The sequence below is a fragment of the Triticum aestivum genome, chromosome 1B (genome assembly GCF_018294505.1).
Source record: "Triticum aestivum cultivar Chinese Spring chromosome 1B, IWGSC CS RefSeq v2.1, whole genome shotgun sequence".
Classification (NCBI taxonomy): domain Eukaryota; kingdom Viridiplantae; phylum Streptophyta; class Magnoliopsida; order Poales; family Poaceae; genus Triticum; species Triticum aestivum.
In genome coordinates this window covers 653,078,206-653,141,269 of record NC_057795.1, presented here as the reverse complement: position 1 = coordinate 653,141,269, position 63,064 = coordinate 653,078,206, and the positions used below count along the sequence as shown (strand labels likewise).

General features: G+C 47.6%; 3 protein-coding genes across 3 annotated transcripts; all 3 read left to right on the top strand.

Moving 5' to 3' along the window:
* The first annotated feature begins 2,423 nt into the window (after positions 1 to 2,423).
* LOC123081672 (vegetative cell wall protein gp1) lies at positions 2,424 to 8,515 on the top strand. The gene is made up of 7 exons (XM_044504225.1): positions 2,424 to 2,432; positions 2,794 to 3,168; positions 3,807 to 3,893; positions 6,974 to 7,117; positions 7,200 to 7,262; positions 7,344 to 7,444; positions 8,247 to 8,515. Exons 1-6 carry the CDS (start codon positions 2,424 to 2,426, stop codon positions 7,431 to 7,433), a joined length of 768 nt encoding a protein of 255 aa, XP_044360160.1. The 3' UTR covers positions 7,434 to 7,444; positions 8,247 to 8,515.
* Positions 8,516 to 28,177: 19,662 nt separating this feature from the next.
* LOC123145664 (U3 small nucleolar RNA-associated protein 25) lies at positions 28,178 to 29,777 on the top strand. The gene is made up of 4 exons (XM_044565132.1): positions 28,178 to 28,505; positions 28,605 to 28,715; positions 28,796 to 28,885; positions 28,992 to 29,777. The coding sequence occupies exons 1-4, from the start codon at positions 28,290 to 28,292 to the stop codon at positions 29,268 to 29,270; spliced, it is 696 nt and encodes a 231-aa protein (XP_044421067.1). The 5' UTR covers positions 28,178 to 28,289; the 3' UTR covers positions 29,271 to 29,777.
* A 24,245-nt stretch (positions 29,778 to 54,022) lies between these two features.
* On the top strand, positions 54,023 to 55,038 carry LOC123145653 (loricrin). The gene is made up of 2 exons (XM_044565124.1): positions 54,023 to 54,631; positions 54,726 to 55,038. The coding sequence occupies exons 1-2, from the start codon at positions 54,173 to 54,175 to the stop codon at positions 54,864 to 54,866; spliced, it is 600 nt and encodes a 199-aa protein (XP_044421059.1). The 5' UTR covers positions 54,023 to 54,172; the 3' UTR covers positions 54,867 to 55,038.
* The last annotated feature ends 8,026 nt before the right edge of the window (positions 55,039 to 63,064 follow it).

Genomic DNA, 63,064 nt, shown 5'->3' with positions numbered 1-63,064 from the left:
CTTAACAGCCATCGATCGATCGCTCGGGTTCAGTAACGCGTAGCCTGCAGTGCAATCGCTCGGGTTCAGTTAGAGCCCAACGCCTCACTCGGCTTCAGTTAGAGCCAACGCCTCGCACACACGCGCGTACGTACGAGAGAAACGCGCATCGCTCCGCCCCCGGCCTGCCATCGTAACCGGCAACTCCCCAAAATTTTCGTCCCCCTCGCTTCTACCACGGTTTTTTCCGTCATGTACGGACCAAAGAATGTCATGCAGCTGCGTCTCCGGCCCGCCTAGGACGAAAAGCCCATTTTCTGTCATGATTTTTTGTCATAGAAGTACGAGCCCACCACATCTACGATGATACCGGGTTTTGTCACAATTATCGTCATAGAAGTGTCATATGTATGACAGAAAAAAATTCGTTCGGCCCAAAATGTCACTGATGTGTCTTTTTTTGTAGTGTTACCTCGTTCCTACAAAGTCCACGGATACGATCTTGCACTCATCGCATAATAACTCATGCTCCACCGTCAAGTACCCAGCCATCGTGCTTACTCTCGAAAACAACGAGAAGTTAAAAAAAAGCTCAATGGCATTTGACTAAACACCAGTCAGGCATGGTGCCCGCCACAGACGTTGTTCGTAGGAAGATGAAGGGAGCCAGGATGCGGAAGAATCCAAGGTGGATGGAAGCGTGTTGAAGGCGGGGCAGGCGCATGGCTGGGGATGCAGATGTCCAAGGATACCCGGGCTATGTTAAAAAACATACATCGGCACGTTAGGCGAGGAGGATGCAGATGCAAAGCAAATGAGTGAAATGGGTGGAGTGGAAAAAAGTGAACCGGAGGAGGATGTGAATAGGCTAGGATGTCCGAGTCCTGTGTGGCGGTCCAGACTCTCGTAAATCTTCGTCCGTTTGTGTCAGTTTGTGGAATTCAGACAACCGAACTGGTCCATGGTTCAATGGTACCTCGTTTGATTAGCGTCCAAGCAGGTCACATCCGGTTGCAGATATTTTGAGGTCCGCGTCAGAAATACCCTAAGAGCAACTCCAACTATGGGACCCATTTCGTCTGCCCATGCCTGTTTGGGTCGGCACAGACAAAAAAATTAGCCCAATGCGCTAACCATTTCCCAAAACCCGTCTGCTTCACGTCACGCGGACCCATTTTAGGCCCAAATTTTGGCCTGAAATGCATCGACGCGGATGTGAAGCGGAAGCGCCACGCGTGCCCACACACTACTAGGGAAAACCCTAGCAGTAGCGCTGGTTTTGTGCTCACTAGTAGCGTGGGTAGGCGCGCTACTAATAAGGCGCTACAGCTATTGCTTAGCAGTAACGCGTGCCGGCGTGCGCTACTGCTAGGACAAATAGCTGCAGCGTTTGTTCACCCCCACGCTACTGCTAATGAAACTAGTGGCAGCGCGTTTTCTCTCCATCGCTACTAGTATTCATTTTTCATTTTTTATTTTTAATGTATTTATGCGATTTTCTCTCCATCGTACAAATATTGGTACAATACCAATTATGAGGTTTACATCATTACGTCCATAACAGTGTGTCAAATGAAGGTGGATTAGGTTCAAGTGGAGGCAATATGTGGTGCATGTCAAAAGTATACTACTAATCCAAACTTGATCTAGTTTGGACTAGTAATACTTTTGATGTGCACCACATGTTGCCTCCACTTGAATCTAATCCGCCAGCACAAGCTATTTAATGATCATCATAGTCATTATCACCAACAATATTTATTTAATCACCACTAACACTAGCTAATAATAATCATCATAGTCATTACCACCAAAACTAGCTATTTTATCATCATAGTAATAGTGTAGCACATCATCATCTTCAAACTCATTTCTAGCTAGCTAATCACTCGTGCTGCTCTCTCGCAGGTAAAATAACATAAAACATGTATAGCTCTCCTCCTTGATCAAGTTGGAGCATGCAGATGAGCCTGTCTCCTAATCATGGGTAGCGCATCTGTTTGCTGCCCCCTAGTACTTCTCTGCACTCCCCCATCACATATTTGGTCCAGTCTTGCACTATTAAGCATCCGTCGCTAATCTTGAATGCACTAAAGTAATCTGTAGGATATCTTGGCCGTAAGCTAATAATACTCATGGTACCTTTAGTCTCGATCCCATAAGGCACAACATTCATCGGGACTCCCTGTTGAAGAACTTCGTACGGTAACATACTTAGCAATGAAGTTTAGCTTCAAAAATAATGTATGGAAAAGATGCACTGAGGACAAATATTAAAAATCTTTCCGTCCACTACAGGAATAAGCTAGTTTGACGTCAGTGAGGTTCTTTGCCGTCAGCATATCACTGGGGCAGACGGCAAAGAGCTATTTTCCAGTCAGTGGATGACGGCAAAGAATAACTGACGGCAAAACAGACGAATAACAGACGGTAAAGAATTACAGATGGCGAGCGTACGCAAAAGGTGACGGCAAAAATAAGCCAGACGGCAAAGACGTGTTCTTTGACGTCATCTCTGACTCTACTAACGGCAAAGTCGGCACCCGGACGGACGTCAGTGCCAGTGTACTTTGCCGTCAACTCATCCGTTAACTAACGGCTAATGTTGTGAGTTCGCCGTCATCTCCGCTAACTTGCAGACGGCAAAAAAACACGGCCACGCAGCACATGCCCCCGAAAAAAAATTGCTGTCAGCGAGACCAGTGGCAGACGGCAAACAGCCCACACGGCCACGCAGCACATGCCCCCAAAAAAAAGGGATTCGCCGTCAGCGAGACCAGTGGCAGACGGCAAAACAGCCCAGTCCACTGATAGTATAGCCCAGCCCGGTCGGACACGAAAAAAAAAACAGATCGCAGCGCCAGCCCCTCCCCTCGACCCGCACCACCAGAACAGAGAGCGCCGCTAGGGTTCCAGCGCCGCCGCCGCCATTCTCCAGCGCCGCCGCCGCCCACTCCTACACCGTGCCCCCAACCCCTCCTCCAATGGCAGCACCGTCGCCGGAATCTCCTCCCGTGCCCTAGCGCCACCGCGCCGGCACCACCGCTGCCGGGCACCACCTCCGCCGCCGCCGCCGCCGCAGGGCAGCACTGCTGCAGGGCACCACCTTCGTCGCTGCTGGACTGCAAAGGAGAGGCAGCTGCACGGCCGCCGGACACCATCTCCCCCTCTGCCCCATCTACCCCCACGGTGAGCATTCCTTCTCCTACCTACCCCTCTCTGCCCCAGATGGATGGATGCATGGCTGCATGGATGGATGTATTGATCAATGGATGGATGAATGGATGTTGTAATTGGAGAAAATAGTATGTGCTCATTTTGGCTACACGCATTTGTTATATATTCTGTTATGTTGATGATTTTGCGCTCCTTAGCATGATGAGATGGGGAAAAAGAATCTGTAATCTAGTTCTGTTGATGATTGTTAGCATGGAAATAGTATTGTTGTTATAACTAAAGGAAATCTTGTTTGAGCAATCAGAGTATGTCAAAAGTTCAAGTGAAAATTGTATCTGTAACATTTTTGCCTACCATATAAAGTAATTAATGGCGACAAGGATTTCATGCTTACTGCCATAGTACATTTACAGTAATGATGTGGATTAAATATAGGTAAATCTGATCCATATTGTAACTAAAATGTAGATATTGTATATCTTTGGTTTTAGGAGTGTTGCCTTTGTTCAAATGCTTGTCCATAAGATCTGCAGGTAAACCAATTATATGAAGAAGATTGATGCATCCTTTCTTTATACTTGTTCATCTTTGTTTCTGTTCAAATTTTCTGTGAGTGCTTATGTTGGTTGTGTTGGTGCTTTGATGTGTAGGGATCAATCTTTTCACCTCCAGGAGCACTATTGGTCATGTTGCCGTCGCCATCGCTGTCTACTACCTCCTCTACGGATCATCTAGGGGTGAGCTCGACTGTCATCCCCACTCCCCCTATTTACTCTGTTCCGGTCGTCGTGCCAATGCCACTAGATTTTATTTTCATGTTAAGTCGCGTAACCTAGGCGTCTCCCGTTCGAAAGGGTGACATTTATAAATATGCATGTATTTGCATATTTATAACCGTCGTCCTTTCGAATTGTCTATGTTATCCATGGACAGCCCGAGTACGTGTAGATTGGGTTTCGTTTCCCGTGCTCTACTTCGGTCCGAGGCAAAATTTCGTCAGCGCCTCCCCATTGTTCTCCGGGTACATATTCTCTCGGCTTGTTGCCGAGACGTGTATCTAGAGAACAGCGGGGAGGTGCTGCCGAAATTTTGCCTCAGACCGGAGTAGAGCACGGGAAACGAACCCAATCTACACGTACTCGGGTGGGATTAGGACCCATCTTTACCTATTAGAGATAGGATTCAACCCATGAATGCATGTTTCTCTTTTGTATGGTAAAAAATAAAACTAAGGCGTAAATAATATGACAAAAGTAATTACTTGTGTATCTATTCGCAATTACATTTTACATAACTTGATGAATATAAATTTGGTGTATCTACTGTTAGTGCAAGTATGGGTGATCGTGCGTGGATGTACACTGGCCACCCTAGTCCGGACGGCATGACCGTTGAATGGGTGATGAAGACCAATGAATTTGTGGAGGCAGCATTTGCTAGTGGCAAGAGAAAAAGTTGGTGCCCCTGCTTGAAGTGCAAGAACGATATAGAACAGTCGAAGAAGATGATGGGTAAACACCTACAGAAGCACGGGCTTAAGACTGGGTATACTCAGTGGACCTTTCATGGCGAGCCTGAATGTAGCAGAGAGGAGGTGGTTCGTCGGCGCACCGATGACAATGGTACCGGGATCGCTGACATGGTAGCTGACTTCAACGATGCACGTGAAGAGGGATCAGAGGAAGAACCGGAGGAGTCCGCGAGGGCTTACCTAGAAATGCTGAATTCGTCACAACAACCTCTTCACGAGTACACGATACAGTGTTAGCTGGATACCATCGCACAAGCAATGTCTCTGAAGTCCCAGTTCAACATGAGCAGAGATTGCTTTGATTCGATGATGACCGCTTGGGGTAGCTCTCTCCCTGAAGGTCACAAAATGGCTAAAAGTTGGTACGAAGCAAAGAAAATCCTCCGTGCACTTAAGATGCCCTATGAGTAGATACATGCTTGTCCAAACGGATGTCTCTTATTTACAAAAGAGTATGCCGACGACAAGTACTGTGCCAAGTGCAAAGCCTCTAGGTATGTTGAGAGAGACCTCGGTGATGGTGTGAAGAAGCAGAGCAAAGTCCCTGCAAATGTTCTTCGGTATCTTCCAATCTTGCCAAGAGTTCAACGACTTTTCTTGACCGAAGATACGACCAAAACGATGACATGGCACAAATATGGGAAAAGACCTGACAAGGATGATCATGGGAGGCCGACGATGGTACATGCGTCTTGTGGCCAAGCATGGAAGAGTTTCGATCGAATACATCATCAGAAAGTAGAAGAGGAAAAGCATGTACGAATCGCCATCGGACTTGACGGGTTCAATCCGTTTGGTATGGTGTCAAAGACATATAGTTGTTGGCCCGTGTTTGTTGTTCCACTCAACCTCCCCCCAGGCGTCCTGATGCAACGCAAGCACATATTCCTATCGTTGATAGTTCCAGGGCCCAAGTATCCGGGGAAGAATATAAATGTGTACATGCAGCCACTGATAGATGACTTGAAAGAAGCTTGGGTGAATGGGATACAGACATACGACGCTGTTAGCAAAAAAAACTTCACAATGCATGTTTGGTACCAGTACTCATTGAATGACCTACCGGCCTATTCACTTTTCATGGGGTGGTCTGTGCATGGGAGGTTCCCATGCCCAAGATGCAAGGCGAGCCTTAAGTGTCGTTGGCTACAGCATGGTGGCAAGTATTCTTGCTTTGATTTTCATAGACAACATTTGCGCCCTGACCATCCATTCAGACTAGACAAGATGAACTTCATGAAAGGTGAAGTTGTCGAACACTCGGCACCACCTGAGATGACGGGTGAACAGATTCGTGATGAATTAAATGCTCTCCAGCCCGATCCCAACCGTCCAGGGTATTTCCTGGGATATAATGAACTACACGCCTGGACTCACAAGCCATGCTTCTGGGATCTCCCCTACTTCCACCAGCTCGAGCTTCCCCATAACATTGATGTAATGCACACTGAAAAGAATATTGCCGAGGCCATTTTTGGCACATTGTTCAACATTCCCAAGATGACGAAGGATAATACTAAGTCCAGACTTGATCTGATGAAGCTATGTGATAGACCCAAACAAAACTTGCGGCAACCCGCGGGCCGGAAAAATTGGACAATGCCACGGGTTAGGTTTGTTCTTACAAGGGAACAAAAGAAGGAGATACTCATGTGGTTCAAAACTATGTCGTTCCCTGATGGGTATGCAGCGAATCTAATGAGGGCAGTGAATCTTGTTAAATTGAAGCTCTGTGGGTTGAAGAGTCATGATTGGCACATATGGCTTGAGCGGTTAATGCCTGTGATGATTCGAGGCTATATCCCTGAGGATGATTGGGAAGTATTGGCAGAGCTTAGCTATTTCTTCTGTGTTCTTTGTGCTAAAGAAGTATCTCCTACCGTGATAGATGACATGGAAAAACAGGCCCCCGAGTTGCTCTGCAAGCTAGAGAAGATCTTTCCACCAGGCTTCTTTAATCCGATGGAACATATGATTTTACACCTCCCTTCCGAGGTAAGAATGGGTGGCCCTGTGCAGAACCGTTGGTGCTATGTACTTGAGAGAATGCAAAAGACTCTTCAAGCTAAATGTAGAAATAAACGTAGAATTGAAGCATCCTAGGTCCTCCCGTCGCACTCTCCCCGAGTACAAAGCTCGGTCAGGTATCTCAACATCTTCTATATGTCAACGCCCGACTCCAGCAATGGTTGCGATGGAGGTATTCTATCCAAGTCCTTCTATGTATGCTTATTTTAATTCTTAGTGTTGGATTTGAAGATGTGATTGCAATGCCATATTCTGTAGTCTCGACTGGAGGAGCAGAGGCGACTGCTAGATGAGAAGTTGGAGGAGAGGTTGGCGGAGGAGAGGCGACCGGCGGATGAGAAGAGGGCGGAGGAGAGGCGACTAGCGGATGAGAGGATGCAACAGTACTTTGCAATGTTTGCGGTTAGTTCCTTAATAGCCTTGCACATACATCTAGTCTTTTACTACCAGTACTTAACTTTCACTCCTCAAACATAATTTGCAGGCTTATTGTACCCATAATGGTATGCCCGCTATGCAGATGCCTGACATTGCTTCACCCCCTATGGTTAGTTATCTGAAATACTTGCATGCACCATTATTGCATTTCTTAGTCCGAGTTTTGTGCTAACCATGTAATGCTTTGCAGTATCAATCAGGCCATGGCTCAAATAATGATGGATGTTCACATGCATCAGGCCCAAACGCCAATGACCATGGTGGTTCTCCAAATCTTTGAGATCGAGTATGGTTAGTGCCTACATATCTCCATGACTTTCATGATTTAGAGACCATTTGAAGATATTCATGATTTAGAGACCATTTGAAGATATTCATGATTTAGAGACAAGTAGCTATTTATTTTCAAGATTTAGACACCATTTGAAGATCTCCATGATTTAGAATCTTGCAAGTAGAGACCATTCGAACCATTTGAAGATCAAATTTTTAAGTAGAAACAAGTAGAGACCATTTATTTTCATGATTTAGAGACCACTTGAAGCTATTTTTATTCATGATTTAGAGTGTTAAGTTGAATCAGTCTTATAATTCGAGACACATAGCTATTTATTTTTATGATTCAGAGACCATTTGATGATCTCCATGATTTAGAAACTTGTAAGTAGAGACCGTTTGAACCATTTGAAGATCAAACTTATAATAGAGACAAGTAGAGACCATTTGAAACTATGATAGATTTGAACCATTTCAACCATGATCTTAAGTAGCTATATGCATTATTGAAGCTATTTATTTTCATGATTTAGAGACCAGTTGAAGCTATTTTTATTCATGATTTAGAGAGCACTCGAAGATATTCATGATTTACAGTGTTAAAATGAATCAATCTTATAAGTAGAAACAAGTAGCTATTTGTTTTCATGATTTAGAGACCATTCTTGAAGATCTTCATGATCTAGAATGTTAAATTGACATGTTCAAAATTGGACAGGTCTTCAAGTACTTTCTTTTGTCTATTCGGCATCTTGATGATTTAAAGCCCTTTTTTTATTATGCCACAATTTGACATGTTGATGATTTCATCTTGTAGGTTGCCACACAGATGCTCTTTGGACTATGATATGGACATGAAGACATTTGTTGTAGTGCCAAATTTTACGTACTGATGCCTGCTTTGTTCATTTGCTATGGAAAACTTTGTACTCTTGCTATGGAAAACTTTGTACTCTTATATTTGCTATGGACTAGCTCGCTATGGGCATTTGGTATACTCTGTGTGGTATTTGATATGAATGTGTTATGGAACAGTGCTATGAACTGTGTCATATTTGCTATGGAACAGTGCTATGAATTGTGTCATCTGTGCCAAATTATGATATATATTGTGTATACAAACTGCCAAATTATGATATATATTGTGTATACAAACTGTGCCAATTTATGATATATATTGTGTATGCAAACTGTGCTAAATTATGATATATATTGTGTGCCAAATTAATATGAATTATGCAAAAAAAGTGCACAGCCTTTGCTGTCACTCAAATGGGTCCGCCTGATGGCAAAGCGCAATACTTTGCCGTCTGCCTCTTGGTCCGCTTGATGACAAAACTGGCAACTTTGTCGTCTGCTTCTTGGGACGCCTGACGGCAAAAAGCGAGGCTTTGCCGTCTGCCTCTTGGGCCTCCTGACGGCAAAACGCAAGACTTTGCCGTCTGCTTGGACAGAAAGCTGACGGCAAACCTTCTTCCTTTGTCGTCCGCCGAGCATAAAGCCTGACGGCAAACCTATAACGGCGTCCGTCTCTGTTAGGCGAATTTTTTTTGCCGTCTACACTCTATGGCTGACGGCAAATTGCGTTCACTGACGATAAAGTCTTTGCCGTCTGCCCGATAAAGAGCTGACGGCAAAGTCCTGCTTTGCCGATTTATGCTTCACCATCTACCTTTGCCGTCAACCAGCTGACGGCAAAGCCTTTGCCGTCTGTATTTCCCTCTTTGCCGTCTGTAATCGCCAGACGGCAAAATTGTTGATTCCTGTAGTGATCCTTCCTAAATAGATGTGACCGTAGTTCAGTACGAATACTATTGGTCACACGTTTTCAGTACTAACATTTCTAAATGCAGGAAGAAAATTTGTCTTGGCAATATCAAGATCCGCAAGCCATGAAACATAATGACTGAGCTCCTCGCAGTTGAGTTCAGCCCCGGCACAGTATACGGTCCTGTCTACCAAGCGCTGGACATGTTTGCTTGCACCGGAATAAGCTATCAATAGAAATTAATTGTCAACCATTTTTGAATAAACAATATCAAAGACATAAATATGGTTTAGAAACTCACATTTTGGTATAACTGGACGCGTCTGCACATCGACCCAGATGTCGGTATTACCTTCAATATCATCTTCCGGACGAATATCAAAGGTGATAACCATATCAGGCTCAAATGCATAAGTCTTGCATAGTGCTCGCCATGTTTTGCATCCAAAATAGGTGTAGTCGTCTGAATTGTATAATTTTGTGTGGAAAATATAACCATGCTCGGTCTTCAAGTAAAATTTCTTTACCTCCATAGTACAACTGCAACCTATCATATCCAATACAAAAACTCTTGCATGGCAGGGGATACGCTAGTAGAATAGTAAAAACAAATTATAAGTTGAAGCAAATGAAGCATATGTCATGCTTAATTACGAAAAAAGACTTGTCGTTGTGACTTACTGTATCCACTTCGAAGTTCTCGTCCAGCTTGATGCTGAAGCGCCTATCATCATCTAGGAAGATTCCGTCGCACAGGCCGCGCTCGTCTTCGCAGTATTTGCAAATACCGAAATCCTTTTCGTCGTCAGACATTTCCTATGTTCATAGTTAAAATATTAATTGAAATCGATCAAAGACAACTACTAGGATACTCAACACACAAATCCGGGGCACTCGATATTTCCTACATATTCTGGCACAAGTCATGCCAAAATTCACAGAAAAATCCGGCATGACCTTTGCTAAAATAGGACATATCGAGCGCCTGAAATTTGCCGGAACGGAAATGAATCAACACTCCAGCAAAACATAGGCCACTCGGAGGTGTAACCTGCAAACATGACCAGCCACTTGGGCAAGCACATATCCTATTTGAGCAACACAAGATATACATTTCAAAATATCTTACAGGACTCAAATTAGCATGCATTGAATAAGAAAAAGTAAACCATCTCATGTGTGTTCGTACATCGTCGAATATTATAACTAATACATCCCGAATAGTGCCATACATATAACATCACTAATACAACTAAAACCCTAGCACACGACGGGTATCGGTGCGGGCGGTGGACACCCACAAAGAAGGAACCATCACGGGATCATAGCTCCAGTGAGATCCCTGGAGAACCTGTCAGGTATTGGAGAACCTGTGCTCCAACACAAACAAGTAGCGACGGACGTGCGCGTCCTCCTCACTGACACGGTGACGCACCACCTCTGCGGGGTCCTCGAGCCTCTAGACCGTCACTGGCCCACGCGACCACAACCAAAGAAGGTTCGGGTCAACGACAGGCTGGCTCCTCACCAACCTGCGCCCCCCGGTAGGTAGCGCCTCCTAGTACCACCATGGCGGAGCCCAGTCCCGGACATGGCCCATCTGGTCAAGCAGGTGTCATCCTCCACCGACTCGACGACAAGGATGCGGGATAGGCATCGTCCACGTCGATGCGGGAAAAGTTGCTTTAACTAAAAAAATAGCAACAAGTTCTTACTAACTAGTTCTATTAATTCAATTAGTTCCTACTGAAAATAAACTTACTATAAATAAAAATAAACTAGTACCTAGCTAATTAGTACCTAGTTCTTACTAACTAATTAGTACCTAGGAACTACTGCCCTAATTAAATAGGGTTAATACTAATTGTAATTAACTAACTAGCACTAAAAATAGCCTAGGGTTCATACTAACTAGCACTAAATAGCTAGGGTTCATACTAAGCAAACAAGAGGGATCGGAAGGGGAGAGTGCTTACAGAGGGCGGGGAGAGAGATGGGGTCGGGGGAGACGGCGGCACCGAGGCGCGGCGAGGCGGGGTCGGCGGAGACGGCTGCGAGGCGGGGTCGAGGAGACAGCGGTGAGGCGGGTCGAGGGAGACGGCGGCGAGGCGGGGCCGAGGGAGACGGTGGTGAGGCGGGGTCGGGGGAGACGGCCGCGAGGCAGGGTCAGGGGAGACGGCGGCGAGACAGTGGTGAGGCGGAGGCGACGAGGGGGAGAAGAGAGAGTGGGGAATTGGGGGAGGAAGCAGAGGAGAGGGAATCAGGCCGCGCGGGGGGTTAGGTGAAAATAGCTTTAACAGTAGCGTGGGGAGGGAAAACGCGCTGCTGCTAAAATCCGTAGTAGTAGCGCCGTTTCTAGAAGGGCACTACTACTATATCGAGCACGTCGGGAACGGTGTGGCAATTATAGTAGTAGCGCGTTCTGTTCCTGCCGCGCTACTGCTAAGGGGGTAACAGTAGCGCGGTTTTGGCAGACGCGCTACTGCTAAGTAGCAGTAGCGCCTCATTTTAACACGCGCTACTGGTAAGATTCTGTGTATAAGGTTTTCCCTAGTAGTGACATGTCGGCCAACCAGCAACCCTAAGTGGTCACAATTAACGCGGCCACCTACCAAAGGCCCGCCTGGCAGTGTGTGGAAGGGCCGCATTCCTGTCCTTTTTTAACAAACACATGTGATGGGGCTGACATCATCCACTGGCCATCTTTGCTCGCTCGCCGACGACCACAAAACCCTAGCCAACAAGCCAGCTCGAAACCCTAGCGAAGCCATGGGCATCTTCGGCAGGAAGGGAAGGAGGAAGGGGAGGTTCAGTGACGACACGAGCTCTTCCAGCGGGCTCCCTCCTCCGCCGCCACCGACTAGACGTGGCACACCACCACGGGAAGCGGGAGCGGTTGTACACTAGTAGAAAAGGGGGCATTTGCCCCGGTTCATAAGGGCCTTTAGTCCCGGTTCTTGAACCAGGACTAAAGGGTCATTACTAATGCCCCCCCTTTAGTCCCGGTTCTAACACGAACCGGGACAGATGTGCCTCCACGTGGCTGGTGCGCCAAGCCCAGGCAGGAGGGCCTTTGGTCCCGGTTGGTGGCACCAACCGGGACCAAAAGGCATCCACGCGTCAGCATTTCAGTGGCTGGGGTTTTTGTTTTTTTTGAAAGGGGGGAGGGTTGGGGGTTTTGGGGGGTTAATTTAGGTGTTTCATATATTGTGTTAGCTAGCTAATTAATAGAGAGAAGTGTCCTCTCTTATGTCCGTGCTTGGTCGACGCTACGTACTCTACATAGAGAGGCCCTCAACACGCTAGCTAGTAAGAAAATGAAGGGAACCATTAAGTACAGAAATTCGTCATGCATACCGAGAGAAGTGATCGATCGACCTCTCCTTCTCCGAGAGATTGGTCGAACAACAAGTTTTCGTATTATCTATCCGACGCTACTGGCTACATACATATACAATATGTAAAATCTCTTACAATCCCCTAGCAATTGAAATCAATTTCCACATGATATTCTCCGGCTTTATTGATGACGTGGTCAAGAAAGAATCCCGCCAATTCCTCTTGAATTGCTTTCATGCAATCGTGTTCTAGGAGTTCATCCCGCATCTGCCACGTCTAATTTGAAGAAGGGGGTTAATACATATATGAATGAAACTCAACAGAAATGATGGTGTAATAAAATGAAATTGTGAATATTATTGCTTACGCACTTCATATTGTCTTTTAGAGTAGCCCCGCTTATTTTTCAAAGTCGCGTTGTAGATGAACTCACACATGTAGTATCCACATAAATCATTCCCTTGTTCCTGCCACAAGCACTTTACGAAAAATAGAGGTCAATCAAACTGATAATGAAGCATTATAAATGGCATTGATGAAAGTACAGCTATAGAATCAACGGGAGATGCGTGCAACTAGCTAGCTAGTAGTACTTACTTTCGGGTATGTATATCGCAGCTCCTTCCACAGTCCCGGAACTTCTGCGGTGAACTGTTTCCAAACCCTGCAAGACAAAGAAAATAATTATTATTACTTGAGATATTAGGAAATGAACAAAAAGTTGCCGATATGGTGCGATAATGATCGATTGAACTTACTTATTGAGCAAATTAGTCATGTCCGCATAGGTTTGGGGATCTTTTCGTCTCGAGTCTAAGACGTTTACTACTCCCCGCTCAAGCTTAATCTCCAGAAGAACATAGTGGAATCTGCGCACGCATGCATAACTCATCAATTACATTACTATAACCTCGCTCGAGTAATAAGGGAAACCAAATATGCACACAACAGTAACACTCACTGGAAATTGTAAGGAAAGAGTATTAAATCTTTGTTTTGATTTTTGATCAATGATTGTAGCAAGTTGGCCTCGGCCTCTTTGGCGTGCTTTTTAACCAGAAATTCATCTATGATATTTGTGTTAATGAACCCAATATCATACATTTCTTGTTTTTTGCACTCGACGATCTTCAATCTGCATAATATAGTGAGGATAATTAATTATAAATACATGCAATGAAAGAGCCGAGCTATATATAAAGACTTAATGACAGAAATAGTACTTACAGACAGTAGCAAAAGACCGTTAGTTTATCGAGGGCCTTTTGATTGAAGAACTCGAAGAACTCCTCAAATAGAATAGCCAACAGATCAGTTCCAACGAGGTCGTGCTCCTCTTTAATATTCAGATACAAAGCATTCGTCCCCCCAGACTCTCTATAGGTTTTCATGTACCAATTATGGAATCTTCGCATCATAGTTGTTAGAGATTTTTCATCTTTGACGAGAGGCTTCCCGTACTCGTATCTATGTTCGTCCACCTCCAAGAAATCAGGAAGTTGATCGTCAGGCAGGTAATCTGCAAGATTGCCATAACCGGCCACCGTCCCCGGAGCATTAGCGATGATGTCGCCGCTAGACACATTGAGCGGGGGCATGATTGCTTTTCTTGTTCGCCGAACTGGGCAATTTTTTTCCCAGTTGCTCGTTCTTTTAACCTTTTATCACTGACAGTACTTCCCGACCGCTCCGCTTTGAGATATGTCTGTTCAGTAATGTGCTCATAGTTGGTTCTCGGCGGATACTTTGGTGGTTTCCTCAGGGCATCGATAGTGCGCTTTGCTTTCACCGGATCTACCTTCTCCTCCGGAGGTGGATGTCTCTTTGCTTTCAACCCAGCAAAGAAGTCGTCCACTTCAGCCTGCACGATCTTCGCGTTTTCCTCCTCTGTCCTCTCGTACAGTAACTTCTCTAGAGGCTTGAGAGAAGGACCATATCTATATTGCCTCCCGCCTCTGCTGGCTGTACTGCTAGACGCCAGAGCAGACGGAGCGGCTGCGGCGCCTGTCTTCTTTCGTGCTTGCTTACGAGGCGGAGGAGAAGGACTACGACGCGCCAGAGCAGCTGGGGCGGCGGCGGGTCTCTTCCGCCCTTGCTGGCGAGGCGGAGAAGGAGGAGGCTGCTGGCTGCTCGGGCACGCCGGCGCGGGTGGAGAAGGAGGCGAAGTGCCACCACGCGCCGGAGAAGGAGGAGGCTAATGGCTGCTCAGGCACGCCGGCGCAGGAGGAGAAGGAGGTGGAGTGCCACCATGCGCCGGAGAAGTAGGAGGCTGCTGGCTGCTCGGGCGCGCCGGCGAAGGCGGAGAAGGAGGCGGAGTGCTGCCACGCGCCGGAGAAGGAGGCCCAGTGCCCTGATCGTCACTCGCCAGAGGAGGAGGCGGTGGAGGAAGCGGAGTGCCCTGACTCGCCGGAGGAGGAGGAGGAGGCGGAGGCGTCCAGTTCGGAAGGTTGATGAGCTCCTTCCGCCATAGGCATGGAGTCTTCAGAGCAGAACCCAGCCTAGTCTCCCCTTCACCGGTAGGGTAGTCAAGCTGGAGGTCCTCAAATCCCTCTGTTATTTCATCCACCATCACCCTAGCATATCCTTCTGGTATCGGGCGGCAGTGAAAAGTTGCGCCGTGTTCAGTAGGATAAACAGAGCCAACAACTGCCTTGACCTTCAAATTCATCCATCGCGTCATAAGGTGGCAATTTTGAGCCTCCGTGATAGCATCCACGGGATAGCTGGCAGGAGCCGTCAAGACATGCTCCGGCTGAAGCAGCTCGGTGGAAGCCATGCTGCTTCTCCGCTGAGATGGCGGGGTAGCTTCGGGGGAAGCTTCGGCAGGTCGTTTGTTGCGATCCGCTTCTCGTTCCTCTAGCCCCATTACCCTTTCGTGCAGCGCCTGCAGTTGGCTCTGCTCCAGTTTCTTCCTCCTCTCGTAGGTTTTGTAACCCCCTGCGTCCGGAAAACCAACCTTCCACGGAATGGAGCCTGGCGTGCCTCGTTTCCGTCTAGGGTGCTCAGGATTCCCGAGGGCCATTGTGAGCTCGTCCTTCTCCCTGTCTGGAACAAACGTCCCTTGCTGCGCTGCATCGATATACTGCCGAAGCCTTGTGACTGGTGTTTTCAGTTGCTCGTCCGTCCAACGGCACTTCCCTGATACAGGGTCCAAGGTTCCGCCAGCCCCGAAGAACCAAGTCTGGCAACGGTCTGGCCATGTCATTGTCTCCGGTTCGATCCCTTTATCAAGCAGATCATTTTTAGCCTTGGACCACTTAGGCCGGGCTTTGAGGTAGCCACCTGACCCCGTGCGATGGTGAAACTTCTTCTTCGCAGCATTTTGCTTGTTTGTCGCTGACATCTTCTTACTCTTTTCCGATGTCGTGTAGGCCACAAATGTGGGCCAGTGATCTCTGATCTTCTCATATTTGCCGATGAATTCTGGTGTCTCTTCTTTGTTGACAAACTTTTTCAGCTCTTTCCTCCACCTCCTGAATAGGCCTGCCATCTTCTTAAGAGCATAAGACTTGATTAATTGCTCTTTAACTGGCTTCTCCGGATCCTCCTCTGGCGTTAGGGTGAAATTTGCCTTTAGCTCAGTCCAAAGATCATATTTCTGCATATCATTGACATAAGACACCTGAGGGTCTTCCTCCTTAGGCTTATACCATTGGTGGATGCTGATCGGGATCTTGTCCCTAACAAGAACCCCGCACTGAGCAGCAAATGTGTTCTTTGTCCGGATGGGTTCAATCGGTTCGCCGTCGCGTGCGATTGCTGTGATCTCAAACTTTTCATCCGAGCTCAACTTTTTCTTCGGGCCTCGTCTCCTTACCGAAGTTGTGCTCGATCCGGAGGGCTAGAAAAATGAAGAAAGACGAGAGTTAATTAATATGTGTACATATACCAAAACAATGAATGCATCAATTAACTAGTCAGCACAGGCTTAACTAATATATATATACCTGGCCGGACTCGGTTCGGTCACCGGAGCAGTCAGCACGGTCTCCTTCTTGTACCTCCATTGGGTCACCGGAGCCATCATGAACATAGCCCTCTTCTTGTACCGGCATTAATGGGCCGGAGCCATCATGAACATAGCCCTCTTCTTCACCCAGTCCTTCCTGACCAACGGTGTCGCTGAAAAATGACGCAACGACATCACTTCCTTCTGCGATTATCTCCCCCAACATCGCTTATGTTGCTTCGTCTCGGGAGTGCTCCATAGTTTCTGCAAATATTTACAACATGTCAATTATTATTCAAACATGGTACATATGGATATATATTAGTGGCAAACGTAGAACTAGCTAGCTAATCACAATAAGGAATCATGTTAGTAGCCTCGACGCTGCTTCTCTAGGGTTTGGGGTGGCCTAGACAACGCTTCAAGGGTTTGGGGTGGCCTCGACGACAACACTCTTTTAACTTGGTAAATTTGGGTGGCCTCAAGAGAGTTTGTCGGGTAGGGGCGCAGCGGGAGGGGGTAGGAGACCAACATTGTTTTTTCTCTAGGGTTTGGGTATCCTCGAGAGTTTTGGTCGAGCGAGAGGGCTGGGAGGGGGGGTCTTTCAACGACGACAGAGGAGAAGATTGAAGAAAAAAAAGAAGAAAAAAAAGAGGAGAAGAAGAAAGGAATAGAGGAGAAGAAGAAAAAATAGAATATTTTCTATTTTTTCTTCTTCTCCTCTATTCCTTTCTTCTTGTCCTCTTCTTTTTCTTCTTTTTTCCTCTTCTTAGTTATTTCTCCTCTTCTTCCTCTCCTCTTCTTCTCCTTTCTTCCTCTTCTTATTTACCTTTTTCCTCTCCTTCTTTTTCTTCTTCTTCTTCCCTTCTTCCTTCTTCTTTTCTTCCTTTTCCTTATTTTACTTTTTCCTCTACACTAACCTAAAATGCACTAACCTAAAATCGATATCTACTAACAACCTAAATAAAAAATTAATACATATATTAAAAACATATATAAACAAAAAAAATGCTATGAACATTATATTCATACATAGATAGCCACATCCATTCATCATATAGCTACCACATACATATATACATTATATATATGAAAAAATGCAATTAACAAAAAAATACACTTATGAAAAAAAATACTATGAACATGTACACATATATACAGATACAAACACATATACACAAAAAATACAAAAAATGCTATGAAAAATGCAGGGCAGGGGCGGCGGGGCGGCGCGTGGCGCCAGCGCAGGGCAGGGGCGGCGGCGCGCGGCGGCCGCGCAGGGCAGGGGCGGCGGCGCGGCGGTCGCGCAGGGGCGTGGGACAGGAGGGGCGCGGGAGCATGTGCCCACAGGGGACGGCGGCGATGATAAAGGCGAGCAGCCTGACGGCGTCGGTGGCGGCAGCGACGGCGAAGGCGAGCAGCCTGACGGCGGATACGGCAAGGTGGAGCAGGGGCGTCGGGCGGCAACAGCGACGAGGAGGAGCAGGGGGCGTTGGGGGAGAAGTGGGGGATTTGGTCGAAAATTGCTAAGTGTTGTATATATATATCAACAGCATTGGTCCCTGTTCGTGGCACGAACCGGGACCAATGCCCCCTTTAGTCCCGGTTGGTGCCACCAACCGGGACCAAAGGCCTCTTTTCAGCATCCCAAAGGGCGGGAAGCGGCGGCCTTTGGTCCCGGTTTGTGGCACTAACCGGGACTAAAGGTGGGGTATTGGTCCCGGTTGGTGCCACGAACCGGTTCCAATGCCCCCCTTTAGTCCCGGTTGGTGCTGCCAACCGGAACCAAAGGCCCCTGTGCTGCCCGCATTGCGGCCAAAGTTTAGTCCCACCTCGCTAGTTGAGAGGGCTCAAGAGTGGTTTATAAGCGCTGCTGCGCCCACCCTCTCGAGCTCCTCTCAACTGCAGGCTTTCGGCCTAATCTCACACTATGCTGTTGTGGGCCTATTGGGCCTTTTGCGGGCCTGAATCCTGGCCCAGGTTGGGTTTCTAGTCGTATTCAGGCCGTCGTGGCCCAATAGGTAGCAGTTTTTTTTAGTTTTTTAGTTTTGTTTTTTGCATTATTTATTTTCTTTTGTTTTTTGTTTTATTTTTTAATTCTTTTTTTTTAGTTTTAGAAAAATTATAAACTTTCTATTAGTGCCATTAGTTTTCAAATTTGAATATTTAAAATTTGAATTCTTTGAAATTTGTGTGAATCACAAGTTTGTGATTAACTTTACTAAAAAATGAACATAGATGCGCCTATAGAGAAAAAAGGTCCAGACGAACCGGGACCAATGGCCCACGTGGCTGCCCTCTTGAGAGTGTTCTTGGTGAGAACATAGTTGACAAGGAGCGAACCGGGATTAATGGTATTACGAGGGCCGAACCATAAGACATTAAAGCATTTCAAATGAACCCTGAAAAAGTTGAAAGTTGGCATGATATCATAATTTCACCCACATAGCATGTGCATGTACAAAACGGACAATGGTATCATACTCGTCTGTTACAAAGTTGGCATGGTATCATCATAATAGTTGCGGGAGAAAGTCTTCACTTTTTCTTCGCTTGTGTCATTTGCTTATTGCGCCGTAACCATGGATAATCTTCATCGTTTATCAGGATGCTGGGGTCAGCCTTGACTTTGAAGGGAGGAATTTCATGAAACTTTTCATAATCTTCAGACATGTCTGTCTTGCCCTCCACTCCCACGATGTCCCTTTTTCCTGAAAGAACTATGTGGCGCTTTGGCTCATCGTATGATGTATTCGCTTCCTTATCTTTTCTTTTTCTCGGTCTGGTAGACATGTCCTTCACATAGATAACCTGCGCCACATCATTGGCTAGGACGAATGGTTTGTCAGTGTACCCAAGATTTTTCAGATCCACTGTTGTCATTCCGTACTGTGGGTCTACATGTACCCCGCCTCCTGACAGATTGACCCATTTGCACTTACACAAAGGAACCTTAAAATCATGTCCGTAGTCAAGTTCCCATATGTCCACTATGTAACCATAATACATGTCATTTCCCCTCTCGGTTGTTGCATCAAAGCGGACACCGCTGTTTTGGTTGGTGCTCTTTTGATCTTGGTCAATCGTGTAAAATGTATTCCCATTTATCTCGTATCCTTTCCGAATCGTAACAGTCGAAGATGGTCCCCTGGACAACAAGCACAGCTCATCACAAATAGTGTTGTCACCTCTGAGACGTGTTTCCAACCAACTGCTGACAGTCCTGATGTGTTCACATGTAATCTAGTCGTCGCACTGCTCCGGGTGTTTGGAGCGCAGACTGTTCTTGTGTTCATCGACATACGGGGTCACCAAGGTAGAGTTCTGTAGAACTGTGTAGTGTGCTTGAGACCAAGAATATCCGTCCCTGCATATTATTGAGTCCCTTCCAAGCGTGCCTTTTCCAGTCAGTCTCCCCTCATACTGCGATTTAGGGAGACCTATCTTCTTAAGGCCAGGAATGAAGTCAACACAAAATCCGATGACATCCTCTGTTTGATGGCCCATGGAGATGCTTCCCTCTGGCCTAGCACGGTTACGGACATATTTCTTTAGGACTCCCATGAACCTCTCAAAGGGGTACATATTGTGTAGAAATACGGGGCCCAGAATGACAATCTCGTCGACTAGATGAACTAGGACGTGCGTCATGATATTGAAGAAGGATGGTGGGAACACCAGCTCGAAACTAACAAGACATTGCACCACATCACTCCTTAGCCTTGGTATGATTTCTGGATCGATCACCTTCTGAGAGATTGCATTGAGGAATGCACATAGCTTCACAATGGCTAATCGGACGTTTTCTGGTAGAAGCCCCCTCAATGCAACCGGAAGCAGTTGCGTCATAATCACGTGGCACTCATGAGACTTTAGGTTCTGGAACTTTTTCTCTGGCATATTTATTATTCCCTTTATATTCGACGAGAAGCCAGTCGGGACCTTCATACTAAGCAGGCATTCAAAGAAGATTTCCTTCTCTTCTTTGGTAAGAGCATAGCTGGCAGGACCTTCATACTGCTTTGGAGGCATGCCGTCTTTTTCGTGCAAATGTTGTAGGTCCTCCCGTGCCTCAGCTGTATCTTTTGTCTTTCCATACACTCCCAAGAAGCCTAGCAGGTTCACGCAAAGGTTCTTCGTCACGTGCATCACGTCAATTGAAGAGCGGACCTCTAGGTCTTTCCAGTAGGGCAGGTCCCAAAATATAGATTTCTTCTTCCACATGCGTGCGTGTCCCCCAGTGTCATTCGGAACAGCTAGTGCGCCGGGACCCTTTCCAAAGATTACGTGTAAATCATTGACCATAGCAAGTACGTGATCACCGGTATGCATGGCGGGCTTCTTCCGGTGATCTGCCTCGCCTTTGAAATGCTTGCCCTTCTTTTGACATTGATGGTTGGTCGAAAGAAATCGACGATGGCCCAGGTACACATTCTTCCTGCAGCTTCCCAGGTATATACTTTCGGTGTCAAGTAAACAGTGTGTGCATGCGTGGTATCCCTTGTTTGTCTGTCCTGAAAGGTTACTGAGAGCGGGCCAATCATTGATGGTCACGAATAGCAACGCCTTTAGGTCAAATTCCTCCTGTTTGTGCTCATCCCACGTACGTACACCGTTTCCATTCCATAGCTGTAAAAGTTCTTCAACTAATGGCCTTAGGTACACATCAATGTTGTTGCCGGGTTGCTTAGGGCCTTGGATGAGAACTGGCATCATAATGAACTTCCGCTTCATGCACATCCAAGGAGGAAGGTTATACATACATAGAGTCACGGGCCAGGTGCTGTGATTGCTGATCTTCTCCCCGAAAGGATTAATGCCATCCATGCTTAAAGCAAACCATACATTCCTTGGGTCACGTGCAAACTCAGCCCAGTACTTTCTCTCGATTTTTCTCCACTGCGACCCGTCAGCGGGTGCTCTCAACTTCCCGTCTTTCTTACGGTCCTCACTGTGCCATCGCATCAACTTGGCATGCTCTCCGTTTCTGAACAGACGTTTCAACCGTGGTATTATAGGAGCATACCACATCATCTTCGCAAGAACCCTCTTCCTTGGGGGGGGGGGGTCGCCGTCAACATCACCAGGGTCATCTCGTTTGATCTTATACCGTAATGCACCGCATACTGGGCATGCGTTCAGATCCTTGTACACACCGCGATAGAGGATGCAGTCATTAGGGCATGCATGTATCTTCTGCACCTCCAATCCTAGAGGGAATACGACCTTCTTTGCTGCGTAGGTACTGTCGGGCAATTCGTTATCCTTTGGAAGCTTCTTCTTCAATATTTTCAGTAGCTTCTCAAATTCTTTGTCTGGCACAGCATTCTCTGCCTTCCACTGCAGCAATTCCAGTACGGTACCGAGCTTTGTGTTGCCATCTTCGCAATTGGGGTACAACCCTTTTTGTGATCCTCTAACATGCGATCGAACTTCAGCTTCTCCTTTTGACTTTCGCATTGCATCCTTGCATCGACAATGACCCAGCGGAGATCATCATCCACTACTAGGAAAAGGCATGCTAGTGGCGCACCAATTTTGCCTTCTAATGGCGCACTACTGGTGCGCCACTAGCATCACGCCATTAGAATGAAATTCTAATGGCGCACCACTGGTGCGCCATTAGTATCTGGTGTTCTAATGGCGCACCACGTAGTGCGCCATTAGTATTGCTCACAGTGCGCCACTAGTATCTGCTATACTAATGGCGCACCACACGGTAGTGTGCCATTAGTAATAATTTTTTTTAAAAAATTCGTTTTTTCTTAATCTCAGGTCACTATTTCACATATGAGATATCCAACACATATATATACAACAAGCATCCATATAACAATCATATCCAACACACAAGTTTCATCACATATAGATACATAGCCAACACATAGTTCCATCGTTATATATTACAAAAGTTTCACATTGTTCATCCAACACCATTATCCATCAATTCACAAAAGTTTCACATTGATACAAAATAAAAACACCAATGGAAAAGAAGCACTCCATCCATGCAAGATACCGTGAATTAAATCAAATTTGCAAAATGATAAACAAGAAGTTAGAAGAGGAAGAAGAAGAAGAAGAGAAGAAGAAGAAGAAGAAGACTAGAAGAATACTAGAAGAAGAATAAGAAGAAGAATAAGAAGAATAAGAAGAAGACTATAAGCTTATTATGTAAACTTGATCATTTTGTGTAACATAAGTTATTTTGGAGCTAACCTATAGGAAACTAAGCATATAAGCTCTATAAGTTAGCATATTAGAGCCAACTTAGGTAAAATGAAGCTAACCTATGTCATTTTGGAAAAGAAGAAGAATAAGAAGAATAAGAAGAAGACTATAAGATTATTATGTAAACTTGATCATTTTGTGTTAACATAAGTTATTTTGGAGCTAACCTATAGGAAACTAAGCATATAAGCTCTCTAAGTTAGCATATTAGAGCCAACTTAGGTAAAATGAAGCTAACCTATGTCATTTTGGAAAAGAAGAAGAATAAGAAGAAGACTATAAGCTTATTATGTAAACTTGATCATTTTGTGCTAACATAAGTTATTTTGGAGCTAACCTATAGGAAACTAAGCATATAAGCTCTAAGTTAGCATATTAGAGCCAACTTAGGTAAAATGAAGCTAACCTATAGGAAACTAAGCATATTAGAGATAACATAGGTAACTAAGTATATAAATATCATTTTGGAGATATGACATACCTGACATAGTTCAGTTCTCATTGTTCTTCTCCTTCTTCTTCCTCAGCCTGATGCGCCAAGAGCGGCGAGGCGGTGGAGGCAGCGGGATGTAGTCTTCTACCACAATTGGCGTGGTCATGTCGCCCAGCTGTGGGATCGCCGGTGCCACCACCGGTGCATGGTCATTGTCAGGCACCACCACCATCGCGAGGCCACCTTCAGGCAGGACGGGCACGACCATCGCTAGGTCATCCTCATCCACCACCATCTCTTGCCCATGGTCAGCCACCACCATCTCTTGCCCATGGTCAGCCACCACCATCTCTTGCCCTTGGTTAGCCACCACCAGCACTAGGTCATCCTCAGCCTAATACCCATCGTCATCCTGCAGCTCCTTATCCCCACTCTGCTCCTCTTCTCCCCCACTCCAGTCCGGATCATCCTTCTTGTTGTCAGAATCGCTGCTGCGAGAATTGCTGCTGCTTTCGCTAAAGCCAGAATCGTTGTTGCTTTTGCTATAGCCATAATCGTTGCTGCTTTGGCTGTAGCCAGTGTCGCCGCTACTGCTCCCATTGCCTGTCCAAATGCAATAATGACCGTTAACAATCGATATGAGACAAAGCCAAATGTAGAGGAATAAGAAGAGGCAGAACGTACTGGCATCATCATCGTCAGCGTAGCGCATGCGACACATAGTCGCGTTGAACACCTTCACGATGAGCATGGTGACATCGTCGTCGTACCTGAAGAGAAGGAAGTACCCCAGCCGCAAGTCGTAGGCACGGTAGGACTTCTCCCACCCACGATACAAGTACATGTGGCCCTCCTTGATCACCAACTCCACATCCCACAGCCTGCAAAACCCGCTGCCGGCCTATCGCAGCTTCACATTATTTGGCGGATCTTCACCCAGCATGTTCATAAAACTGCCAGGCAGCCTCTACAGTTTGGGAGCGGGGGAGGGTGCGGTGGGTCATCGCCGACGGTGGACGGCAGGGGCAGGCGGGGTGGGCGCGTCGGGACCGCGCTCGCCGGCTGCTGCAGGGGCCGGTGAAGTCCCGCGGGGGTCGGGGCGGCGGCGTCGAGGCAGTGCAAGACCACAGCGGCGGCGGTGTCGCCGACGACGTGCAGGCGCAGCGGACGGAGGTGGCGCAGCAAGGGGGCGGTGGCGGGTGGAGGGGACGACGGGGCAAGGGGCGGTGGGGCCAGGGGGCGGTGTGGCGGCGGGTGGTGGGGCAAGGGGGCGGCGAGGGGAGGGGCGACGGGGCAAGGGGAGGTGGGGCAACGGGGCGAGGGGAGGTGGGGCAAGGGGGCGGCGAGGGGAGGGGGCGACGGGGCGAGGGGAGGTGGGGCAAGGGGCGGCGAGAGGAGGGGGGCGACGGGGCGAGGGGAGGTGGGGCTCGGCATTACTAACAATTTTTTTTTTCAAAACTACTAATGGCGCACGGTGTGTTTGGTGCGCCATTACTATGTCAACTAGTAATGGCGCACTGTACAACGGTGCGCCATCAGTAACATTTTTTTTTATTTTTTTTCAAAACTACTAATGGCGCACCAGGTACCAGGTGCGCCATTAGTAATATATTACTAATGGCGCACCAGAACATGGTGCGCCATTAGTATATAGTAATGGCGAACCACATGCCTGGTGCGCCATTAGTGGCCATATCATCTATAGCCCTTTTCCTAGTAGTGATCATCGGGCACATCGTCTGGTTCCTCTTGATCTTCAGCAACTTTGCCCGTTGCAACAGCATGGTGCACATCGTCTGGTTCCTCTTGATGTTCAGTAGCATCACCATATTCAGGGGGCACATAGTTGTCATCGTATTCTTCTTCTTCGCCGTCTTCCATCATAACCCCTATTTCTCCGTGCCTCGTCCAAACATTATAGTGTGGCATGAAACCCTTGTAAAGCAGGTGGGTGTGGAGGATTTTCCGGTTAGAGTAAGACTTCGTATTCCCACATATAGGGCATGGACAACACATAAAACCATTCTGCTTGTTTGCCTCAGCAACTTCAAAAAAATCATGCACGCCCTTAATGTACTCGGAGGTGTGTCTGTTATCGTTCATCTGCGTACATTATATATAATTAAGTGTGTCAAAAATCATTACAGAACATCATGAATAGATAACTAAGTGACCAAATTAATAGAAGCTCATCATCACATTAAAACCAAAGTACATACATAGTTCTCATCTTCAAGCGAAAATCATTACAGAACAACATAAAGCTCTGCAGAGCATCTAAATTAATTAAACCTACATTGAAACTATGTAAAACATTTCAATGCGAAAACAAATGCGATCATAATCGCAACCAAGGTAACAACTGATCCAACGGCATAATGATACCAAGCATCGGTATGAATGGCATATTTTCTAATCTTTCTAATCTTCAAGCGCATTGCATCCATCTTGATCTTGTGATCATCGACGACATCCGCAACATGCAACTCCAATATCATCTTCTCCTCCTCAATTTTTCTTATTTTTTCCTTCAAGAATTGTTTTCTTCTTCAACTAAATTTAACCTCTCGACAATAGGGTCAGTTGGAATTTCCGGTTCAACAACCTCCTAGATAAATAAAATCTATGTCACGTTGGTCGGCATAATTTTCATAAATAATAAATGAACCAATAGTTATGAAAAGATAATATATACCACATCCAAATCATAGACAGGACGAGGACCGACGGGGCGGATACCAAAACCATCGCACTATATAAGATGCAATAATAAAAGTAAGAAAATAATACAAGTATCTATCTAAACATACAAGTAAGAATATTTTTCCTTTCAGAAAGAAGATAAGAACAAGAGGCTCACCACGGTGGTGCCGGTGATGAGATCGGCACGGGTGATCGACGGCGGTGAAGACGGGGACGGGGCATGACGGACCGCTAAACCTAGACAAATATTGAGGAAAATGGAGCTTGGAGGTCGAGCTTCGAGAGGAGAAAGCTTAAGTAGTGTGGCTCGGGCATTCCATCGAACACCTTGTGTGCATAGGAGGTGAGCTAGAGCACCACCAAGCCCTCTCCCCCTCAGCTGCCAGAAAAAACAGAGCAGTGTGCTCTGCTCTTACGCGAGGGGGTATATATAGGCACCTCATTGGTCCCTGTTGGTGGCGTGAACCGGTACTAAAGGGCAGCATTTGGTCCCGGTTCATGGCACCAATCGAGACCAATGGTGGTGGGCCAGGAGCGAGGCCCGTTGGTCCCGGTTCGTCCCACCAACCGGGACCAAAAGATCCAGACGAACCGGGACCAATGGCCCACGTGTCCCGACCGGCCCCCGGGGCTCACGAACCGGGTCCAATGCCACCATTGGTCCCGGTTCTGGACTGAACCGGGACTAATGGGCTGACCCGGCCTGGACCAATGCCCTCTTTTCTACTAGTGGTACATCCAAGTCCACCAGGCCCGGTGGCACTGGGAGTACCGCCAGCCCCTACAGTACCCAGAAGTGAACTTGCCGCATGGCTGGCATCTGGACCCACAGCGCATCGAAAGCGTCGCGGTCCGCGCGGGCGCATGCGCAGGAGGTTTTCCGGTGACACGCGATCCATACGCAGGAGCAGCGCACCATGTGTGCCTACGCGCAAGACTCTCCTAAATGGGAGCACTCGTTTGCGCTAGAGCAGGAGGAGGAGCTCTGCCTCGGCGTCCACATCGACCACGATGTTCCACTGCCGGCCCTGCAGGTAAAGCCGGAGAAAGAGCAGGCAGAGGCGGAGTAGCAAGTCGCCCTCGAGGAGGCCCTCCAACACGCGCTGGAGGCGAGCCGATCCGAGGAGGATGCCCATTGGGACGGGCTGGAGCAAGCCTTTGCTTCGCCGCGGCCCGGGACTCCGTCCACGCGCCCCTGTTCGTGCCGCCACCGCCGCCGGCGCCGCCTATCGTCGAGCCCAAGCCGGAGCCAGAGCGTGAGCCAACGCCCACACGAAATGGTCACTGCTGCCCCCACTTGGCCCGAGGAGTCCTATTCTTGGACCGGCGAGCTCCGCGAGTGGGTGAGCGCGCCTCCCTGCTACTTCGCCTCCACACCGGAAGAGAAGGCGGACCACCTTGGGCGCTGGAACGCGCATTGGATCGTGGAGGAGGGGGCCGACACCAAGCGGCAGATGGGCCGCGTAGAGGAAGCGCTGCGGCTTGAGGAGGAAGAGGAGGAGCGTACCCACCTCGCCTCTATGCCGCGGCCCCAGCAGACGCCGGAGGGAGGCTGCCCTGCCTGGCGGCCTATGAAGCCGCGTTCGGCTGGGTTGGGCCGCCTCCCGTCTTCATCAACCTCACCAACGGCGATGACGACGACAAAGGTAAGGGCAAGGCGGTCTATTAGGACAGCGTGCAGGCGTTTATTAGAGTTCTTTTAATGTTAGTTATGTTTAAGTGGACTTTGGCCTGCGTTTGACCGGCTATTTATGTATAATTATGATTGATTAAGTTTGTTTCGTCCACGTCGGCAAAAATGGGTACGCTTCGTGTGAGGTGCACCTGTCGACCTAAATAAAAAATGAACGCATCGGTCTGACCAATCCAAACAGACGAAAAACAACGGACAAGACGTGCGTGCACTCGATTCTGCGTGTTGGAGTCGCTCTAACTAACTATTTAGATAAGGATGACCCGGCTCGATAAATGGCAAAAGAGACGATGTAGCGGAACAGGCACCACCACTTAGCTCGCTAGTCTTATCCGACGCCTCCGTTAAACGTCCCGTCTTGCATACACCTGGCCAGTCCTATGTGGCACGCGTCTTGCATAGACCTGCATGGCCGGTGCTACGACACGCTCTGGTCAGTGGTCAGTCCCAGGTCATATCACATCTGCACTGACTTCTCTGCCTCTGCCTCTGCCCAAAGCGAAGAACCATTGTTAACTGCAGCCGGGCCCGGGACACGTACGTGTCAGGCGTGTCCCTGCATCAGAGCACGCACGCACGCACGGATGCACGAAAATATCCTCAGCGTGGAAATGTAGATCGTGGTACGCAAATATATCTCCACCTTCCCGCGAATCTCGCACCGCACAGTTATAGCACCGAGAACAAGAAAGCCAAACGATCGGAGCAGACTCCCAAGGAAGCAGATCGGCGCTCCGTCCGCTCATGGGGAAGGCCTACCACAAGAAGCTGGGCGTGAACAAGGCGGCCGCCGCCGGCGCCGGCGGCGGGAAGGGCAAGGCCGCCCGCGGCGGGAACGGTAAGCACTCGGGAGGAAGCACGGCGAGAGCGGGCGCGGGCGGTGCCGGCCCGACAGAAGGCGCCAAGGGAGCAGGTGGTGCGGCGGCATTCTTTCCCACCGGCCATAGCACCTTCCAGACGGTAAGCCGGCCGGCCAACTTCACGACCACCATGGCACCATTATGCATCTTGTCTGAGACTCTGAGTAGTGTTACAACTTATGTGCTTATTCGCCTGCAGGCAGTGGCTGCCACCAATGACAATGAGTACTACGACCAGGAGGAGAACGACTGTTCGTCTGAGGAAGACTGCCCACCATTCACTCCCGCCGGCCATAGCACATTCCAGACGGTAACCACCACCATTATGCATTCTCTGGGTATTTAGTGTCCCGGCTTAACGCCACCGTATGTGCAATCGTCTACTCCTAGGCTGTTCAATCCACGAATGAGTACTATGATGAGGAGGAGAACGACTGTTCGTCCCCATTCGCTCCAGCAGACCATAGCACCTTTGCGACGGTAAGATCGATTAATTAGCTGGCAAACTCAACGACCACCACACCATTATGCATTATTCTCTAAAGCAATGTCGCGGCTTAACACCATACATTATGTGTTCGTCTAGGCCGTGAAGACCATGAATGAGTACTACGACGAGGAGGAGAACCTCGGTTTGTCCATGGACAACGAGGAAGAGGGCGTGCAGGATGCTGAGCTTGTGTCTGATGCAGACGGAGAGGGTGATGACGTCAGTGGCGGGCGTGGTGATAACGACAATGCCGGGGCTGGGAGTGGTGATGACCTCTTCGACGGTGATGACTACTACCGCGACGACATTGCCGGGGGTTTTGACGATGGCTACGATCCAGGTGATGCTGGGGATGGAGGTGATGACTGGTGGTAGTGATCGAGGACCGAGGAACTTGACTACTTGAGGCATCTATAAATTAAGCCTTGGTGTCAAGATGAAGTCTCTCTATTGGGTTTGCTAGTTCTTATGTTATAATCTTAGATAGATTCAGTTGTGAGCTTGCTTCTAGCTTAGCTTTTGCGTGTGTATGGGTTCCCCACCAGCAGATTTGGAGTCGTATTACCACTCTTGTGTATGATAGCGCGCCTAGGTAAACCAGTCTTCCATCTGGGGGATCATAACAATATCATGAACCCTTGTGATAGCAGTACCGCAAGAGCGTGTGGTACTCATGGGAAGGGCAAGGGCACCGTGGCGCCAGGCCATGAGATCGTGGAAGCCAAATAAATTTTCTGTGCGGGGGATCAAAGCAGCATCCTGAGCCCTCGTGATGGAAATGCTGCTAATGTAAATTTTAATCGTTGGTGTTCCTTCACTTCTCATGCTAACCTTCTAGTTCTATGTTGTGTGTTTGATTTGGATTCTCTCTTGTCCGGCTTATGTATCATCGAGCACGTGCATGTTGTGGCTTCTGAAGCAGTGTGCATGTGTTGTGTGCTTAGGGTCTGCTGAACCGGGTGTGTACTCCTGGTACGTCATGCGGGCGGTTGTGATGGCCCTGATTCTAGATGGTGGGGTGTCATGCGGGCGGTTGTGATGACCCTGATTCTAGATGGTGGGGTGTCTGATGGCATTCTGAATTGTCGAGTTTGTAGGTGTAGAGGCTTGGCATTGTTTGATATATGCTTTTGCTAGACATTTATTGAATAATTTGATAAAGATGGTTGTGTGCATCTTTTGATGCTAGGATTCCGACTTTGTTTTCTAAAAATAATGTATTACCGAGCACCTTTTTTCAGATTGAGAAAATAGTAGATAATAAATACAATGTGGATAAAAATCAACTTGATGTGTTAAATACTCCCTCCATCCAAAATAAGTGACTCAATTTAGTATTAATTTTACTCCATCTGTCTAGGTGTGTAAACCATCTTACGAAAACCAAATAATCCCAAAACACTTAGGCACGATGCATTAATTTCTACTTTGTTTCTTGTTTCTTGACATATCAACCAATAAGAGATGAGGTGTGTGCATGCTTTTAATGACTTGAGACTACTAAACACGACATGCAGTGGTTAGTTCATTGCATGCAATGCTATTAATTAGCAAATAAACATTAAGGTCTCTCGTTTTCCCATTCTCCTTAGTCACGGTGCACAGCCTAAGATGACTTACTCATCTAGACAAAGGGAGTAGTACAGTTGAATCACTTAATTTGGGATAGAGGAAGTATATTGCAGGCTCTAATTTTAATGGTTGAGATCAGTCGCGGAGAGCACTAGAGCATGATTAATACTCCAATAGAGTAGTATAGCTAGCTGATCGTTAGCCATATTTTATGGTCACTCAAATAAGTTTGGCTATTACTACCTCCGTTTGATTTTATTAGTCCCCGTTGTATTGGTTCAAAGTTGACCACATATTTAACTAGCAAAATGTTAATTTATGTCACAAAAAATTATACTATTGAATTTGAATTTAAACATAGTTTTTAATATTATTATTTTTATATGTATAACTTATATTTTGTTAGTTAAAATCAAGGTAAAACATGACCCAAAATATGAGAAGGACTAGTAAATCCGAACAGAGGTAGTCATTAGAGCATCCCCTACCCCGTCTCCTAAAACGGACACACTATCTATCCGTGAACTGGTTTGGACCGGTGCATGGACAATGCATGGACAATGATGAGGGAGCCGGCAACACCATAATTAAGGTCTTCCTAGGTCCGGCCAATTTCATTTCAAATCCATACTAATATGAAACAAATTAAAGTTTGGTGTTCATAGCGATCGATTACAACCAAATAGAGATGGATTCTCATAGTTTTTATATGCGTCGATCATAAAAGTTTTAGTCCAGCAATCCGTGCAAGAACCGGGCATTTTTGCCCTGCCAGACCGGTTGTCGGAGCCTCCACGCTCACCCTATCGCTGGCTCCTCCTCACCAGCCGCCTCCTCCATCTTGGCCACCAAGCGCTTCAGTATCTTGATAGGATGGCTGGTGCGATCATCACCGCTTTGGAATCCAACTCACAGATCCTCATGGTCAACATTTTTTTCCTCCGAAGCGACCGTGAGCTCAACTCTCCTCTCTTCAAGCTCGGCCTTCTTATCGGTCGCCACCACTAAAATGTTAAACCTCGCCGCCTACTTTTCCTCGTTCATTTCGAAGCGCTTCACACATACCTCATCCTTCTTTGCTAAGATGCTCTCAAACCTCTTGACCATCTTGGCCACTGCCCCTTCCAACTTCTCCTTCTCATCGTCCCATTTATTTCCGCAAAACCGCCTTCTAACCTTGTTGGGCCGCTCTTTTGTTGGGTCAGTTGGATCACCGGCATCTTCCTTATTGCCGATGTTGGCGGTTTTGATGGAATTGGAAATACCATTTTTCCACTTGGTTTGTCCATTCAACTTTGTCCAACAGTGCATTACAACGAAGCTCTTCATGATGATATTGCTCTGGTCAGGATAGTGTGTGCATAGATGGATGTAGCGGCGGCGAACCATGTCCCCGAACCTTGCACCCCATCCCCAGCCCCGGTTGCCGCCCCCGCCACCCTTCTTATTCCCAACCTCTTATTCATTTGCCTTATTTTAGGTGGCAGGCTTCCCGTGTTGCCAAGTTGATCCTCTGGGCCTCTGCCTTCTGTGGATCCTCCACCTCTACCAGCTTTGGCAGCTCGTCGATCAGGTCCATAGGGTGACGGAAGCACAAAAAAGGAGGGGATTGGGATGGAGAGCGCGGCGATTGGGGTGAAGAGAGTGAAGAAGGGGGTTGTCGCGAAACAGTGCGGACAACTCCAAATGTGTGGGCCCCGCCTCATTTTTGAGTGGATCGGGGGTGTCGGAGTCCTATGTGGGGGCATTCTGGACTTCCGCAAAGCCACCCCTCGCCTGCTTCTGATTTGCGAGTTTTTCCCTTAAAACCATCCCTCTGGCGCTACATTTAAGGGTCCGGCCAGGAGTTAGGGTTATCAAACAGTAACCCTTTGTCGCAAAATCGGCCGCCCCGCCGTTATCCATCCCGTCCTCCTGCATTGAACCCCGCCTCGAATCCGCCGCTTATTCTCCTCCTCCATGGGCCATTGCCGGTGGTTCTCGTGGCCGTGGTGGGAGACCGCCACGCAAGCTCGCAAGGCATGACGCTGAGACCGGCAACTCCAGAAGGCCCGTCGTGGAACCACGGTGGTCCAAGCAGGCGGGCAACCGTGGCCTACTCTTCCGCAACGGCGAACGGAGCTCGTCTGCAGGCTTCAATGAGCTCCACGACAATCTTTTCCCGCACATCAAGTAGCCGGGATGCTGCTGAGGAGCTCACCATCACAGAGCGTGCGGTAGAGGACGGAGAAGAAGGCGCTGCTAAGGAGCTCGCCGTCGCAGGCGCACGGTGGCAACCAGAGAACAAGGGGCCGCCGTGTTCACATCATCAATGAATGAAAGTCCGTCAATTTAGTTTATTTTTGGGTGTGATGAACTATGCTTTTATTTGCAGCATGAAGAAGTATTTAAGGGTTGTTTGGTTTGTGACTAACTTTGTCAAATGTTGCCACACCTAAAGTTAGACTAGTTTGACTAACTTAGGTGAGTGTTTGGTTCAAACCACACCTTAGGCAAGCCACACTTGGACCCCACATGGCATACACACAAAAAATATGGCAAGATTCCCTTAGACTTGCCAATTTGTAGCTTTCATTTTGATGAACTAATCTTACGCAAGCTTGACAAAAATGTGTGGCAAAGTATGGCAATGCTAGGCCTAAAACCAAACAGCCCCTAAATTTTCAGGACTAAATACGGTTCGTGTTCTGTCGGAACCTTCGGGTTCCCATAGAATCGTTTTAGAGGTAACCATGAAATGATGCTCTTAGTCAGTGCCTCCAGTAAAATAATGCTACACACATGAGGACTTTACGGGGGCTTTACGTGCTAATTAAAGATTAATGAATATGATTTGGTTAAGTAGGACGGACTTCACCGCGTAAAATAATGGGTTCCATTAGATTAGCCCACGTTCTCCACGCCATGAAAGTCCATTGGAACTTGTCCGGTATTATCGCCTCCAGTAAGCGTCCCGTCCTACACACGCGTCCTGACCCGATGCAGTCAGTGGTACGTGACACGTCCTGGCCAGTGGTCAGTCCAAGTCATGTCACATCCGTAGTGGCCTCTGCCGCGTCCCTGCCCAAAATGACGAGCCATTGTTGGCCAGTCTGTCCACGCGCCCGAACGTGTCACGCGTGGCCTTCGTCCATGGAACGCACGCTCGGCCCGAACGTGTCGTGCATGCAAACTCTACAAGGGCGCGAATAGAGCAAATCTCCTCAGGCTCGTGGATAAAATATCTCCACCTCCCCGCAATAAGTAACAGCACCACACCCCCGCGAATCTCTCGCACACCCGCAGTTACCAAGAACAAGAAAGCTAAGCGATCGAAACCCTAAGGTCGCAGATCGAAGATCGAGTGCGTGGGGAAGGCCTACCGCAAGAAGCTGGGCGTGAACAAGGCGGCCACCGCCGCCGGAGCCGGACGGAAGGGCAAGGGAGCCGGCGGCGGCAACGCTAAACGCTCGCGAGGCGCAACGGGCGCAAGTGGTGCCGGCACTAGTAGAAAAATGACCTAATGTTCAGCCTTTTAGTTTCGGTTTGTAAATTAACCGGCACTAATGATCACCGCTTCGTGTTGAACCTTTAGTACAGGTTCGTATCATAAACCGATACTAAAGGGATGGTAGCAGGCTGGCGTCAGGCCGGGGCCCCACGAGCCCCTTTAGTCCCGGTTTGTGACACGAACCGGGACTAAAGGTCTAACCTATAGTGTCGGTTTGTGTCACAAATCGGGACAAAATGGGTTTAACCTTTAGTCCCGGTTGGAGACACAAACAAGACTAAAGGGCAATTTTGAAACTCTAACACCCCCCCCCCCACCCCGTGTATCACCATTTCAGTTTTGCAAAAAACAAAAGAAAATGATAAAATTTCAAAAATTAAAATCTTTCGAAATGTAATTATGTTACTACATCTACTAGTTAGGAAAACTAAAAAACTTAAATTTGGACATGTTTGCAAAAAAATGTTATAAAAAAGTAAAACAGCCATATTTTTTGCATACGATGTCGAAAAAACACATATAATATATCAAAAAAAATCAGCACGAAACTCCGCATCCGATGGAGACCACCTACGGCCTGTTTGCAAATTTTTAGAATCCTCAAATCCTAAAAGGAAAAAAAGATATGCTCAAATTTCAATTTTTTTTTATTTTTGTTAAATCTGGTGAAATTGTGGTCAAACTAATTATTCAAGAAATATTAGTGTTAATAAATAATTATTTTATTTTATTTGACTTTTGGTCAAATTGTGTTCAAACTATGGTCAAACTACTTATTCAAGAAATATTTCTGTTATTAAATAATAATTATGTTTTAGAATAATAGTTTCAAACTCAAACGATGAAACATGTGACTTCATGGTCAAGCTAAATTCCTGAGAGTTAATAGGATAGACAGCTTATTATTGTCAGGTAAACAACAAGTAAAGACTTGGAAACTAGGGTAAATAGAACTCGGAAGTTAAGTGTGCTCAGCCTGGAGTAGTGAGAGGATGGGTGACCGACTGGGAAGTTAGACGATTTAGAATGATGAAGGGTGATTAGAGCGGTGATTAAAGACTAAATCATCAAATAATTCAAAAAAATGAAAATTAGAAAAAAAATCAAATTTAAAAAAAAAACAAACATTTACTAAAGGTCCCCAGACCACCGCGCGGTCTCGTGCCACGTGATGGGCCTTTCGCCCCGGTTCATGCAGAACCGGTACTGGGGGGGGGGGGGGGGGCTTTAGTCCCCACCCTTTAGTGCCGGTTACAGAACCGGCACTAAAGGGCCTTACGAACTGGAGCTATAGCCCGGTTCTGCACTAGTGCGGACCAGAAGGAGGAGGCGCAAAGCGAGCAGGTGGTGCGGGTTGGGGAGGCGCGTCGACGTTCCTTGCCACCTACCATGGCACCTTCCAGACGGTAAGCCAACGAACTCAACGACCAGTAGTCGACCGCCACCTTTATATGCATTCTTTGGGTAATGTCACGGCTTGACGCCGATATGCATTCGTCTCTAGGCCGTGAATGACACGAATGAGTACTACCAAGAGGAGGACAACAACTGTTCTTCCCCATTCGCTCCAGCCGACCATAGCACCTTCGAAACGGTAACATCGACCACCACCATTATGCATTAGAATTATCCTCTAAGCAATGTCACGGCTTAACACCATACGTTATGTGTTCTTCTAGGCTGTGGAGGCCATGAATGAGCACTACGATGAGGAGGAAAAACTAGGTTTATCCATGGACAACGAGGAAGAGGGCGTGCAGGATGCTGAACTTGTTTCTGATGCAGACGATGGTCGTGATGACAGCGCCGGGAGTGGTGATGACCACTTCGGTGACGATGACTACTACGACGACGACATTGCCGGGGGTTTTGACGATTTGTACGATCCCGGTGATGCTGGGGATGGAGCCGATGACTGGTGGTAGTGATCCAGCAATGAGGACCAAGGAACTTGAGGCGTCTATAAAGTCTTGGTGTCAAGATGAAGTCTGTCTATCGGGTTTGCTAGTTCTTATGTTTGATCTTAGATTCACTTGTGCACTTGGCATCTAGCTTAGCTTTTGCGTGTCTATGGGTTCCCCACCAGAAGATCTGTAGTCGTAATACCACTCCTCTGGACGATAACCTAGGTGGACCAGTCTTCCGCATGGGTGATCTTAACAATATCCTGAACCCTTGGGACAGCAGTATCGCTAATAATGTAAATTATATTTGTATGTTGTTCCTTCAGTGCTCGTGTTAAGCTTTATGATCTGTTCGATATGGGGTTCTTGTCCGGCTTACGCGTGGCCTAACAATTTTTTTCCCATCTTGTCCTGTAATGAACGATGTAAATGATGGTCTGACTATCTAACGATGCGCATGGTGCAATCACTTCTCTAATGCTAATTTTTTAACTTATTTTTTTAGAAGCAGAAAGCATCGAGGCATCGTCCCTGTTCCATCTTCATTGAAATGAAACGAAGTTGAGATAGGAAATAGAACTCCAGGCTTACATACCATGAGAGCAAAACAAAAGTAATCTCTTGGATGACAGAGAAGCAGCTGCTGATTATGTGTGAATCTCACAAACTTCAGGCGTCTTAGGTCGTAGCACTTGAATGGAGATCCTCATCTTACCATGGGAGCTTTTCGCGAAAAGGCCGAAGGCCAGATATTTAATTACGGTTTTACTAAAGCAAGGTTGCCGCCCAGGGAAAAACTTTATTAACCATGACGTCCCCTGTGCAACGAAAACGTCACGATGGATGGCATCATCAAAAGGATCAGATTTTGAAAAAAGAAAAGAATAATTAGGGTCAAATGTGCGGATGCAATTACTTAATTACACGTTCTCGCGCAAAATACCCTCCTCCTTCCCGCTACATGTCACTGAGTGATCGGCTGTCGAAGCCGCCACGCATTTTTGCCCTGCCAGACCGGCTGTCAGAGCCTTCACTTTCACCCTACCGTCGGCTCCTCCATCTCGGTCGCCAAGCACTTCAACATCTTGACAAGAATGGCTGGCACAATCATCGCCGCTTCGGAATCCAACTCGTTGATCCTCATGGTCAACATTTTTCTCTACTTCAAAGCTGATGCAAGTTCAACTCTCCTCTCTTCAAAATTTTGGCCTTCTTATTGGTCGCCACCATTAAGATGTTAAACCTCTCTGCCTACATTTTCTCATTCATTTCGGAGCTCTTACACGTACTTCCTCCATCACCAAGATGCCATAGAACCTCCCCGTCATCTTGGCTGCTGCCCTTTCTCGCTTCTCTTTTTCCTCCTCCCATTTCTTTCTCCGGAACCCCACTTCTAACATTGTTGGGCGGCTCTTTTGTTTGGTCGATTGTATCATTGGCATCTTCCTTATTGCTGACGTCAGCGCTCTTGATGGAATTGGCAATAACATTTTGCCACCTAGGTTGCCCCTTCAACTTCAACCAACAATGCATCATGACGAAGCTCTTCTTGATGACATTGCTCCGGCCAGGACGGTGCGTACATAGATGACTGCGGCGGCGGCGGCCCGCGTTCCTAGCCCTGGTTGGCCCGGCACCGCCGCCGCGCCCGCTGCCCTTCTTATTCCCAGCTTCTTGATCCTTTGCCTTCTTTTTTAGGCGGCAGACTTGTCATGTCGCCAAGTTGATCCTCCGGGCCGCCGCCTTCTGTGGATCCCACCTCCACCGGCTCCGACAGCTCGTCGACCGGGTCCATGCGGTGGCGGAACCAAAAATGATGGGAATTGGGGTGGAAAGCGGCGGCGATTGGAGTGGAGAGAGCGGAGAAAGGGGTGGGGTGGGGGGGGGGGGGTCTCGTGAAAACATTGCACACCACTCCAAATGCACAGGCTCAACCTTTTTTGGGTGTGTCGGGGTCCTATGTGGCGGCGGTCCGAATCCTGCGAAGCCCTCTTTATTTGCTTCTGGTTTATTGGATTTCTGACAAGCGGATCGTTCCACGGATGGAAGGGGCACTAGTAGAAAAAGGGTCAAACGTGAAGCACATTAGTGCCGGTTTGTATTTGAGCCGGCACAAATGTATACATTAGTGCCGGTTCCAACGGCTAACCGGGCCGCTCTCATTAGTACCGGTTCGTGGCTAACCTTTAGCACCGGTTCGTACCACGAACCGGTACTAATGAGAGTGGTGGCAGGATGTTGTCAGTCTGGGCCCCCTCCAGCATCTTTAGTACCGGTTCTTGGCACGAACCGGTACTAAAGGTCGTCCTACATAAACCCTTCGTCCACCCGAGCTCGCTCTGTTCTTCCCCTTTCCCCTCTCCTCTCTGTTCTTCCCCTCTTCTTCTCGAGCTCATCACACATTTTACCCAAAATTTGTCAAGATTTGAAGGCCCCCATCCATTCAAATGATCACAAAGGTTAGCAACTTTGTCCTTTCATCTCTCATTGCTAGATTAGCTCTTGCAATGCTTTATATAGTTATTAATTTGTGAGTTTAGTAATTTGGGAGGAAATATATATATATATATATATATATATATATATATATATATATATATGTGCTAGTATTTGATTTATATGCAATTTGAGGTTAAAATAACACTTAGTTTGCATATGTAGGTGTGGTTTACTTAGTGCCTTCTAAATCTCCGTCGTAACCACCGTCGATCGCCCGCACCGTCCCGTCGCCGGCACCACCTTGTGGTGAGCCTCTTGTTCATGAAATTTTATATAAAAAATTGATGTTTGTGTGATTTGGATATATAGTTACTCGTATAATAATTATCTTACCCGTACGTTATTTGTTATACATAGTGCCATGGTTTTGATATCCGTCCCCGTCGGCCCTCGTCCTTGTTATGATTCGGATGTGGTATATTCTCTTTTAAAACTATTTGTTACATTTCGTGTTTATGATAAATTATGCCCATCAAGTTGACATAGATATCTTTATCTAGGAGGTATGTGAACCGGAAATTCCAACAGACCCTATTGTCGAGAGGTTAAATTTAGTTGAAAGAGAAAACGAGTACTTGAAAGAAAAATTGAAAAGAATTGAGGGGGAGAAGATGGAATTGGAGTTGCATGTTGCCGATGTCGTCGATGATCACAAAATCAAGAAGGAGAAAATGCGCTTGAAGATTAGAAAGATTAGAAAATATGCCATCGATAGTGAGGCTTGGTATCATTATGCTGTTGGATCAATTGTTACCTTAGTTGCGATCTTGATCGCATTTGTTGTTGCATTTAAATGCTTTAGCTAGAGAGTTATTTGTTTGTTGCATTTAAGTGTTGTATGAACTTTATGTATGAACTTGTATTAATTTGGTCTATTCGGTGTTGTGTAATGAAGATGAGACGGCAATGGATGTACGATGACCGATGCTCTCCCCAGTTCGTTGAGGGCGTGCATACTTTTCTGCTTGCGGCTGAGGCAAACAAGCGGGCAGATGGTTTTATGCCTTGTCCATGTGCTGGCTGTAAGAATGGTCGCAATTACTCTACGTCAAGAACCATTCACGTCCACCTGTTTGAGTCCGGTTTCATGCCCCACTATAATGTTTGGACCAAGCACGGAGAAAGAGGGGTTATGATGAAAGACAATGAAGAAGAAGAGGATGACAACAGCTATCCTGGCCATGGGTTCCCTGAATACGATGATACAACAATGGGGGAAGAAGCTGAGCCGATAATGCGGGAAGAAGCTGAGCCGGCAATGCGGGAAGAAACTGAAGAAGAGGCATCAGATGAGCCTGTTGATGATCTAGGTCGGGCCATTGCCGATGCAAAGAGAAACTGCGCAAGTGATTTGGAGAAGAAGAAGTTGCAGCGCATGTTAGAGGATCACAAAAAATTGTTGTACCCGAATTGCGTAGGTGACAAGAAAAAGCTGGGCACCACACTGGAATTGCTGCAACGGAAGGCAGAGAATGGTGTATCTAACAAGGGATTTGGAAAGTTGCTGGTAATGATAAAGGATATGCTTCCAAAGGACAACGAATTGCCCGAGAGTACATACGAAGCAAAGAACGCTGTCTGCCCTCTAGGGTTAGAGGTGCAGAAGATACATGCATGCCCTAATGATTGCATCCTCTATCGCGGTGAGTACGAGGATTTGAACGCTTGCCCGGTATGTGGTGCATTGCGCTATAAGATCAGCCGCGATGAGCATGGTGATGTCGAGGGCGAGCGCCCCAGGAAGAAGATTCTTGCCAAGGTGATGTGGTATTCTCCTATAATACCACGGTTGAAACATTTGTTCCAAAACAAAGAGTATGCCAAGGCGATGCGATGGCATAGAGAAGACCGTAAGAAAGACGGAAAGTTGAGAGTACCCGCTGACGGATCGCAGTGGAGAGAAATCGAAAGAAAGTACGGGAAGGAGTTTGCAGATGACGCAAGGAGCGTATGGTTTGGTCTAAGCGCAGATGGCATTAATCCTTTTGGGGAGCAGAGCAGCAACCATAGCACATGGCCTGTGACTCTATGTTTGTATAACCTTCCTCCTTGGTTGTGCATGAAGCGGAAGTTCATTATGATGCCAGTGCTCATCCAAGGCCCTAAACAACCCGGCAACGACATTGATGTGTACCTAAGGCCATTAGTTGAAGAACTCTTACAACTGTGGAATGGAACAGGTGTACGTGCATGGGATGAGCACAAACAGGAAGAATTTGACCTAAAGGCATTGCTGTTCGTGACCATCAATGATTGGCCTGCTCTCAGTAATCTTTCAGGACAGACAAACAAGGGATACCACGGATGCACGCACTGTTTGGATGATACCGGCAGTATATATTTGAATAGTTGTAAGAAGAATGTGTACCTGGGACATCGTCGATTTCTTCCGAGCAGGCATCCCGTAAGAAAGAAAGGCAAGCATTTCAAAGGTGAGGCGGATCACCGGATGAAGCCTCGCCACCGTACTGGTGCTGATGTACATGATATGGTCAAGGATTTGAAGGTGATATTTGGAAAGGGTCCTGGTGGACAACCTGTTCCAAAGGACGCTGACGGACGCGCACCCATGTGGAAGAAGAAATCTATATTTTGGGACCTGCCATATTGGAAAGACCTAAAGGTCCGCTCCGCAATCGACGTGATGCACGTGACGAAGAATCTTTGCGTGACCCTGCTTGGCTTCTTGGGCGTGTATGGGAAGACAAAAGATACACCTGAGGCACGGGAGGACCAGCAACGTATGCACGGAGAAGACGGCATACATCAGGGTCATGCAAGCTACGCTCTTACCAAAGAAGAGAAGGAAATCTTCTTTGAATGCCTGCTCAGTATTAAGGTACCGTCTGGCTTCTCGTCGAATATAAAGGGAATAATAAACATGGCAGAGAAAAAGTTCCAGAACCTAAAGTCTCATGACTGCCACGTGATTATGACGCAACTGCTTCCGGTTGCATTGAGGGGGCTTCTACCGGAAAATGTTCGATTAGCCATTGTGAAGCTATGTGCATTTCTCAATGCAATCTCTCAGAAGGTAATCGATCCAGAAATCATACCAATGTTACAGAATGATTTGGTGCAATGTCTTGTCAGTTTCGAGTTGGTGTTCCCACCATCCTTCTTCAACATCATGACACACGTCCTAGTTCACCTGTGCGAAGAGATTAACGTTTTGGGTCCTGTATTTCTACACAATATGTTCCCCTTTGAGAGGTTCATGGGAGTCTTAAAGAAATATGTTCATAACCGTGCTAGGCCAGAAGGAAGCATCTCCAAGTGCCATCAAAATGAGGAGGTCATTGAGTTTTGTATTGACTTTATTCCTGACCTTAAACCGATTGGTGTTCCTGAATCGCGGCATAAGGGCAGACTGGATGGAAAAGGCACGCTAGGAGGGGAACAAATAATATGTATGGACGGACATTCTCTCACTGAAGCACACTACGCAGTTCTACAAAATTCCGCCTTGGTGGCTCCGTATATGGATGAACACAAGAATTTGCTACGCTCCAAACACCCGGAGCGGTCTGATGACTGGATTACACGTGAACAAACCAGGAGTTTCGCCAGCTGGTTGCAGACACGTATCATGCATGACACCTCTATTGAAGATGACCTGTACTTGTTGTCCCAGTTACCATCTTCGAATATAATGACTTTCAAAGGGTACGAGATAAATGGTAATACATTTTACACGATCACCCAAGATAAGAAGAACACCAACCAAAATAGTGGTGTCCGCTTTGATGCAGAAACCAAGACGGGAAAGGAAACATATTATGGTTATATACAGGACATATGGGAACTTGACTATCGACGTGGTTTAAAGGTCCCTTTGTTTCGGTGCAAATGGGTCAATATGACACGAGGCGGGGTAACAGAAGACCCGCAGTACGAAATGACAACAGTGGATCTCAACAATCTTGCATATGCAGACGAACCATTCGTCCTAGCCAATGATGTGGCATAGGTTTTCTATGTGAAGGACATGTCTACCAAGCCAAGAAAAAGAAAAGATAAGGAAGCGAATGCATCGTACAATGAGCCAAAGCGGCACATAGTTTTTTCTGGGAAGAGAAACATCGTGGGAGTGGATGACAAGACAGACAAGTCAGAAGATTATGAAAAGTTTGATGAAATTACTCCATTCACAGTGAATATTCACCCGAGCATCCCGTTAAATGATGAAGATTTTCTATGGTTACAGCGCAAAGGGACACACGCGAAAAAAAAGTTTCACACCCAAAGATCTGGGATGTGATCGGCTTCACTAGCTATCATCATTTTCTTCTGTGTTTCGCACCGAGAGGGGAATCTCTGTAATAGTTAGGGTAGTTATGTTTTTGGCATTTGAAACGCGAAGAAATTTTATGTGCAAACAAATTCACACTAATTTCAAATAATTCAAAATTTAAACTATTCAAATTTGAAAACTACGGGCACTAACAGAAAAAATAGCAGAAAAGAAAGAAAAACTATAGCTGAAAAGAAAAAAACTATATAAAAAAACTACTCAAAAATAAATAGAAGAAAATAAATATAGCAGAAAAGAAAAAACTACTCAGAAATAAATAGAAGAAAAAATAAAGCAGAAAAGAAAAAAATTGTATTTGCTATTTTTCAATCGTTTACAAAATGACCGTGAAATTGAAAATCACTACAAAATGAACTCTGAAAATGTTGAATTTTGGCAAACTAGATGAAAAACTACTCACAAATAAATAGAAGAAAATAAATATAACAGAAAAGAAAAAACTATACAAAAAACTACGCAAAAATAAATAGAAGAAAATAAAGCAGAAAAGAAAAAAAACTATAAAAAAATTGGGGCGCTGCCCTGTGGGCCTGATAGGCCACAGGTGTGTAATTACAGGCCTTAAAGGCCCAGCAGACTCACAGGACAGCGCGCAGAGTTTAGGCCCACAAGCCTGCTAGCTATATAGAGGAGTTCGAAGTGGTAGCCGTGGCTGGGTTTATAAACTAGTGCGGCTGCCCTTCGCCCGGCGAGGTGGGACTAAACTTTGGGATGGCAGCGCGACCCCTTTAGTACCGGGTCGTGGCACAAACCGGTACTAAAGGGGGGGCCTTTAGTACCGGTTTGTGCCACCACCCGGTACTAAAGGGGGTCGCTTCCCGCCGCTTGGCCTGGCCAAAACAGGCCTTTAGTACCGGTTGGTGGCTCCAACCGGTACTAAAGGTGCCTTCTATATATACAACAGCTACGAAAATTTCAGTTTCCCTCTCTGTTTGTTCCTCTGTTTCCGTCTCCATCGCCGTCGCCGGCGCCCTCGATCGTCTCCGTTGCCGCTCGTCTCCGTCGCCGCCCCCGTCCCCGCCGCCGCCCCCGTCCCCGTCGCCGCCCTCGTCTCCGTCGCCGCCCCGGGCTCGTCCCCGTCGCGCCGTCCTGGCCGTCGCCGCCCCGGCCATCGCCTCGCCGTCGCCATCGCCCGCTGTGAGCTCTCCCCCTCTAACCCCTCTCCCTCGCCCCTGGCGGCCCCCATGGGCGCCGCCCCTCCCCGAGCCCATACACACACACACAAGCATGCATGAACACACACACACACGTACATATGTATTTTGTATGTTTAATTAGTTTAGATTATTTAGTGTTTAATTAGTATATACGTATTTTGTATGTTTAATTAGTTTAGATTATTTAGATTATTATTTTTTCACTATTATATATGTATGAATGCATGTTAGATGGATATAATTAGTGTTTAATTAGTATGGAAATTTTTTATATAATGTTGTTTTTCAGTTTTTTAATGGATGTATAGAAGTTGTGTTTTCTGTTTTTAGTGTTAGATGCTTAATTAGTATGAAATAGTATATAGATTTTTGAAATAGTAGAAATATTAGAAATTTTAGTTATCAAAATCCAATCATTAAAAAAATATTACTTTTTGCGGGCATATAGCTAGTATTTGTTCTCGACAATGCCCGGCCCGCATCCTCGCTGTTGGCCCGTCCGCGACGACGTCCAGCCGACCCATGTCTGAGACTGGGCTCCGCCGGGCTGGAACTGGGAGGTGCTGCCTGGAGGGGCGCGCCGCTTGATGAGGAACCCGGCCCCGGGTCCCGTCGTCAACCCTGATCTCGTTTGGTGGCGTTCGCGTGGGCCAGTTTCGGTGCGGAGGGACCCGACCCGGCCGGAGGTGGTACGTCGCCGTGTCAGGGAGGAGGACGAGCACGTCCATCGCTACATGGTTGCGTTAGAGGGCGGCAGGTTCTCCAATACCTGGCAGTATCTTCGGGGATCTCACTTCAGCTATGATCCTGTGAGTGTCCCTTCTCTTTGGGTGTCCACCGCCCGCGCCGCAGGAACCGCGAGTGTCCTAGATTCTTCTGTAGTATTCGATCTTTAATTAGCTAGCCAGTGATGTACTATTCAATATTATATATTATTCGAGACGATGTATTCGAGATTATATCTATTATTCTAGACAAAGTATTCGAGATTATATCTATTATTCGAGACGATGTAATTTGAATACTAAATTGTCTTATATTTCTTTTGAATTAGTTAAATAAAAGCTATGGCAGACAATACCGACAGAGAGGGAGAACAGACCATGTTCGATATGATACGCGGGCCAGATGATGATCAGAATGAAGAAGATTATGACGGCTCCGAATTTCTAAACAACACCGGAGAGGGTGATATGATATTCGATCGCGACGATCGAATTGATGAAGTCATGAGCTACGATTATGACGATGACGAAGAACATGTTGATCCTGAAACAACAAAGACCGGCGAGGTATATATATTTATATAAGAAGGTATCTGGTGATCATCACATGTTTTAAATGACTTGAAGATATATTAACGAATCGATCTTTGTTCTTTCAGCCATCCGGATCGAGCAAATCTTCAGGCAAAAGGACGAAACGAGGCCCAAACAAAAAGTTGAAGGAGGGCGTAAAGTACAATATCGAGGCAGTCAGACCTAATGGCGAACCATTAGCGCCTAAGAAGATTGCGGACAAGTTCATTCATCAGTGCGGAGTTCTTGTGAAGGACCAACTCCCGATCTCCCTTCAAGAATGGAGAGAGCCAGCAAAAGACAAAAGACAAAAAGGCAAAGAGGACGCTGCTCCACGTCCAGATGTTACTTTTGTCGACAAGAATCAAAAAGATCTGCTTTGGGATACTCTCATGGAACATTTCACCCTACCAAATCATTTCACAGAAGCAGATGTGTAGAAAGTCAAGGACGCTGCTCTTAGGAAGATGGCGGTTGCATTCAAGAACCACAAGAATCGTGAATGGGACAAGTACGTCAAGGGAGAAAGGAAGACTCCAGTATTCGAGGGAACACTAGAGAACCAACGTGCTCATTGGGACGATTTTGTGAAATTCAAGGATTCGGAATTAGCTAAGGAACGGTCGAGAATAAACAAGAAGAATGCCGAAAAAAAGGATAAGTTCCATAAGCTTGGGCCAGGTGGCTATGCGGTGGCAATGCCTAAGTGGGATAAGTCTGAGAAAGAGATGGAGGATGCAGGTGCCACTCCGGTTACTAAAAGCTGGCCCCCCAGGGTCAGGACTTGGTTCTATGCGCATGAGGGGGAGTTGGACCCGAAGACAGGCAATGTTTCGACGAGGGCAAGTCTGAAGGGAGCCGAGATGTGATACTTGTTGCAATAGAAGAGGCACGATCGGGGGTGTTCCAGCCCAACAGAGAGAACGACGATCTTACGCGTGCCCTGGGAAATCCTGAACACCCGGGAAGAACACGAGGCAAGGGCGCTATTCCGTGGTATGAGGGGTTCTCAGACTGGAACACCGACTACAGAACCCGTGCGAGAACGAAGATTGCGGAGGAGAAGAAGAGGAAGATGAAGGAGGAGCAGAGGAAGCGGGACTATGAACGCCTTCAAGGCCTAGAAGCAAGTCAAGCGGAATTGGTAGTCAAATTCCAGCGGCAGCAGGAGCAGATCGACTCAGTTACCCAGCAAAGGGGGTCTCAGCAGCTGCAGCAGCTAGCGAATGATCCAGCATTGGATAGCACCGCCCCATCCATGCCGAGAAGTCGCGTGGGTTCCGCCCCGGACAACGCAATGCTGGGTAGATACCCCGTGGATGACATCACGGAGAACACTAGTTGCGAGCTACACGTCAAAATGAAGAACATATCCATGAAGGTGGCGAACGTCGTTGCTTTTACAAATCCCCCCGAGGCAACCTTCCATTGCAACCCAATTCCAGCGGGCTATGCTCGTGTCTTGGTTGATGAGGTGGTGGACCCATATTTGGAGCTAGAGCTTGACTATCCTGGAGGTGACGACGAGCGCTTTCTCGGAGACGCCAAACATCGTATCATCCTATGGAAAAAGGATTGCATCATCTTTCGAAGGCCACGACACCGCGTCAGCCGACTCCTCGTCGAAGTCCGCCATCGAGTCAGCAGTCTCCCGCTCCTGCAAGTCCACCAAGTCCGGCAAAGTGTCAGGCCACTCCTCCTCCAAGTCCGGCAAAGTGTCAGGCCACTCCTCCTCCTCCAAGTCCTCCACAGCATCAGACATCCACTCCTCCTCCAAGTCCGGCACAACCTCAGGCCACTCCTCCTCCAAGTCCGGCACAGCTTCAGGCGGCCACTCCTCCTCGTCCAACTCGGCCCCGTCAGCCGTCTCCGCCGCCTCAGCAATCACAGAAGAGACACCCCGCAGCTATGGTGCGTAGCGGTACGAGTCGAGGTAGTGCAGGAAGTACAGGCGGAGGCAAGCGATATAAATATGGTTCAAGCCTCACGCCTCTTCCGCAGAGGGCTTATGACAGGTCCGAGGAGGAAATCGCAACCATATCGAAGTCCGAGGTGGAAGCCCATTTTGCACCGAAACCGCCAACGCCGCCAAGGGAGAAAGTGCCTGAGGAAACGATTGACCACTTCATTCGTATGGCTCAACCACCAGCTCCCAAGCCTGTTGACATAGACTATGAGCGCCACATCAGGAAGTTAAATCGAGAACGTGTACGTAAGGAGGTGAGCTCGGGATCGAGCAAACAAGAAGCAGCTGTCAAAAAATGCGGGAAAACCATTCCCCAGCTGGGAGAACAGGCGGCACAATCGATCCCCTCGCTTGTTGTGCCAACAACACGTGACAGTACGCGCGCCCAATATTATTGTGGGCAAACAGTTTACGTTTCTAAGGTGGGCAATGTGGTAATAACGGAGAAGCATATAATGCAGGCTGAAGTTCTCAAAATCACCGTTAGACAATTCCTCGAGATCGAGCCCATGCCTGTGCTTAGAGAGGATGAAATAAAACGGGAATATGTCCGGGGCCAACCTTTGGTCGAGCCAGACAAGGTCAAGAACCTCCCAATGAGAATGTATGAATTGCATCAATGGTACATGAAAATTACCAAGATTTCTGATCAATTGTCCCTCATGGTGAATGTCAAGGAGGAGCATTACTACCATGAGAAAGCTGTGTCCGTTGAGTATTCTGAACTGTTTCAGTTATACAATCAAGACGCACTTGACAAATCTATCGTCAGTTGCTCTTGTATGTAAGTGATTTCTTTCTGTAATTTAAGTCTCAAGCTAGATGTAGTGATCCTTTTGATCAATCATTACCTGTAATTATCCTCACTATATTCTTTTCTATGGTATTATATGCAGGATGAAGATGTATGAAATGAGAAAAGGTGGACGCTATGGCATTGGGTTCATTGACCCAAACACCGTTAATGAATACACATGGAAAATAGATGAACGTCATCAAAAGGCCGTAGAGGACAGCATGCTAGAGTTCATGAAGCGCCTCAAATACAATGAAGATATACTACTTCCTTACAACTTCCAGTGAGTCACACTGTCTTGTACTATAAATTCTTTGTTTTTGCCTACTAGCTAGCTACATGTTTTTGCTTACATATGCCCGCTTAATTAAGACATGCAAACGTGTGTGCATGCAGATTTCACTGGGTCTTGTGTATCATTAAAGTTGATGCCGGAACAGTTGAAATACTGGACTCACTACTCAAAGAAAAAACTGACTATAACATCTTGTTTGGGATAGTCAACTGGTAATTTTAATCATTATTAATTATATATCTCGGCCTATTTAGTTCGTCATTTCATGATATGAACTATTTAATAACCCCTTTATTCATTTTCTTTGTCGGCGGGCAGAGCTTGGGCAAGGTTCATCAGGGTCACGGACGGCGAATGGAAAGAAAAGCTTAAATGGGGAAGACCCAAGGTAAGTAATTAAGTAGTACTAGCTAGCTAGCTAGCTGTCATCCCTTTAATTATCATGCTTGATTAATTATTATCTAATCAAATTCCATTCTCGTAAAGGCCCTGAAGCAGGCGCAGGGGACTGATCTGTGTGCATTCTGCGTTTGCGAGAACATTCGTATGATGGCGTCCGAAAGGAGCAGATCTCAAAGACAGGAATGGGTACGCTTGTCAAAACACTATTCACAATTTTTACACCATTATCGATATCTAGTCACACAACTAATACACATGCATATTGATCTCCTTAACAGTTCAGAGAGGTGCGGGCGAAGCTCCTAGAAACGGAGCGCGTAGAAGCACTTCAAGAGGAAATATCGGGATTTTTCCTCGACCAGGTCATAAATCCGAAGGGAGAATACTATTACCCGCTACCGCCTCCATGAAAACCACTTCCAATTGTCATCGTGCTCCGAAGGCACCAATTAGGCTATAATGCCACCGGCTTCGAAGGCAACATGCATATGTAGGAAAAATTGTATATAGCTATACATGTGTGTATGTGTGAATTAATTAATATGATGGTTTGTGAGACATTGATGATATATATATATGCATGATTGGTTCTACTAAAAATTATATATATATATATATATATAACGTGTACAATGTGTAGTATCGTAAAATACCAGCAAACGAAAAAGAATTAAAATGGAAACACAAAATTAAATAAAAAGAAATCATAAAACTAAAACTCCCCAAACCTCTAAAGGGCTCCAGGCCCCTGGAGCTGGCTCGTGCCACGTGGTTTCCCTTTAGCACCGGTTCATGCTGAACCGGTACTAAAGGGGAGGGGGGGCTTTAGTGCCCACACTTTAGTGCTGGTTATGGAACCAGCACTAAAGGGCCTTACGAACCGGTGCTATTGCCCGGTTCTGCACTAGTGGGGTACTGCGTTTGGGGTTAGGATCTTCTGCAGTACTGTATGATGTTGTAGAGTCACTACCATGTAGGACCTAGCCCCACATGTCATCCACACTACAGTATCATACGGTACTGTAGAAGATCTCAACCCCTGCTTTTGATGCCGAACACTACAACACGGCATACATTACGAGGCATTTTAGAATGCATCTAAATGTCACAGAAATGCCTTTACATGTTTTTGGAGGCGTTCCTCGAAAATGCTAGAAATAACCCCGAAGGGAAAGATCAAGGAAGGCGTATTTCAGTATCGCCTCCAAACCCACATGTCATCCACACTACAGCATCATACGGTACTGTAGAAGATCTCAACCCCTGCTTTTGATGCCGAACACTACAACACGGCAGACATTACGAGGCATTTTAGAATGCATCTAAATGTCACAGAAATGCCTTTACATGTTTTTGGAGGCGCTCCTCGAAAATGCTAGAAATAACCCCGAAGGGAAAGATCAAGGAAGGCGTATTTCAGTATCGCCTCCAAACCCACATGTCATCCACACTACAGCATCATACGGTACTGTAGAAGATCTCAACCCCTGCTTTTGATGCCGAACACTACAACACGGCAGACATTACGAGGCATTTTAGAATGCATCTAAATGTCACAGAAATGCCTTTACATGTTTTTGGAGGCGCTCCTCGAAAATGCTAGAAATAACCCCGAAGGGAAAGATCAAGGAAGGCGTATTTCAGTATCGCCTCCAAACCCACATGTCATCCACACTACAGCATCATACGGTACTGTAGAAGATCTCAACCCCTGCTTTTGATGCCGAACACTACAACACGGCAGACATTACGAGGCATTTTAGAATGCATCTAAATGTCACAGAAATGCCTTTACATGTTTTTGGAGGCGTTCCTCGAAAATGCTAGAAATAACCCCGAAGGGAAAGATCAAGGAAGGCGTATTTCAGTATCGCCTCCAAACACTGACAATCGGTGGCGTTTTTGAAAGTGCCTCCAAAGCTCCACGTTCGGCGGCGTTATCGAAAGTGCCTCCAAAGCTCAGACGCTGCTAATCAGGTGGAGAGAAAAATTATTTAAATCCAGTCAAATCACCGGTCAGGATCCTGTCACGTCAGTATTTTCCATGTCACTCTATATAGTCCTCAGCCGAGCCTAGATCAGATCTTCATATATTATAGCGTCTAGCCACTTAGCTATTTTAGCATTAAGCTTGGGGCCCGGCCCACCAAGTGAAAGCGAGTTCTAAATCAACCAGCCTGCACCAAAGGCCACATGTAGCTGTCATCTTTGAAACTGTTGACTTTGTCCTCCATTTTAAGTAGGTCTGACTCTTACTCTGTAAGCGGTATGGGACTAACTTTGTACCGTTAGCTCGCGCGCAAGAAAAAGGAACAAGTCAAGAGTCATACGGGAAGCACAACATCAATTGGAATACTTTTTTTTAACGCCTACCACTACAGCGCCTAAGCCATATTATTTAGCAAAGCAACAAAGCGCTTAACCATCTGAACATGCATGCATCGCCGGCGGCCAAAGCTGAGATAAACGACGATGCCGGAACTAGAGTTCGAGCAACGCGCCGCCAGCGCGTTATTCTCATGTATGGCCGCAGAAGTCGTAAAACGGGGCCAGTTTGACAGCTGCTCGTCGCCTGAGCAACTGTCCGGCGGTGCCACCTGGTCCGCCGCCGTCGTCCCAGTCCGTCGCCGCGGCAACGGCCGTGCGCCCAATTAGTGGCTGCTCATCGCCTTAGCAACTGTCTGGCGGCGCCATCCCAGTCCGCCGCCGCCGTCCCAATCCGTCGCCGCAGCAACGGCCATGCGCCAAATTAGCGGGGCCGTCTTTTACGCCGACGCTGCTGAGGCGATTAAGAAAACACCTCAAAACCTTCGATTTGAAGGCTTTTCTTGAAAAAGCCTCGGATTCATTTCTATTTAGTGGCAATTTGAGAAAATGCCGTGAAAGCACCTACAGTCGAAGGCATTTTCCTGAAATGCCTTCTTAGGGCATCTCCAGCCGTTGGCCCCAAGGGGGCGTCTAAAAGCGCCGCCTGGGGTGAACCGGCGCAAAAAATGGTCCTGGGGGCAAGTCGGTCCCCAGGGCCGCCCCCAGGCGCGTATTTAAAAAAAACGTTCGGCGAAGTTATGATAAAAACTAATTATATTTCGGCCAACCATGACAAGTTTCGGCGGAATTCGTCCAAACATTACATTAACCTAATCTAAAGTAAAAGAAAGTGGCTGAAGTCGTCGCCGCCATCGTCGTCGTCGGCCTTCTCCTCCTTGACGCGGGTGCCCTTGCTGGACCCCTGCCCGGCGTCGCCTTGGCGAACAGGCGGTAGCGCGTCGTCGTCGTCGTCGCTGTCGCATAAGACGACGACCCCGCCTTCCTCGCGGTCGCGTCGGCGCTCCTCGAAGCGGCGTAGGGCGGCGCATTGGCACTCCTTCTCCTTCTCCCGGCGAGCCTTCTCCAACGCGATGGAGTCCTGGCGCGCCCATTCGAGGGTCGCGTCGTCGTCGTCGAACTCCGCGTTCACGGGCGCCAGCCCCGGCTCCGTCTTCACGGGCGCCAGCCCCGGCTCCGTCTTTGGCTTGACGAAGCGCGGAGGAGCCGACGAGGACGAGGCGCGCCGGCCGCCCCCGCTGATGACGATGTCGGCGCTGCGAGTGCGCCGGCCGAGCGGCGTCTCCGCCGCGGGCTCGGCCTTGACGCCGAGCAGCGCCGGAGAGCCGGAGGAATGGGAAGAAGAGCGCGATGAGGAGGAAGAAGAAGAAGCGCCGAACCTCCTCGTCGCCCATGGCCTGACGCGTCGGTGCTGCGCCGGGGCGGCCACCCTCGCCGGGGGGTACGCCAACGGCGGGTCATTGCCACCCTCGGGGTACGTGAGCACGCCCTCGAGTGTGCGGCCGGGGACGCCCCACCAGAGGTGGGGCCCCTCGCTGTTCTGCCGGCCGCCGACCACCGGAGCGCCGTTGGTGGACGCCAAGCGCTCCTGCTGGCGGCGCTGGAAATACGCCGTCCAGGCCGCGTGGTTGTCGGCGGCATACTGGGGGAGGGAGCGGTGGGCGTCGGTGAGGGACGCGCGCACGATGTCGACCTCCTCGGCGAAGTACCTCGGCTTCGCCACGGCGTCAGGCAACGGGGGAATGGGCACTCCCCCGGCGTTGAGCCTCCACCCCGTTGGCCCGGCGCGCATGTCCGGCGGCGCCGGGATGTTCACCTGGAACAGGAGCCAGGACTCCTGCTCGCGGAGCGAACGGCGGCCAAAGCCGTTGGCCGCCGCCTCGTCTCCGGGGAAGCATTCTGCCATGGCGACGGCGGGGCTGGGCGGGCTCGGGAGAGGTAGAGGGAGGGGCTGGGCGGCGGCGCTCGGGAGAGGCAGGGAGAGGGAGGGGCTGGACGTCGGCGAGGGGGGGCTGGTGTGGGCACAGGCGAGTGGAGGCCGCCGGCTTTTATAGCCGGCCCGCGCCCGTGTGTACGCGTGCGAGGGAGGGGAGGCGTTGGCGCGCCGTCCCGTGAAGCGCCGCCCGTGAGGAATCAATGGCAAGGCTGCCGGGGGAAGACGAGGCGCCGAGTCGCTGACGCGGCTGGCCCGCGTCTTTTTCGCGCCAAAACAGTTCGCCCCGGCGCCCCCGTGCGCCCCCAGCGCACCGGGTTCGGACTGGGTCCGCCGGCGCTGTTTTCGGTCCAAGCCGGCGAAAATCGGGCTCCTGAGGGCGCGACTGGGCCGTTTTTTCGGCGCCAGCGCGAAAAAATCGCCTGGGGAGGCCTTCCTGAGGGCGCGGCTGGAGATGCCCTTATATACAGGAATCTGAGGCAAATCTAGAAAGTGCCTTCTTATATACAGGGATCTGAGGCAAACTGAAAAAGTGCCTTCTTATATACAATTTGGAGGCATTTTCAGATACGCCTTTAACAAAATGCCTCTGATTGACAACCGTGGTGTAGTGGAAGTTGGAACGGTCCGGACGGTTTGGCTCGAGGGCCAGCATTTGAGATGCCCTTGGGACTTTTTCGTGAGTAGTAGACTAGATATAAGCAAAGTGAACTCCTTGTTGCATCGCTAGAACTAATGAGGCGGTGGGATAAATGACAAAAGACATCATTTAGCGTGCCATTGCCTGCTTTGCTTGCTAGTCTGATCCGATGTAGAGCTCCCCGTCTTCTAGAGACCTCCATCCATGGCTACGTTACATGTCCTGGTCAGTGCGTCAGTGGTCAGTCCCAAGTCATGTCGCCCATGGTGACCTCTCAGCTGTCTCATCTGCAAGTTGAGAGGAGCCACTGTTAAACACACAGCCTGCATGGTCAGTCTGTCCATGCATGCGTCGGTAGGGTACGGGTGACGCGTGTCCCTCCACCACAGAGAGAAGCCACGCACGGCCCCTCCGTGCCATGCATGCAACAAGCGGCGCGCATAGAGAAACTCTCCTCAGCGTTTAGTATAGATCGTGGGTGAGTAAATGAATAGTGTTTACCGTCTCGTCTCCACTTCCTCCACCTCCACCTCTCCCGCAATCAACCGCATTCACGTCCTCCGCGGATCTCGCACCCCCTCCCTAGCCTTATATAGGACCGACAACAAGAAAACCAAGCGATCCAGGCAGACTCCAAGGAAGCAGATCGATCGATCGAGTGTGCGGCGCGGTACTCCGTCCGCTCATGGGGAAGGCCTACAACAAGAAGCTGGGCGTGAACAAGGCGTCGTTCGCCGGCACCGGCTCCGGGAAGGGCAAGGCCACGGGCGGCGGGAATGGTAAGCGCGCGGGCGGGGCCGGACCGGGAGGCGCGAAGGCAGCAGGTGGTGCGGGCGCTGTGGGCTGGGGAGGCACGTCGACCTTCTCTGCCACCGGCCATAGCACCATCCAGACGGTAAGCTGGCAAACTTACCGGTCAGTAACCATTACGCGTTCTTCCAAGGCGGCCACCGCCGGGGAAGGGAAGGCCACGATCGCCGCCGGCGGCAACTCTAAGCGCTCGGGAGGCAGAACAGGCGTGGGCGCTACCGTCCCGAGAGGAGGCGCGGTCAAGGCCGGGCCCCGAGGAGAGAAGGGAGCGGGTGGTGGCGGCCGGGGAGGCGCGCCGGCATTCTCCGCCACCGGCCATGGCACCTTGCAGACGGTAAGCAGCCGGCAAACTTCTCGACTACCAGTACGCATCTCTTTCTCTTAGTAATTGTCACAGCTTACGCCGCTATGATTGAATTTTTCTCTAGGACATGCATGCCAGGAATGAGTACTACGAATGCTCGTCTGAGCACGGCGTGACATTCTCGACCTCCACCCATGACGTCGCCGGGGGTTTCGACGGTGGCTACGACAATGATGGTGGGGGTGGAGCTGACGACTGGTGGTAGTGACCGAGCGCAAGGCCTCTTTGAAATGCGAGAGAACTATGTCCGAGATGAAGTTCGACTCTTTATCAAGTTTCTACTTTCTACTAGTAGTTCTTATGTTATCCTATTCCTACCTTCGGTTGCCCATGTAGTGTCTTTTATGGGAAATATAGTCCTATGTGTTCTCAGTGCTGATTTTGTGGTCTGCTTGGTTTGGAGTTTTATGGTCCGGCTTACATTTGGTCCAACAAGATGTTCCCCTCTAGTCATGTTCATGATCGCCTTAATTGATCGATGTTTACCCAATGCACAATGGCGCAATCACTTCTCTAATTCTAATGTTTCGAACTTTCATTATCTCAAGTGACCATGCTCCTATTTAGCCTCCACAGTGATTTGACTTGTAGCCACATCCCAACCTCAGCTTGAATAATCGAAAATGAGGCGCTGGACGCTACTAGTCCCCGACCCAGTTTTAAATTGGTGGTGCGCGACGCTTCTAGGAGGCGCCAGGATCGAATTCATGTTCGAGAGAATCCTGGCGTCCGGTGCCATATCCACGCAAAAGTAGGAACCGAGCGCTTAAGCGTTTTCTCTCCTGGCGATTAGCATGACGATTGGATTTTTACTTACAAGCGGTCCCATAAGGGCATCACCAACGGTACCTCGTAAAATTTGCCTTCCGCGTGCATTCGTCCGCCGGAGGAAAATCAGTCTGCGGACGCTGATACGGGAGGCCGCCATTCAATCATAACCTGATACGTTTCAAATACTTTTGCAACAAACCGGCAGTTTCTTCAAATAATTTTGCAACAAATCGGATGAAATTCATGCAAACACAACGGTTTTCGTACAAACCGGACGAAAAAAAATAACATTTTGGACATTTTTTAACTAAAGGTAAATCTATGTGCATGTACAGTCGCTCGGAGCTCCAGTCCCATGACACATATACACTACACTAGTCTACGGTCAGTCGCGGCGGATTCCTTTGTCTGGTCAGTCGCGGCGGATCTCTTTGTCTTTCCCATGTCCAGCAACCCTCTCACCAGACTGCCGGGAGTCCAGGAGGCAAATTCTTCCCCCGTATCATCCCTATGTCCGGCTACGCAGCTCAACGAAGTGGTAAAGGGGGTGCTTTAGCCGGAGGGGAAGGGTGCTTCCGTGGAGACCAGACGGGAGCCCAAGATGGTCTGAGATAAGAACCGTACAGGTCACTGGCTGTACAAGCCAGCGGTGGCCTTTCTGGGACGCAAGTGTGTTCTACTTTCCCTTGATGTTGGCGGCGGACGCGCTGGCCGCCAACTCTTCGATCTTTGCACAGCCGGCTTTTTTCTCTGTCAGCAGGGCGCGGCTACACGCGTGTTGATGGTGGATGGCGCGGTCGCAGGAGGCGCAGTAGAACGCAAAGTTGTCCATGGTCCCCCTCCCCCTGGTCCCGGTCTGGGGCAGCTTGCCACTCCTCCGCGAACTGGTCTAGAATGGTGAGTTAGTGAAGCACGGACCGGCTAGGAGCAGCAACTTACTCTGTCGGGCTTGGCGAGGGAGGTGGAGCAACTAGCCCCCTCGTTCATATCTGGCCAGCTCGGTTGCCCACCCAGTCGACATTTATGCCGAAGAACTGCTCTTCCTACTCGTTGGATGCCATTGAACGGGTGAAAAAAATCGTGGAAGGAGGAGACACGGAGCGGCGGAGTGGTGTGATTCTTGCCCGGCGCCTGGCCTCCTTCAAATAGCGGGTGAACGGGAGGAGCTTGCTCGGCGTTGTGTTTGGTACCGGTCCGCTCGTGAACGGATGTGTGGCTGGATCGGAGTAGGTTTCTCGACTTTCACATGAGTTTAATGGAGGCGTTTGAATGTGGCAAGAAGACGTGTTCAGCTAGGCGTGTAGCGGGGGGCGCACTCGGCACGCGCCACTTCAATAACAGAGATAGTGAGAGGTCGTGTCGGCCATGAACCGTCTTCAATGTGCAGCGGTGTATTCTATAGTGACATGAATGCATGCGTATACGCCAACTTGGAAGAGTTCTTGAGAGTCGTGTGCAAGTGCATCCCAAGAGTTAAACCTTCATAAGGTATCGTTTGGTTGTATTGCCCAGCTTGCCCATAGCTGAGCTAGCCTAGCTAGCTTAGCTCGGATGGGCTACCTTTGCCTTAGCTGCACGTTTGGTTCAATGCTGTTGCTGGCAAGGGCCGGCAGCTAGTCGTTTGGTTGTGCTGCGGGTAAAGTAGCTCGTCTTCACAGTATCCAAATACATCTAGCTTATAACAAATGCATCAACAGTACAATATCATTGAAAATTCAGTGAAACAGAGAAATGACTACAGGCAGATCAAGTTGTAAATAGTCATGCAAAAATTCAACGCAACTTTATGATTATAAATTTAACACACTTCGCAAACACATTAACTGATAAAAAAATCTGAGTAACAAGCTTATTTTTCAGGAATGAAAAACTGAATGACATCCTTACATGCAAGCATGAGGCATGGACATTATTTCCCTAGGAGACGACGCTGGAAGACATACAAAATAATCCTAAAAATTTACAGCAAAATGAATCACACGTCAGGAGCAACATGAATGTGTTCAGGAAAGTTATCGCCGACCCAACGCCGCACAAACTCTTGAATAGCAGTCATCGGCCTCCCTTTCAACATGGACGCCACTTCTTCATTTGTGGCCAAAGATGTCTGTAGTGCAAGTCGGACGAAGAGAGGGTATTCTTCCATGTCATCAATTATTTTGAATAAATTCTCATTCAGGTTGGTCACGTGTGTGAAACGCATAGTATCCGACATATCACGCAGAGACCGCGTCATGTCTTGAACTACACTCTTCTCACACTTCACCCTCTTACCTTTATCGTGTTTGCCACCTCTAGGACCCATACTCCGTAATTTATCACACAGTTTGAAGAACACTGATTTTGCCATGCGCAATTCGCCAATGCAGTGTTTCTCCTCACCGGAATACAGTTTCCGTAGATATGCCATTCTTTCTTTATTTCTCTCTAACAATGAGTATCTTGTAGGGTGACTAGAGTTGCTTAGATATATTATCAATGAACAATATGCCACTACAAAAGCACTGAAGAATGCAATTTTTCTGTTAATTTGCGCACTGTCGTCCATCTATAAATAAATCAAAGAAGATCGACTATTAACGACTCACACAACACGTGTGTACATACAGAGTCTAGGACTATCATAGACAAATCTTTGTTGATATAAATGAAATTAAGATGCAGGCAGAAGGCAAAAACAGAGGAGGCTTTGTTCGTTAAGAAAATACATATGCAGAACTAATGAATAAGTTCAGATGAATGCTAAGTAGATATTGTGTATGCATGATTTAGAACAGACCAAATTAAGGATTCAGATGCAGATGCATCATACATGTACTAGTAAAATCAATTCATGTCATACACTAGTACTCAATTGCAGTCTGGCCTGAAACAAAAATCAAGATCTGGGTGCCTGCAAACAACAGTATCCTCCCCAACTCCAACGCCACAGTTTGCTATCACCTTAGCTGTACCAATCTAATCCCAAAGCCAGCTCACCCAACAAAAATCCAACTTTGGATAAGAACACGACGAGTAGAAAGATAGTATTTAGGATTTGTAGCTTCTAGGACTAATCAATTTCTGAACCAGTTAATCTATTGCCAAGACGCATACACAGGAGAACTCAAGAGATGGAGGCGGACACAGACCTGAGCAACGCGGATGGAAGCAGATGCAACGGGATGTAGGCTTTCGCTGTCAGATCTAGAGCGCCTTCAGCTAATCGTGCAGGGGAACTTGGGCCAGCTCGCTTGATTTATCCCTGCAGCCGATGGAGAAGACTTCGGAGGATTTCGTTGGGGATGAGGAAAAATCGGGGGGAAAGTGAAGGAGTAGGTCGAGTGGAGAACGAAGATGTAGGGATTCGTTGCAGTCGGACTTATCCATCCGGAGAGTTCGGTGTAGAATTTTTCGCGCGTTCCTGATTTGCCGTCGAGGGCGAGCCGAATCGGCTCTCCTCGCGGGGCGAGGATTATCTGGCCCGACGAGGCTAGCTGCCCCCAAAAGCTAGGATTTTTTTACGCTACCAAACGGCAAGCCTAGCCTAGCAAGGCAATAACGTTTTTTGCCGAGAAACCAAACACACCCTTATTGTGTAGCTCACAAGTCATCGTTCATGTCACTAAACGACGTACCGGTGATGATTCCCTGTGACTTAGGGCCTGTTTGGTTTGTGACTAACTTTGCTAAAGATTGCCACACCTAAAGTTAGGCAAGTTTGATCAACTTAGGTGAGTGTTTGGTTCAAGCCACATCTTAGGCAAGCCACACTTGGGCCCCACATGGCATACACATAAAAAAATGTGGTAAGATTCCCTTAGGCTTGCCAATTTGTGGCTCTTATTTTGATGAACTAACCTTAGACAAGCTTGGCAAAAATGTGTGGCAAAGTGTGGCAATGCTAGGCCTAGAACCAAACAACCCCTTAATTCCCTTTCTAGGAAATGAATCCGTGCCATAGTTAAATCCCATGAGAAAACCATCAACAAGCCATCCAAAGATCTGAACTGCGCCACCTTACTGATCCACGACACGATCTTCCCGCTGGCCATGCACCACACTCTCCTCCTTTCTCTCCATTATAACCACATCTCTATATGTACTAGAAGTAGCGATCATTCGCGTGCGAGATACGTGTGAGACTTATGATTTAGGACATGTGGCGATGCTTTCTTGTGAGGTGGTTTCACCCTCGCAAATCCGCCCTTCTTAGAGCCATCGCAGGCAAGTGCTCCTCCTCTCCTCCCCTATTGATTCTTTGTGTTTTCTTTCTTTTCTTGGGACGCAAATGGTTCTGGTTAGTTTTTTTTTTGTTGTCGAACCAAAACAGATCACTGTGTGGCTTTTGATATTGTTCGGTGGGTATATCTTGCAGTTTGATCTACCTTACCCGAGCCCAGGAAATACCCAATTCATTAGGAGGTATGATCATTTTTTTAGGGAATGCCATCATGGCTTGCTTTATTGGTTAACTTAACACACTTACATCGTTCGCAAGAGATTCATGAATGAAAGAGGGGGAATCATCTATCCAATTACAAGATAAATGATTCTCATAGCTATACTTAGCAATCTCATGCGCGGCACTATTGGCTTCCCGAAGACAATGAGTGAACTGAACGGAACCTATCTCCACAACTAGATCAACACAACCTGCAAAGATCGCAGCTCCTTCATGTCACCAAGTATTTCCTCCTCCACAAGCTTCAACGACTTCCAAACAATCAGATTCTGCCACAATTCTATTGTAGCCTAATGATACTGCTAGCTTTAGACCTTCTTTCATAGCCTGGGCTTCCATCATAGAAGCTGACGAGGCGTTTGGGAAAAAAGAGCAAGAGCCCCCAAGGAATACATATCTCTCAAATTGCACCCGTCGAGCTAACTCCTTCATCATTGTGATAAGATCCATCCACATCTCTACTATTAAAGAAGAATCGAAGGTCGTGATGGCTCGACCTCCCTCGCTCCCCCTGCCCTCCTTCGATCCCCCGACTCGCTAAAAAATACGCCCACGTGAAAGAAAACCAGAGCCAAAATAGTCGCCTCAAGTCAGCGTAAAAAAACTGAAGTCAGTTATACACCACCCATGATAAGCATGCATGAGTCCAACCACAATCCCACGATCCCCTAGTTCCCATCAGCGCCACCCGGTCTCTACAATCCCTCATACTCCCTCCGTCCGAAAATACTTGTCGGAGAAATAGGTAAAAATGGATGTATCTAGAACTAAAATGCGTCTAGATACATCCATTTCTCTGACAAGTATTTCCGGACGGAGGGAGTATATCTCAAGCACAAACGCCACCGCCCCTCTCCCGCCGACGATATCATCTCCAGGATCGACCTAGGAAACCTTAACCCCTGCAGGATCGACCTCTACGCGAGGTTGCCGGTCCGGCCAGTGCCTTCTCCTTCTTGCTGGCTCTCGCGGGGGCCTTTGCGGCTCCGCTGGACGTGACCGATGGGGAGAGAGAGCATGTTCCCATAGTCGATCTTTCTTCTGAGGGGCGACGAATTGGCCAGGGGGCGGGTGGTGGAGCTGCCGCGCGGGCTGACGCCGGGGTCGTAAAACAAGCATGTCGCACACCTCAAGCGGGGATGAGCTGAAGATGGTGCCGCGTACTCATGTGGTTCACGATGGAGCTACAGGGGCTTAAGACTGTGGAGATCCTCTACTTCAACCCGTATGGTCACATGGGTAAGAGTTCATGACATCAAGATTTGACCAATGTACCCATTTTCACTATAGCCGAGTTCTAATCAATGTTCAGTGCACCTAAAACTGCTTTGGTGCAGTAGAAAGAATGAGAAACTAGGGCCTAGTGGAGCAAAGGAAAAGTGTAACAGAAATTACAGAGCTGGATGGTTAGTAGATTATCAGAGATTCAAAAGCCCAAGGATAAGAAGCATTTGGAGCTGCAAATGTGACATTTATTTCTTGAAATATCCACAGCTTGTGTTGTGACTGATTGTTCTTTTTGAAGGAACCAGGGAATAATTACAATTCGATGTAATCTTGATATATAGGTATGCCAACAGAGGTTGTTGGATGTCAACAGCTAATCGCGACATCTTAGTATTTATTACAATCTCTACTTTTCTTGGAGTAACAATGAGCATTTTGATGGAAAGACAATACAATGTGTGTCTCCAATGGAATCAATTTGCATCGCTGTTACTGTATTCCATCCCGACTAGAGACTATTCTAGAATGAGTGAACTGCTACTGTCGACAATGTGAAGGTGAGACTTCTTTCTTTGCTTTGTATGCATTGTGTAAAAATTATCATGACTTGCAAAATCTGAATTTGGACTATCATTTATTCATGCAACTGAAATATGTGTGCATTGCACCTTTTTGAATTGCCATGAAACTTGTACTAAATGTCTATTGCAAATGATTTTTTTCTCGTGAGTAGTAGCAACCAAATCCAAATATAGTTATTGGTTATCAGTACTTTGCAAAGTCTGCAATGAATTGTATTAAGTAGGAACTCAACGGTTGATTGGCAAAATTATCAGGTTTGTGCTATTAATGTTGGTTGTACTGAAGGTAGGAGGACTTCAGGAAGGGTCCATTTTTGTCCTCATAATGGGACGATTTAACAAAGTTGGTCTTTGGTTGTTTGAAGATAAACTAAATGGTCTAAGTTTGGCCTATGAAATAATTACTCAAACCTTCTCTTTAGTTCCTTGTTAATAGAAAATCCTTCCAATATGCCAGTAGCTAAGTCAAGTTCCATTTTGATAAAACCATCCAAGTGAATTTCTTATAGTATCCCTTGCTTCCGTTCTGTTCTGTCAAATTGCCATCGTGCTTGGGTACCAGTGGACCTGGACGAGAAGAAAAGGATGATGCACGAGCTCCAAATCTGGTCGAATTTGCTCTGAATATGGTGACGTGCAGATGGAATTAGTGGCGGTGGATAATGGGAGGGTGAGTAGAACAGGAAAACCAATCAGGTAAGTCAGGGTTCTTTTTAAGTCCTCTGCGCATTTTTATTCCTTCAATGTCTACTGATAAAATTGCAAGTGCATTATTACTTTCATCAAAATGGCGGTGTCAATGATATCAATGCAGGGGGGGTGGGTTATCTACTGCCCATTGGGTGAGGTCAGTAGAGTAAGACCTTCCCTCGGTTTCTACCAGTTCCTTATATTTTTCTTAGCTTTGTACATGTCTTAATTAATGAGTTCCCTCGATTTCATCTCCAGTAAAATGCATGTAAAACGTTTGCTTTCATAGTTTCATGTTTGTGGCTGAGATTTTGATTTTTTTCACAAGTTCAGTACCAAACATACATGGACAAAAGTGTTAAGCAGAAGTGTTGCACCTGGATTTTGAAGGTTTACGAAGTGGATGGTTGTCTTGATTAGTGCATGACCATGTAATTGTATAACTTAGTTTTGTAGTTTTAAATGCACTTGCAGCACTACCTGGTTGGATATGAAGATCTATTTCTGTTAACATGTTTAATAAGTTCTTCTAAAGAGAATTATAAGCGCCAAGAGAGCCGAAGGAAGGTAGAATTGAGGGTTACAGTGGGATGAATGGAGGAACAAGTTGGATGACGAGTACAGTGAAGAGGAATGGAGCTGAAGGTAGCATGACAACCAGAACGCGAAGGAGAGCAAGATCATATTTAT

Bases quoted from the DNA above. Each gene is read 5' to 3' on its own strand.
- LOC123081672 (XM_044504225.1), top strand. The intron at 3,894-6,973 runs GTGAGCTCGACT...CATATTCTGTAG, and splicing joins CCTCTACGGATCATCTAGGG to TCTCGACTGGAGGAGCAGAG. The intron at 7,118-7,199 runs GTTAGTTCCTTA...CATAATTTGCAG, and splicing joins AGTACTTTGCAATGTTTGCG to GCTTATTGTACCCATAATGG.
- LOC123145664 (XM_044565132.1), top strand. From the start codon at position 28,290: ATGGGGAAGGCCTACCACAAGAAGCTGGGCGTGAACAAGGCGGCCGCC. The intron at 28,716-28,795 runs GTAACCACCACC...GTCTACTCCTAG, and splicing joins GCCATAGCACATTCCAGACG to GCTGTTCAATCCACGAATGA. The intron at 28,886-28,991 runs GTAAGATCGATT...GTGTTCGTCTAG, and splicing joins ACCATAGCACCTTTGCGACG to GCCGTGAAGACCATGAATGA.
- LOC123145653 (XM_044565124.1), top strand. From the start codon at position 54,173: ATGGGGAAGGCCTACAACAAGAAGCTGGGCGTGAACAAGGCGTCGTTC. The intron at 54,632-54,725 runs GTAAGCAGCCGG...ATTTTTCTCTAG, and splicing joins GCCATGGCACCTTGCAGACG to GACATGCATGCCAGGAATGA.